This window comes from Gymnoscopelus braueri (assembly GCF_963280865.1).
Source record: "Gymnoscopelus braueri genome assembly, chromosome: 8".
In the NCBI taxonomy this organism is placed as follows: domain Eukaryota; kingdom Metazoa; phylum Chordata; class Actinopteri; order Myctophiformes; family Myctophidae; genus Gymnoscopelus; species Gymnoscopelus braueri.
In genome coordinates, this window is record NC_137609.1 from 42,848,940 (window position 1) to 42,916,744 (window position 67,805).

At 41.3% G+C, this 67,805-nt stretch overlaps 1 protein-coding gene across 3 annotated transcripts; it reads left to right on the top strand.

Annotated features, from left to right (window-relative positions):
* The first annotated feature begins 29,474 nt into the window (after positions 1-29,474).
* On the top strand, positions 29,475-43,215 carry LOC308089693 (beta-2 adrenergic receptor-like). 3 transcript variants are annotated; one of them, XR_013933536.1, is made up of 5 exons: positions 29,475-29,702; positions 37,708-37,831; positions 38,989-39,280; positions 39,994-41,654; positions 41,756-43,215. XR_013933536.1 is itself a non-coding variant. In XM_080434556.1 (4 exons), exons 2-4 carry the CDS (start codon positions 37,714-37,716, stop codon positions 40,907-40,909), a joined length of 1,326 nt encoding a protein of 441 aa, XP_080290682.1. In that variant the 5' UTR covers positions 29,475-29,711; the 3' UTR covers positions 40,910-43,215. The 3 variants fall into 3 exon arrangements, 2 of the variants coding, with proteins under 2 accessions (XP_080290682.1, XP_080290681.1); XM_080434556.1 differs by having other exon boundaries at positions 29,475-29,711; positions 37,714-37,831; positions 39,994-43,215; XM_080434555.1 differs by having other exon boundaries at positions 39,994-43,215.
* The last annotated feature ends 24,590 nt before the right edge of the window (positions 43,216-67,805 follow it).

The following is a 67,805-nucleotide window of genomic DNA, read 5'->3' on the forward strand; positions in this document are numbered from 1 at the left end:
GATTTTTATATTTTTATTGTCTATTCTATACTTGCACTATGCGCCCAGGTTTCTGTTTATGCTATGGTGTTTCACGTCTGTTGTTGTCCTGTACTGTCTGTATGTTTTAAACCACTACCTCTTTGCTGTAAACCTAATTGCCCTCTTGGGACATTAATAAAAGACCTTGACCTTGACCTTGATTCCTGTTTATCTTCTAATCTACGCCCAAAAGAAACCCAAATGTTTTAATTCAGATATATTGTAATTGTACACAGTACAATCCTCAGTATTAATTTATCCTTTTTTAACTCGTGTGTAACTCTGACAGTGTGCAAATGTTTGCTCACAACATTTGTACACTCTGAGTTAAGTTAACACTGAGGATTGTACTGTGTTGTAATTTACAGTAATACCCATTAAAATATGTCTCTTCTCATCCTCTCCAACTTTTTTTCTTTTCTCCTTCAAAACATGTTTTCAAAAGTGAAATTTCACACTGTAAACATGCCTTTCAACTTCTCTTCTCTTCTCTCTGTAGGTGTGTTATTCATAACAATGAGTTGGCTCCATGCTTCCTCCTCACGCACGGCCAAACCATTGACTACACACAGGGAAATCCTTGGTGTTCATTTAACTCCAAGGGTGTAACAAAAATTACCCTAAGGGTCAATTTGGGACAATTTGTGCACAGTTTGTACAATCTCAGAGTTAAATTAACACTGGATATTTTACTGTGTAATTACTGTGTAGTTGCCCTCTCTCACTACTCTACTTAATGTTGCTGCAAGGAAAAAAGGGGAAGATACAAACAATTGCAGAGTTTGGTTCCAAAATAGGATATCCTTCCTTTGAAAAGAAATCTGATACTTATTTGGTAACTTCAGACGCTTGCTCGTGGATATTTTTGACATTGTAATAATGTGTGTGTATTTTCTTTTTAAATACTGAGCATTGCCTAGAGAACACAACTATTCAATTGTTTACATTCTTTTGGTCTCCATATCACAAACCTTAGGTTTTGGAGGAATTGAGGATACATTGTAAAACTCTACAGGTCCATTTGGTTCCAGTTGTACACTTTGTGAGCGGTTGTGAGCTTGCAGATCTGTGATCTTTGCCCAATGTTCGCCGCAGAATAGGGGCGATAAGGTTCAAGTTGATAAACCGGAGGTCACAATCCAATTCATTAAATAACTGTATCAAATAACTGTATTAAATAACTGATCCAAAAGTACAGTAGGTCATGAGAGGCTCTAACACTGTTGTTAGAGCCTCTCATGACCTACTGTACTTTTGAATCCCCAAACAGGGAATGTTTGTCCATGTGTTTGCGCTTCTCATTATCTGCCTCTGACATCACCAGGTCAAGACCTCGCTCTGACTGTGAAGGAGGGAAGTCTCTCCTAAAGATCAATATGTGATGATGATCAACAACATTACTGGTTTGTGTTCGCACGCACGCACACACACACGCACACACGCATGCACGCACGCACGCACGCACGCACGCACGCACGCACGCACGCACGCACGCACGCACGCACGCACGCACGCACGCACGCACGCACGCACGCACGCACACACACACACACACACAGTGCACAGTGCACACAAACACACACATGCGCACACGCATCCACTCACGCAGCCTGTGATTGTTTAAAAACTCGGACCACTTAGCCTATCAGATGCTTCCTGAGGACAATGTCTGGCAGATTGACAGCACTTGACACTAAACAAATGTATCTGCGTGTGCGTGTATGTGTATGTGTATGTGCGTGCGTGCGTGCGTGTACACACACATGCATGCTTGTGTGCTTAAGTGTCTTGGTCATACTAGATTCTGAGAACATACTGCAATGTTTCTTATAATGTAATCATCAACTCAATATTATATACACCACTGAGTAGCCTGGACATGATCAGTTCTATGCAAAGAGCAGGTGGTGCGAGGACAGCCCAACTTATTCTTAATGTAAGCAAGACTAAGGAGCCCATTGCTGATTTTAGATCGTATAGAAAGGAACTCTGCAGAGCGCATATGTACACTGGGTTGCCAAGCCAGGGCTGTGTAAGTTGTGGGTTGCTGCCGTCAGGAACCAAGGATGCTGCGGGCGGAAACAGCGTTATTATGACACTGTGACATCCTGTTCGCATTTGTGGCTATGTGCTGAAGTGACTGTGCTTTTGAGATACACTCTGTAAAGGCCCCTCAACATGTGATAACAATGTGTTGTGTTAATTATATATGCCATTATTTGTTAAGAAATAGGTGCCTCCCACAAAATGTAGAAGCCAATTACAGGCATATGGAATCTCAAAACCTTGTTTTATTATCATTGTCTCCGCCAGGCCGAAAGGCCCCTGTCCGTCCGTCCGTCCGTCCGTCCGTCCGTGTGTGCGCACAGACACACACAGTGTGTGTGTGTGTGTGTGTGTGTGTGTGTGTGTGTGTGTGTGTGTGTGTGTGTGTGTGTGTGTGTGTGTGGTTCCGTCTGTGAACAGCTAATCTCCAGCACCGTTGGTTGGATAGCAGCCAAATTGTGCACGCACACTCCCTGGATGCCAGAGCAGAACCTCTGTCCCAAATTGTTCACATGGGCCTGTTATAGCGCCACTAGGAGGTGCTAAACAATTTCTTTGACAGTACTCCTTCAGATTTTGTCCAAACATCACGCAAATCGGTATAAAGTATATGTATATTCATTAAACGAAACAGGTCTTTCAGATTTTTCATATTCCATCCTGATTGGCTAAGATTGGCTTCCAAAGTTTTCAGGAGTGGCCCGTTTTGAACAAGATGCCGCAAGATGCCGCAAATCATGAAGGCAGTCCGATTGCGGTGAAACTTTGCACGCACATTCGCACTACGTTTAGGAACAAATGCCATCCTTTTAACATTGTCCTATTATAGCGCCACCAGGAGGCCGATTTTTGTCTTTATAGTCAAGTGACACTCCCATTAACATTAACATTGCTGGCCCACAATAACCTACCTGACCTGGCGGAGACCTGTGCTCCGAGGAGCACTTTTTCTTGTTGTTGTTCTTTTTGTTGTTGTTCTTTTTTTAAATTCAATTAACGTGAAACGTGACATTCTATGCAGTTGTGTGTTGATGTGGCAGCCTAACGGCTGACTAGGACAGTAACAGGATCAATAAATTGATCAAGGAAGCAAGAGGCCATTATAGAACAGAGAGCCAGTAGAGAGCTTAGGAGTGTTCTGTCACGTGTCGACCATCAGCACTTTTTGAAGAGTAACAAAACGCTCCACTGAATGTTTCAGGATTTCAGGATATTTCAGGATATTTTGGTCCTGCAGCAGTTAGGTTTTTTAATGAACGCTGATGATGCAATGTTTTTATTTTATAGTATTTTTTAGAACATACATAAGTATTTATTCAGTATTCACTGAATATAGGAAATTACTTATGCATAGTGATGAGTGTGGCATTGTTATTGACTGCATATTTTGTACATATTGGTTGCAGATTGCACATTTGCACTTAATTTTATTTTATACTTATTGATATAACTTATTGACTGCACACTTTGGCTTTCATTGACCCTTTTACAAAGTATTATTGCTGCTCTGTACTTACTGCTTGGTGTTAGGGGTATATTGTGTCTTTGTCTATGGCAGCAAACCAGTTTCTCCTTCAGAGTTCATCCTATCCTTTCATATCCTATCCTATCCTATCCTATCCTATCCTATCCTATCCTATCCTATCCTCTGAATTGAGAACGTTAACAGTAACTTGTTGTCTTAAGAAGTTTAGCAGAAGTATTAAACATGCTATCTTTTGTGACTGCTAACATGGGACGATACAGACAGAAGGTGTCTCATGCGGTTTGTGAAAACATCATGGTGTTCAGAGGAATATGTTAGGGAAGAAGTGGGGAAGAGTTTATTCATAGTAAACTGGATTAGGGTTTTGTGTTGGGGAGGGGGCGGTTGTGTATGCATTTCTGTGTGTGTGTGTGTGTGTGTGTGTGTGTGTGTGTGTGTGTGTGTGTGTGTGTGTGTGTGTGTGTGTGTGTGTGTGTGTGTGTGTGTGTGTGCGTGCGCGCGAGAGTGCGCTTGTGCATGTGTGTTCATATCCGTTAGTGAGCATGCCATAGAGCGAGAGAGGAAAAGGTGACGCATTCAACAATCCCTAATGAGACGATTTCATAGGAAGAATGTCAATCCCTAAACATTTCCACTAAATACTTTCCACAAAAATGACTACTGGCCTGAATGTAAAGACCAAGCCATATTCTCTTTCTTGAGCCCTTTATGTACAAATAGTATCATTTTAAGTTCAAGTGGAGCATATTTCCATTTATTTCATACACTCAGAGAACCATGACATTTAAACAATGTTTATAAATGTATGAGGACACTGTGCTGTGCTTTGGAACTCGGAGAGAAACCTTAGGACTCACTATGAAAGAAGCTGTAGAACTCACTCTGAGAGAAAGGACTGTCACTCTGAGGCCTCCCTCACACAGTTAAAACAATCGTTTTATGGCTGCCTTATGCCTTACGTAAGGCATAAGGCTGTTTGAATTCATTCCCTATATGGAAGTCACGTGGTTTGCTGTTTTATGCGTGCCTCAGGGCTCTCTGGCTTCACCCCCCTCCCCTAACGCAAGTCAGTCTTATCAAACCACGTGACTTCCATAAGAAATGAATTGAAACGGCCTTATGCCTCACGTAAGGCATAAGGCAGCGATAAAACCATTGTTTTAACTGTGTGAGTGAGGCCCAAGAGAAGCTGTAGAACTCACTGTGAGAGAAACCTTAGGACTCTGAGAGAAGCTGTAGATCTCACTATGAAAGAAGTCGCGGGACTCACTTTGAGAGAAGCTGTAGAACTCACTGTGAGAGAAACCTTAGGACTCACTCTGAAAAAGATCGTAGTACTTACTCTGTGAAAAGTCATAGGACTCATACGTATGTACTGTATACTATACAGTATCTGTATGTTTTGGCAGATCCACAGGCACAGGGATGACATTTCCTGCCAGGCTGCCCAGTCTTCCTGCTGCTGCAAAGCAGGAAGACCAGCACATATCCATGGATAAAACGCGTGGCCACCTACGTGTGAAATTCTTTCTAAAAAGCCTGTCACGTTTTTGTTATTTACACACAGAAATAATACACCAGTGTGGTTGAAACATAATCAAATAGAATTGAATGAGAAATCATGCACCGCCTTGCAGGGTCAATGTAATGGTCAATATGATACTACTGTACTTTGGGCCTATGTAAGAGTGCGTGCGTGTGTGTGTGTGTGTGTGTGTGTGTGTGTGTGTGTGTGTGTGTGTGTGTGTGTGTGTGTGTGTGTGTGTGTGTGTGTGTGTGTGTGTGTGTGTGTGTGTGTGCGTGCGTGCGTGCGCGCGCGCGTGCGTGCGTGCGTGCGTGTGCATTTGAGCGTGTGAGTGTCTGTTGTGATGCAGCGGATGTCTGGTCCATGGCCAATGTCAGCAAATGGGACCAGATGAAGGTGAGATCTCATGGTTGTGCTGTAAGTGTGCGTGCCTGCCCGCATGCATCCCTGCGTGTGTCCCTGCGTGTCAGTGTCAGTGTTGTCAGTCACCTGTCTCCACCTAGAGGTTTAGGGTGACAGACAGGCATTCTGACACGCAGCCATAAGATCTGTCTGAATCAACAGTTTCATTCTGGAATGCTTTCAGACTTACAGCGGATGCAAGCCTAATAGAGATGAATTATCTTATAAGCAGGTTATTGGCACACAGATTTATTAATGATGAATCAAAATCTTGACGATAGAGTGCTGTATGATTTATAGTTATCGAGGCGGTGATGATGAGGATGTCTGTCTGTCTGTCCATGTATGTGTCTGTGTATTGCTAATCTCGGACACACTGACACGTCAATATAACGTCACCACGAGGCCAATTAGAAAAATTGGGTGGAGTGTCTTCCTTCCTTGGCCTACTGGGAGTGTGCATCCGAATGCAGAGATGGCACATTCCCTTAAAGTTGTTTTTGTGAGACGTCCAATTCAAACAAGAATCTGTAGAGCAAATCTCTGCCAGGATGCGCAGCCTACATGTGATGACAATGTTTTGGGGTTGTGCACATCTATGAAAAGGCACAGTGTAATGGGGTGAAGGGATATGATAAACTAGAAAAAGTGCTCCTCGGAGCACAGGTCTCCGCCAGGTCAGGTAGGTTATTGTGGGGCAGCAATGTTCGGAATTAGCCAATCAGGATGGAATATGAAAAATTGGACGGAACCATCTTGATCACTTGACTATATGTGTACCGATTTGCATGATGTTTGAATTTGTAGGAGTAATATAAAAAAGAAAAGTGTTGCAAAATTGGCCTCCTGGTGGCGCTATAATAGGGCAATGTTAAAAGGGTGGCATTTGTTCTTCAATGTAGTGCGAATGTGCGTGCAAAGTGTCACCACAATCGGACGCTGCTTTCATGATTTGTGGCATTTTGTTCAAAACGGGCCACTCCTGCAAACTTTAGATGTCAATGTTAGCCAATCAGGATGGAATATGAAAATGTTAAAATATCCATCGTGATCACATGACTATAGAGATCAAGTGTACCGATGTGCGTGAAATTTGGATAAATTCTGAAGGCTTAATATCAAAAAATGTGTTTTACTTAAGTCGGCCTCCTGGTGGCGCTATGAAAGGCAAATGTGAAAAATGCAGGTCAGTTGTTTTTCCTTGGCCTCTAGAGAGTGTGCGTGCAAAGTTTCATGCAGATTGGTGCAGTTATAGTTAAAAACACAAATCGTCCATTTATAGCGCCACCATGAGGCTGATTTGAACATTTTCAAGTGGCATTTCTTCCTCGGCCTAGTGGGAATGTGCGTGTGAAATCTCACGGAAATCGCAAGCTGCGTTCATGATTTGAGGCATTTTGTTGAAAACGGAGCAATCCTGCAAACTTTGGAAGCCAACCTTAGCCAATCAGGATGAAATATGCAAAATTGGACAGATCTGTGTTGATCACATGACTATAGAGATACTGTGTACTGATTGGCGTGATGTTTGGATAAAATCTGTAGGAGTACTGTCAAGAAATGTGTTTTGCAAAAAGCGGCCTCCTGGTGGCGCTATAAAAGGCTAATTTGAAAAATTTGGGGCAGAGGTTCTGCTCTGGCATCCAGGGAGTGTGTGTGCACAGTTTCGCTGCGATCAAGCCAACGGTGCCGGAGATTAGCTGTACACAAAATGACAGAATGACGGACACACGGACACACGGACGGACGGACGGACACACGGACGGACGGACAGGGGGCAAAACATACTCTCTCGCCATGCCTTTCGGCCTGGCGGAGACAATGATGCATCCAATTCAAACAGGAATCAGAATCAAATTGACATAAAAATTATAAAGTAGTTAACCAGCACATCAACCAGCTATTCAGTCAGTGTAATGATTTTATTCTCTAGGTCACTCAAAGTCTGGTCAGATGATGTGGATGAGAGAAGTTCATAGGAAAACACAAGGTGATGTCTCAGTTATAGCAGCATAGAAGAGGAGCGATCGATCGGGAACACATTGAGTCTCAAACAAGCGTCCAAGTCAACATGTTCTCATTTATTGAAAGACAAGCAGTCACATATATACATTGACAGAATTAGTGTTGGACAGCCCACCGAGGCGGTCTCGTATGGGCGTAGCTATTACACAAATAAATGATGCCTACATGTGTAAGTGAGTGAAGTGAAAAAGTTCATCAAATGAGATAAGCGAAGACATTGGCAGAGCCCCTTTGCCACATCCTGGATTGTCAGACAGATGTGTTGATAGGAGGATGTGCTGTGGCTTTCCAGAGACCCAAATTGAGCAACGTCGTCAGGTTTTCACCACGGGTGCAAATGGCCTCCCGCACGGGGCGCTACAGCCTCCCCGATTTACAGGAAGTCTTGTAGATGTATTCTGTAGATAACTGTAATTTCTGCAAACATGTAAACAGTTCTAGGCTAGCGTTTTACGGTTAAGACGCACTGCACCTCAGCACTTCCATCCAGGACAGGTTGCACCCCTAGCATAAAGAAAGCCAATTACTTTTTCATTATGTCAGTGATGTGAAACTGCATACGAGGAGTTAGGTAAAGAAAAGTTAGGTAGAGGAAAGAGCATTGTATAATATTCACAACAGTCAGTCTATGAAAGAAATTCATACTAAAGGGACAAGCATGGTAAGACCAGACCTCTATATGAGCTTTTCCACTCCATACAGTAGTGTACTGCACAAGCTTATGAAATGACCTCATAGTGACATCACTTTTTTGCACTCTGTAGCAGGAAACCGAACAGAAAAAGATCACAATGCTTGACTTTTTATTAATACATTTTATGTTAAACTGTGTACAACTAGGGCAGAGGTGGGCAACTTTGATGATGTGAGGGACACTATATTTCCACATTCACTCCAGAGGAAGCAATTTTTTAATTGGAATCCTGATTTATTTTTTGGGCTATTTTTGGAATTGTAATCCTGAAAAGTAACATTTTTATTTAATTTCAAATGCATTTAGTTATAGTTATGTACATTTTATGAATACAGATTCATTGGACATAAAAAATGCAATAGAATTTTAATACTAGTCATGAAGCTACTAATATAGACTGAAGTAATTAAAGCGGTCATGTTTGCATGTTTGGAATTGTAACAGCTGAAATCAATAACAAAGTCAAAGTGTTTATAAAGGCTAATAAATCAATTAGCCCAAAGCATCTGAATATTTTTACTCCTTGGCCCTACATTTAGTGATGTGAGTGGTAGCAATCCCAGCATGTCATAGTTATCCAAGATGTGATTCTCATGCATTGATTTAGCGGTGCCTGGTATTGAAAACAGAAACTGGAGGAGATTCCAAGGCACACACACAATACCAACCGAGCTGACCATCCTCTGTTTGCTGAGCCCAACAACAACAAAAGTTTTGTTCCCTGAAAGTTGATTTTGTGAGACATCCAATCCAAACAAGAATCAGTAGAGCAAATCTCTGCCCGGATGCATGCCATGGTGCATGCCAGGAGGCGTACCAGGAGGCATGTGATGACAGTGTTTTGGGGTTGTGTGCGTCATGCTCACACATCATGCTCACTCACGCTCATGCCATTTCACTGGTATATAATCAGCCAGCTTCTAAGGAAAATGTCTTTAAGTTAAACAATATATATATATATATATATATATATATATATATATATATATATATATATATATATATATATATATATATATATATATATATATATATATATATATATATATATATATATATATATATATATATTAAAAAAATTAACTTGTTTGTTTGTTTATATATATATATAAATATTGATTGACTGTACTTATTTACCAGATTGTTCATGTGCACTTGGACTACATTTATATTTATACTTGTTGAAGGACGACTTCACCCATTTTCAACCTATGTTCATATATTTGGTCCTCACTAATGCTCATGAGTCATGATAAAACTGTAAAAAGACGTCACATCATCATTAGGCAGGGTTTTTTTTCCATTTCCGCGAGAACAATGGCTTCCATTATAACATGTTAACTAGCCAGTAATAGAATAGAACGCCTGCAGTTTCTATTAGCTTGGATTCCCCATCGATGATGTCACTGGTAGGCGGGTTTCTGAACTGTCCACAGCCCTCCTCTGAGACACAGACCGAGTAGACGAAAATGGTCCATATTATAATGTGCATTAGTGAGGACCAATGAAGATAGGTTGAAAATTGGTGAAGTTGTCCTTTAATAGCTCATACACCATTCAAATCCTGGGTGCGGAGACAGACGTGCTGTTGGAGATCCGCTCTGTGGTGGCCCCTCAACATGCCATTCCAATGTTGGGTTGATTGGATGTTGTGTCATGATACTGTACACTTACAGTATATTATTTGTTGTAAGAAATAGGCCCCTCCCACTATTTTTAAGCCAATGCTTGACAGTCATTGTCACACGACTCACAAGATAATTTGTACTTAATTTGGAATTAGTGTTGGACAGTGTCAAACAGTGACATTTGTAGCATTCGTGGCGGCGCTCCATATATTGGTGTGAGTGAAATCGCTTTTGGCTCTGTGTTGTTTCGAGGCCTCTCAGTGTGGGACCAAAATTTGGGGTAGATCTTATTTGAAAAACAAAAACAGAGGCATATGCTGAGTGACAGCGGTCTGGTACTTGGTCAGTCGTGTAGGCTTGCGTGCGTGTGTTTGTAGAGTGAGCGAGAGAGACCAAAAACTAAAACAATAGCATGAGCGAATGAGAGAAGCAGAGAGTGAAATTAGGTTCACAAGTTAGTAAGATCTGATATGGTTATGTGAGGGTTAACTTTTTTTACTTGAAACAGCCTTTATTCCACAGAGTAGTGCTTGAAGGTATACTCCACAGAGAAGAGCATTGATTGGCTATTTACTTGTCAGTGTCCACGTTTCAACCAATCCAATAAGGCTGCGGGCAGGATGAGTGAGAGAACAAAACTATAGGCCTACCTCTGTGTGCGTGTGTGTGTGTGCGTGTGTGTGTGTGTGTGTGTGTGTGTGTGTGTGTGTGTGTGTGTGTGTGTGTGTGTGTGTGTGTGTGTGTGTGTGTGTGTGTGTGTGTGTGTGTGTGTGTGTGTGTGTGTGTGTGTGTGTGTGTGTGTGTGTGTGTGTCTTTTCCTTAAAAACCTAAATGTTAAAATCACCTCAGGGCTCTTGTTGACACTGATATGTATGATGATTGATGACACTGTATCAGATGGCACTAATCACAGCCACACTGGTGTGCTTCTGTGACTCCACAGGCTCAACGGTGTCACATTTAATGGAGAATCCTGATACAATAACCTGAGCAAGAAATCCAGGCAATTGAATTGAAGTCTGTTTCTTATACTGCAAAGTGAGGTATTTTAGTACTCAACTTTTTTTTTTTTTTCAAAGGCAAAGAAAGAAAAAAAAGAAAAAGGTCCACATGTAATGCTTCATACAACACAACCCACCAGCCTAACTGGACTGTAGACTAGACATGCCTGTGAGTCTAAACAAGCCCTAACGTCACCATACGTCCCCCCCATATGGAAAGAACTTGGTTTACACAGACTTTGGACTGATGGTGTGTCTGGATCTGGTGCTGTTTGGACTGAGAAGAATGATCTGATGCAGTTAGGACATTCACACGCAGGAGAATATGTCTTCAATACAAACACTGGACCATGCAGCCTCCAACAGAAATGTTAGCGTGAGGGACGAGTTTAGCTCTTCATCGTACGATGCTTGTTGAGAGGGTCGTGAGACGAAGCAAGACATACATTAAACCTGATAATCTACTCTAGCTGAGGCAAGGGAAGACAGACTTGTCCCTAGTATTCAGCATGCTAGTAAGAATATTGAAAATGTTAACTGAATAACTAATCCAACACCAATCAGATTACAGTGGTCATGGAAGTGGAATTGTGCCGCAGGCAGCTTATGTCATGGGAAAGATAAATCTGAATTATGTGTAAATACAGTGGACTCGTGTTACTGCTGAGTGTGAATGTAATGCGGTGTAATGTTCTATCTGGACACAATGTGGACATGGGACACGTTGACAGTGGATCCACTGGCCAGTATTAAATAAAAACGAGTTTGTTATAAGTTGCTTGGCATACAAGCGGATGAGGCTTATAACATTTCCTTTAATAATTCAGGTCAGGTCAATTATCAAATCCCAGCGGTCAACTATTATGTGACTATCTAAAGTCTTTGGCACTCCTTATGTTGACCTGTGTTTTATACTTCATCTGGCATTTAAGTATAAGATAGTAAAGAAAATACCAAATAACCAAATATGGGGTCAACAACTTACTGAGGCTGTCTCTGCATAGTTCATATACATTCTTGTGAATCGCCAAGAAACTTTTAAAGTTAAAAAAGGAACATAAATTTGCCTGATTTACAAACAAACACACAAATTAAATAAACAAAGCACAGATTACAATACCCTGCCTCGCATACCACTTAACCCTATCAGGTTGACCGGAGCCGCTCAGGGCTCTATACCAGTGACTTTTTTGTTTTCGCTCTACATTAAATATCCTTGCTGAAAATAGGCGATCTACAAGCTCTACAAGCTCTACAAGCTCTACAAGCTCACAATGCGTTGCATTGTGAGCTTTTATAGCTGCTATTTTCTGTGAAAGTTTTCCCCACTATACGGATGATGGGGTTTAAGTGGTTAACAGGAACATGTATGCATGCTAACGATCATTTGCAAGCACTATAAGTCTAGTTTCTCTGATTACATATTTTCCTTCATCTTCATGAGGTTACTTCTATGGTCTATGGGAGGATTCAGTGACTGTAATGACTATAGGCTTCTGGCACTTACTTCTCTTGTTATGAGAACCTTGGAGGAGATTATAAAAGAGGATGATAGGTGTAACTGAGGTGATAGGAGGAGGGACATCTATAACACAGAAGGCTGGCAGAGTCGGAGAATGCCTCTAGGTGGCTCAGCTGACGTCATCGATGTATGTATTGTATACGTAAGTCCCCTAAAACCTTAACCCAATATGGAGTTCCACGCATCATTAAATATGTGCCCCAAATGTAGTTCCAAGAAGCTTGAGACTTCCCTCCAAGTACTGCCATCCATAGCAACAGATTGCATGGGAAGCCACAGAATTATTAGAACATTGTCTTGTGCTTTTCCAATCTGTCGTCAGTGAATACAGCACTGCTTGCCTTGTGATTCTCTCAATCACTCTCTTCTCTCTCTGCTGTCTCTCTTCTCCTGTGAGTTTGCCGAAAGGCAATAGGCTCTACGCACAGCAGCCATATTGTAAAGAAATTGGGCCTCTTCCTTACTTCCCTCATAGGTGTTACCAATGATACTAATGAAGGCTCTGTTCCATTCTGGTCAAACAGAGTCAGCATGTTGGCTCACTGGAAACACTCTGCTACACCAGTGGGTCTCAAAGTGTGGTCCAGGGACCCTCGTGGCTCCTTGAGGGGGTTCCAAATGGCCCCTTACGTGTGTGTAACTCTGAGAGTGTACAAACGGAACCAAATGGACCCGTAAGACAGAGACAGAGATTCTGGGCTTCCTGAAGGCCTAACTGACCTCATCTTGACTGATCGGCAGGGCTTCCTGACAAGCCAAACAGACCCTCAGCTTGGCTTATAGTGGGGGCTTCGCAGGGCTTTGCATGACATTTGTGCCGGGCTTCGCATAATGTTTATGCCGGGTTTCGTCTGACGTTTGTGAGACGTCTATGCCAAGTGCCGAGTTTGAAGTTGTCGTTGTATGAATGTGTGAATGTAAATGCTGAGTGCCAAGCAGGGAGGCATTGGGTTAAAATGTTATATTCTTTGCTATGAACCGGCCGGGGAATCGAACCCCCAACCTCCCAGTCTCAGGGAGGATACTCCGACCACAAGGTCACTGAGCTGGTAGATAAGTAACAATACCATAAGTAACGATACTCAGATTTGATCTCAAATCAGAATATGGCATTGGATTCCCCATATATGGAAACTTTAAGAATCAAGATTTTTCGTACAGCAAAGTATATAAGCTAGGTTAAAGTGATTAACTGTATCCAACATCACATTTTAGCGGATGGACATACCAGCATCCATAACATGGCTGACCTTTTAACTGACAGGTCTGAAACGGTGACAATCAGGGGTGTTTTATTTGATCTATTTTCAAAAGATTTTTATACATTTTGAAAACTTTAAATGGGGCAGTCTGCATAATGAGTACTTTTACTTTTGGTTCTTTAAGTACATTTTGATACCAATACTTTTGTACTTTTACTCAAGTAAATTTTCATTTAAATTCCAGACATTTACCTGTAACAGAGTACTTCTACATTGCAGTATTGATACTTTTACTTAAGTAAAAAAATGTAGTACTTTTTCCACCACTGCTAATGAAGTTTGTGGATGATTCCGTCATTACCCTGCTCAGTGACCAAACGGATGAATTTAGTCACTGGTGCAAATGCTCGTAAAACAAAGGAAATGATTATTGACTTTAGGAAGATGCCTCCCTCTAATTCACACAAAGGCCCAGTACATGTACTGTTTTTCTATTGGAAGCTCAAAAGTCTTAACCACTAGCCCTATATATTTTGGTGTACGACAAATAACAAGCAGCAGATCTACAAGCTCACCACGTGCCACATTGCGACTTTCTCTTTTATTTGCTAGTGTAGTCAATTTGCAGGCATGAATCTTAATTACCTCTCACAAATGTACACACCCAATCCTTGTTGACACTAGTCACTCCTCGTTCAGTAAGCTGTCAAGATGAAGAAACAATATATTTGATAACTAATTTGTCCCTGCTGCTGCCGTTTGAATACTATTAATCCTATATTTCTTGTATGTATTGTTTGCGTGTTGATTGCTGCTGATGATTGTATTTACTGTTGGCTGTGCAATAAATTGCCCCTAAGCGATCATAAATATGACTTTGAAATTGTATTCAGAAATATTTTGACCTTTTAGACCCAAATGATAATCATCTCTTCAGGGCACTCTACTGATCATTCAGAGTATTGTGAAAAATCTGCCTGTCAGTTCTCAAGTTACCTTAATTGCTAACAAACAACAACACAAACAAACAAAGCACATATTACAATACCCTGCCTCGCACTGCTGCCTGCAGGCAGGGCAATAAAGATCACTTGACTTAACCCATTCAATCCAGGGACGCATCTCATCGTCATTTTAGATTTCTTTGGCTATTAAAAAAATAGGCCTACAAGCTCTTTTTTTAAATTTTTTTATTTTAATCCTACGATTTTGTAACCCCATTTTTTACACCCAGTGCCAATTGTCTATGTAATCCTGGGCACTACCTTCCCTCTGCCAACCTAGGGAGGCCAGGACCGAGCTCATGCCTCCTTCAATGCATGAGAGCCAACTGACCTTCTTATCACCTGACAGGGGAGAGTTTCCCTGGTTGGACGTAGCGCGTGGAAGGAACACGTTATTCCAACCAGTTCCTTTCCCCTCCATCAGGCGCCCCGGCTGACCAGGGGGAGGCAGTATAGTGACCAGGATTACTGCATGTTTTTGTGAGGGTACCTACCCTAGGGGACACAGGGAGAACATGCAAACTCCACACGAGGTGCCGCGCTATGAGCTTGTAAATATATATTTTTGAATATATATATTTTTAAAGCGAACATTTGTAGCTCACATCTTTGCTTCTGGGGGTCCCTGGAACAAAATATAAAAAAAATGTTTAAATATATTGCACACATTTTCACGATTTCTTTTTTTTTTTGCAGATCTCTTGTATATCTGCTATTTTTTAATTAATAGCCAGAGAAATCTAAAATGACAGAGATGTGTTTCCGGATTGAAACGGGAACATTAACAGGAACATGTATGCTAAGGATCATTTGCAGGCACTAGGTAAGTCTAGCTGCTGTGATGAAGTGAAGAGAAAGGGCACATGGAGGAGAGGAAGGGAAATGGCGATGAAAGATAGACAGAGTGATGAGGGAGAGGAGAGAGAGTGACAAGCAGGATCAAAAACAAGGAAAAGGTGGGGAGAGATAGAGAGAATGAGAGCAGACAGACAGGGAGAGAGACAGAGAGAAGGTGAATGATGAAGTGAGACTAGAGAAGAGACAGCGGGATAGAGTGTGATAAAAGGGAGCTTTGAGAACAAGAGCGATAAAGAGAAAGGTGCTGCTGACTAAATCCATAGTAGGATCTAGGTCAATCTGTAGACACTTCATATGTCTGTATAGTACGTACACACAGACACAGACACACACACACACACACACACACACACACACACACACACACACACACACAGACAGACACACACACACACACACACACACACACACACACACACACACACACACACACACACACACACACACACACACACACACACACACACACACACACACACACACACACAGACAGACAGACAGACAGACAGACAGACAGACAGACAGACTCACACACAGAAGGATGCACACAGATGCATGCGTCAAACATTACAAAATAGTAAACATTTTGAACAATTTTGAAATATTCAATATAATTTTGAACATTTTCAATGTTTCACCTGTAATGACATGCCCAAAATAGGAACGGCAGCTTGAAAGTGCAGTCTACTTTGTCCACAGACAGGAATCTTTCATTCACCTTGTTTGACTATTTCAGTCTTCAATCCTGCTAAACTAGACTCAACTCAAATATTTTGAGCTGTGGAGGACAAATGATATAGTATGGGGCTGGGTGGGGGGGCATGCATTGACACAGAGTAGGCTGTATGAGAAATAGAGCCAAGAAAGGGGAAGATGTGGGCCAGGAGATAACGAGACAGAGAGAGAGAACTTTTTTTTAAAGAGGCTATTTCAGGTGAAGAGATTTGGTGTAGAAGGAAACCAGTGGTGGAAAAAGGACTCAAATGTTTTACTCAAGTAAAATTATCAATACTGCAATGTAGAAATACTCTGTTACAAGTAAAAAGTCTGGCATTCAAAATTTACTTGAGTAAAAGTACAGAAGTATTGGCATCATAATGTTCTTAAAGTACCAAAAGTGAAAGTACTCCTTATGCAGAATGTCCCATTTCAAGTTTTCAAATGTATTAAAATCTTTAGAAAATAGCAGATCTACAAGCTCACAATGTGTCGCATCGCGACGCATTGTGAGCTTGTAGATCGGCTATTTTCAAATAGCCAAAGTCCTATATATAGGGCAGAAGTGGTTAATGTATGTTTTGTAATAATGATAAAAATCTACAAAGTAACCATAAGTAAAGTTACAAATAATTGTAGTGGAGTAAAAGTACAACATTTGCCTCTGAGATGTAATGGAGTAGAAGTACTGGAAATGGTAAAGTGAAAATACGTACAGTAAGTACAGTACTTGAGTAAATGTACTTGGTTACTTTACACCACTGAAGGAAACAAGAGAAGACCAGGTAACGAGCCAACTCAGGTCCATTTAAGTAAGTATAAAGGGTTTCACCAACCCTTCTTCAGGTGTCATGTAAAGCCTAGCCTATAGTGCTTGCTAGAAATACCCGATCGACTTGAATTACCCCTAAATGGTTGTGTTTTGGCATTACATTACAGATGGCAAAAAGTTTACTTTTGTGGTTTAACGAAAGGGGGGGGTAGGTTATCTAGGGAGGGCGATCAGCGTTTTGTCAATTGCATGACCTTCACTCCCAGATTCTAAGCATGATGAGTTACCGGTTCATAGAGTCATGCCCTTATTACACACATTTTGATACTTTGACCTGCTTTGCAGTGTTTTTTCAGCTTCCGTGAAGCTTAAAGTGAACAGGGTAAAGCTGTTTTGACAGCTGAGCAGAGATAGTGGTAAAAAATGCCTAAAGATTACTGGATCAAATTCATTCGTAATTTATTTTACATTTGTATAGCTTTCATATTGTATATAAACCTTCTTAGAGTAAATATCGTTGCTGTCAGGCCGAAACCTTGTATCTCCACATTCTTTCCCCGTAAATGAATGTCCTGAATCGTCATACTACAGTGTAACACAAAAGAAGAAAAATAGCCCATCTACAAGCTCACAATGTATTCGACTCGTTGTGAGCTTGTAGATTGGTTATTTTTGCTACTGTATTTCTTTTTTTTATTTAAAATGTTTAAATGTTATTTTGTAACCCATATTTTTTCACCCAGTACCAATTGCCTATATGTAATCCTGGGTGCTACTCTCCCTCTGCCAGTCTAGGGAGAGCCCATAACTGAGCTCATGCCTCCTTCAATGCATGAGGAATGAGCAGGCCGCTTCTTATCAGGGGGGAGTTTCCCCCGGTAGGACGTAGGGCGTGGAAGGAACACGTTATTCCAAACAGTTCCTTTCCCCTCCATCAGGCGCCCCGGCTGACCAGGGGGAGGCAGTATAGAGACCAGGATTACTGCATGTTTTTTGTGAGGGTACCTACCCTAGGAGACACAGGGAGAACAGTTACTGTATTTCTGAATTTGTTGAAAGTGAAAATGGTTCTGTCTGTATTTTATAAACATTGAACCAAAATATAAATAATAACTAAATCGGATCCATTGGAACACAGGTTCGTTTTTCCTTTTCTTGAAAAGTCACAGTTTTGGACATACAAGGTTTCCACCCAACAGCGACGATATTGTACATATCTGTTGAGCAGCAGAGCCATGTAATGTTGGAATGTTTAGAGAAATAGAGACAGGATAGCTGCTATAAGCTGCTTGAGCAGAACATAATACTGCATGGCCCCCAGCCCAGAGGGCACCATGCATGGTATAGACATTATATACACACAGTGGTGTAAAGTAACTAAGTACATGTACTCAAGTACTGTACTTTTTACTTCACTGGAGTATTTCCAATTTTCAATACTTTTACTTCAATACTGTTACTTTGCAGATGTAAATCATTATATTATAAAACATACATTAACCACTTTAGCCCTATTTTATACCTAGGCTATTTGAAAATAGCCGATCTACAAGCTCACAACGCGTCGTTTCGCGACGCGTTGTGAGCTTGTAGATCGGCTATTTTGAAACATTTTAGTACTTTCACTTTTGGTACTTTAAGTCTATTTTGATGCCAATACTTTTGTACTTTTACTCAAGTAACATTTTGAACACAAGCCTTTTAGTTAACAATTTATTTTTATGCTGTGGTATTGCTACTTTTACTTACAGTAAGCAGAATATCTGAGTACTTCTTCCACCACTGTATACACAGGATAAACCACACACAAACACTTCCACCCACATGTGAAAGCTACCACCCTTGGGGACTCAAACCACAAAAACACAGTGCCAAGAAATCTCTTTAATATCAAAAACAAACTTGCACAAGTCTTGCTTTAGTTGCCAAAGATGAAAGGAGATCTGTGACAATGTTTGTGAGTCAGATGGCTGATCCACCAGCCCACTGATCCGTGTGAGCGTGACACATCGAAACCTCTCTGTTTCCTTTCTCGTTTGAAAGACTTTACTTTGTGATACATCTGAAACATTAGTGGGGAAATAAAACCTTGATGTGTGTTTACAGTTTACAGTTTACAGTCTAGGCATTTAGTAGACGCTCTTAATCCAGAGGGATTTACAGTAAGCAATGACACAACATAATGCATCACATCAATAACGCATCAAATGCATATAATTTGTATTCTAATAATAAAGTAATACATAAGTAAACCAATAGTCTAATAATAATTAATACATACGTAAACCAAGAACCTATCAGCAGCCTGTACATTGAAACTATACACATTATAGGATGCCTGGCATCTAACTACATAACATGCTAACTAAGTTACATTTCAGCCTTTGCATAATCCTGCAAGGTCGTCAGGGCTAGGGCAAGTGCTACGGGCTGAGGTGGAGTCTGAAGAGGTGAGTCTTCAGATTACGGCAGAAGATTGGGAGTGAGTCTGCAGTTCTAATTGCAATGGGGAGTTCATTCCATAGTTTGGGAGCCAGAAGGGAGAAGAGTGTGGGACGTGTGGAGCGTTGTCCCGGATGTTTTAGCGAAGGTTCTGACAGCTTCCCTGTGTTAACTGATCTGAGAGAGCGGGAGGGGCTGTAGGGTTGGATCAGGCTTTGAAGATAAGGGGGTGCCATATCTTTGGTTGCTTTGTAGGCCAACGTCAGTGTTTTGCACTCTGTGCGGGCAGTAACTGGAAGCCAATGGAGGGAGCGGAGAAGGGGGGAGACATGTGAGGGAAAAAAAAATTGGCTGATTGAAGACCAAGCGTGCTGCGGCATTCTGGATCATGTTTATCGAAGACATCGGCACGGCCCCTTTGCCACATCCTGGATTGTCAGACAGATGTGCTGATAGGAGGAAGTGCTGTGGCTTTCCAGAGACCAGAATTGAGCAACGTCGTCAGGTTTTCACCACGGGTGCAAATGGCCTCCCACACGGGGCGCTATAGCCTCCACGATTTACAGGAAGGCTGGTAGATGTATTCTGTAGATACCTGTCATTTCTGCAAACATGTAAACAGTTCTAGGCTAGCGTTTTACCAAGAAACGTTAGGGTGACAAGGGGACAGGAAATAAGGTTAAGAGGCACTGCACCTCAGCACTTCCATCCAGGACAGGTTGCACCCCTAACATATAGAAAGTGAATTAGTTTTTCATTATGTCAGTGATGTGAAACTGCATACGAGGAGTTAGGTAAAGAAAAGTTAGGTAGAGGAAAGAGCATTGTATAATATTCACAACATAGGTACAGCAGTAGATCTCTCCAACCACAATCAGATTACTTAGTTTGCATTGGCAGTGATTTATGGTGTGGTGTCTGATGTGAGGTGTGCGAATTGTCATGGATGTTTATGCCAATTTTAACATTTTCAAAGATTGCGATCCAATAAAGGCCCAAAACTACTAGAAAGTTGTATTTTTCTCCTAATGAGTTTCAGCATCATCCAATTAATTCTGATGGAACAGGACACGATTCACAAATCAACTTCATTTTGGTGCAAGGAAAACATTACACTTCAAAAGGTTGAATGATACATGATTGTGAATGATACCATGAAACATGACAGACTCACTCGCCATTAATCCATGGTTTCTGGTTAGGGTTCATCCGAACAGTCTTTTTTGTAAGTGCATCATCAATGCACTTACTGATGAAACCAGTAATTGTGTCCGAGAGCTCATTGACATAACATTTTTCCTATAGGCGTGCTCAAACATCTCCCAGCTGGCTTGTTCAAAGCAGGATTGTAAGCTGCAGTTTTTTGGATCTGCTTTATAGGCAGGCAGCAGCTGTATGGAGCAGGGGTCTGAGTTTCCGAAAGGTGGCCGGGGGAGTAATAAAAGCTCCCCTTTTATTAAATAAATAAAATGGTAAATGGTGCATTTATAGAGCGCCTTTATCCAAGGCGCTTTACATAGATTGTGCATTACATTCACCCATTCACACACACATTCACACACCGATGGCGGAGGAAACCATGCAAGGCATCAACCTGCTCATCGGGAGCAATTAGGGGTTCAGCGTCTTGCTCAAGGACACTTCGACACTAACTCAGGGGGAGACCGGTTCCCAACCGGCCACTCTACTTCCTGAGCCACTGCAGTAATAGCTTATTACTAAGCTATTATTGTATTACTAAGCTAAGAAAATAACCAGAAAAAGTGCTACTCTGAGCACAGGTCTCCGCCAGGTCAGGTAGGTTATTATGGCCTCCTGGTGGAACTATAATAGGCCAGTGTGAAAAGGGCGCCATTTCTTCCTATAGGCCTTTCATTGAGGCATTTTGTTCCAAAAAAATGTTTTGCAAAAATTGACCTGCTAGTGGCGCTATAACAGGCCAATGTGAAAAGGGTCTTCTTCTTCTTCTTCTTCTTCTTCTTCTTCTTCTTCTTCTTCTTCTTCTTCTTCTTCTTCTTCTTCTTCTTCTTCTTCTTCTTCTTGGCTATCCTGTTTGCAGGGGTGACCTCCTGGATTCCCAGGATCAGGGCCTGTGAGGAGCCTAGTTCTAATTCTAATCTTAGATATTCCTATTGACTTTAGTACCACTCACAAAGGAGCTGACTGGCTCAGTTGTTTCTCCAGCCTGGAACAAGCCGATGATGAGGGCAACGCCGGACCACTGAATCCAACAACAACAAAAGTGGGGTTGGATGAGTAAGTAGGGAATGGCGATTCAGGTGTCTGGAGTTCAGGGGTCATGTAAGCTCAGTACGGCCCACTTTTATTAGAGCAGGTGATTTCGGAGGAAACGTGCTGCATGTAGGTTGAGGCTTTGTGATAAATACAGCTGTCATCTCTGTAGCCCTCAGGCAGTTCATACAGTACTTCACTGTCTGACCGACCGGAGAAAACAGCTTTTGCACCAGTTGGTCCAGAGGAGCCATGCAGCGCAGTGCCGCTGCTTTGACTGATTGCCAATTAATTGATCCTTTTGAGAATTTATCCTGGACATGATCAAGCACACTGCAGTAGATAACACACAGGAGTGTTACAATGAGAACAAAGACTTTAAAGACTCAGCGACAGCAGACCTGTCAACCTATTAAGCAGCTCAATGGGTGCGGTGGTAAGTCATTTCCTTTGTCACTCTGTTAGGTGGCTGAGAGCTAGCCTGGTGTGTGTCATCAAGATGGGTTTTAACACTAGGACTGGAATGGAAAATGGAGATTCAAGATCCAAAAATGATTTTTTTCTCACACAGTGAAATATTGGTGTGACGTGACCAACAGTATTAAAACAAAACAAGATAATAAATAATCTTGATAATAATACAAGGTATAATACAAGTAAAACAAATTTGCAGTACCGTGGGGCGGCCATAGCTGAGTGATTAGTGAGCCCGCCTAGGGAGCCAGAGGCCCTGGTTGCCCCAGGTACGATTCCAGGCCACGCCAGCATATGTGTCGATGAAATGAAATTTGTCCCTGAGCAAGATTCTTAACCCCTAATTGCTCACAGGCCTCAAGCCCGCAAGGACTTTCATGAACGTCCTGTTAAAAGGAATTATCCTTAACCGTAATAGTAATAATGTGAACATTATATCAGGCATGTAAAGTGTGTATACAGTACATAACCTCAATATGGGCAAAAACACTGACCAAAAAAGAATACAGTGGGAGGGAGAATAAATATCGTTTCGGAGTCTGATAGCCTGAGCGGTGTGTCCCATAGTGACTTTGTGTGACTCAAAAGTGCATAGAGATGTCAGGATGAATAGATGTGTGGATGATGAGCATTGTAAAGAAGCTTTATAAGGAGATACTGTAGAGAAGGAAGGAAGGTGTGTAGGTTAGGGCAAGGTCAGAGGATGTAGACACAGTGTACCATGTAGGACACTGGTTCCCAACGTGGGGTCCGGGAACCACCAGGGGTCCTTGTGGGGGTTCCAGTGGATCCCCAGCTGAATGATTGATCCAAATGGACCCTCACAGGTTTGTAACTCTGTGAGTGTACAAATTGATGACTCATTTGGTAAAGCAGGTCAGCTTTATCACGTAATCATGGGGTGGTAAAGAGGAAACACGAGGAGAGAAGTAGAGAAGGGGAAGTTTCAAACAGCCAGGTACATTTGCACATAATTTGCACAGAATGTCCTCTGCTCTAAACCCATCCTAAATAATGCAGCTGTTGAACACTGCCCAGGGAGCAGGTTCAGTGTCTTGCTCAAAGACACTTTGGTGCCTTATTGTTGCCAGATTTTGCGAGAGAAATAAGCAACCAGGTCTATGAAGTCGATTGATTGAATATTTCATTAGACAGAAATGTAAAACAGCACGAGTACAGTCAAACACTTTGTCTAAAAGGATAACACCAAAAAAAGTCCTTGCGGTCTTGTTTCCATTGGGGTCCTATAGGTATTCAATTCATCAACATATAAGAAATAGCACCAAACATTCAATATCATCACAAATATAAAACACCATATGTACGCAGTAGGGAAAAAAGGGGGGGGGAGAAAAGGGGGGGGGGGTCGCCTGTCTAAGGGAGAACCTTTGGCCTCCTGAAAGGTGAATTTTTAGGGCTGTTTTAAAGGAAGCCAGCGATGACAAAGGATGAGGCCGCACAGCTCTTAGCCACGATGAAAAAGGTTTATTTAAAAGGAAACCAACGTTTCGACAGTGAAGTCTTCCTCAGGGTTTCCTCAGGGCTTCTCACATTTTTTAAGGGATGGGGTCTCAGGGCATTCCACACTTGGGTGGAAGAGCTGTAGAAGGAGAATTTACCCATGTTTGTTCTAAAGGTGGGTGTTACCAGATCAGAGTTTACGCTACCTCTAGTATTGTGGCTGTGGGTGTCGCCAATTTGAAATTGAATTTTAAATTGAGTCCAAGAAGCGACTAGGCCAATTGAGCACTATTGGCACTATTCCCCCCCCCCCCCCCCCACACACACATTTCTTTATGAAAACTTTTAACAACACAAATCTTGTATGGGGGACGTCCTTGGCACCAAATACATATTAATTTGGGGGTCCTTGACATGAAAATGTTTGAGAACCACTGGTTTAAACAACATTAGGAAGGAAACCCAAATAAGGAAATACACTTAAGAAACAAGCCCAAAAAAACACATCCAGCAACCACCAAAATGTATAATCAACCTTACAGAAAAACAAGCCCAAAGTCGCTTATAATAAGCAGACATGGCAACACTGTTTGGTGCCACTTTTGTGCAACACTTTGGTCCTTTATTATTTTTCACTCATCCCGCTTCCAATGATCCATAATAGAGCGGTGGATCAGACAGAGAGAGGTGGATGTACTGAGTGGAGGGAGGAAGGAGAGCAGAAACACTGTGGGCAAAGCAGAGAAATACAGTAGAGTGACAGAAAGAGATAAAGAGAAGGGAAATACAAAGTGGGGCGAGTATTTATCTTGGCGAGTCAACTCTATTGTCTTGCAAGGATAACTGTGATTGTTATTATAAGGTACTGTAAGATGTTCTCACAGTGTTGTCAATTTATTTTGACAGCTCTGTGGATGGAATGTAGGATTAGGGGTGCATGAGAGGACAAAATGAGAGAGAGAGAGAGAGAGAGAGAGAGAGAGAGAGAGAGAGAGAGAGAGAGAGAGAGAGAGAGAGAGAGAGAGAGAGAGAGAGAGAGAGAGAGAGAGAGAGAGAGATAGCTCTCATTTTGTCCGGAGAGACGGAGAGATGAGAAACAGATGGAGAGTAGAGATAGAGAGGTGAGTAAGAAAGGGAGTGGAGGTGGGAAACAAGGGCAACAAGAGTCCTTGGACTCAAGGACAGAACGAAATGGAAGAGATACAGGGAGACTTATGCTGGCAGCATACTTTAAAGAAGTCACATTTCTTTGCTTGCCGAAACCGAACAAGTTATCCGAAGACAAAATTATTCTATATTTGACAATGCCGGTCACATGCTCTGTGAGGAATGGACCATAATAAGGACAAGGCCTGATTGGACACTAAACAACTTATTGTAATTGAGTGCACTTTTTGTGTTGAATGAATCAAGAATCACAAGGATGCTGTATGCATTGTTTTTTATTGTTATATTACCTCTCTATCTATCTCTCTCTCCCTCTTTCTATAGATTTTTTTTCTTTCTTTATATTTGTGTAAGCTGGACCGTATCATGATGTTTACAAAGGTATTTGTAATCAAAGACGGGAACTGTCATCATTTATGACCTTTATCTGCTTGACGCAGTACAAACGTGATGAATCACGTAAGCATAGTTGATACCCGTGATACGATGACCATCAACTACTTGATCAGACTGACGTCTGTGCTCAATGATACGAGATGCATGTTCTATTCTGTTCTTGTCCTTGTTCCATATCTTCTGGTCACGTCATCTGTCCACTGTCCAATACTGTATATATTCTCTATGTGTGTATTAAACTTCAGAGCTTGTCGTGTGATACTGCCTGGTGTCATCTTGTTCTCCGCGCACGCGACTCAACAGAAACATCACTCACCACCCTTAGTTAGAGGGGGACCATATGGTTGGTCAACCGAAATCACAACAATTAAGTACTTGATCACATTGGCCAACGCTGAATTTTCTTTATGATGTTTGGGGGACATTTAGAAAATGTTGGAGGTGCAAGAAGTGCCTAAAAGAACTTTGGCAAGGTAATGCCCTCATTATCGTTTTATCCGCAATTACATCATTGTTCTTATACAACCTTGCCAAATTTTGTTTCCGCAAGAAGTATGCTGCAGCCTTCCACATAAATACTTTTTTTCTTTGGATATCATGTGTCCATAGAAGTGTCTTTTGAGTTGCCAGTACCTTTCTGCCATGCATTTCTAAATGGTAAAGACATGCTGAAGTGCAGTTCAGTGCTCTGTCTCAGCGCCCAGCAGGAGCTCTCCTTGCATGTCCTTACTGTCTTTACTCTTGATTGGTGGTGTAAAGTAACTAAGTACATGTACTCAAGTTCTGTACTTAAGTACAGTCACGATGCGACGCATTGTGAGCTTGTAGATCGGCTATTTTCTAAAGATTTTTGTATACATTTTGAACAAGTGAAATGGGACATTCTGCACAATGACTACTTTTACTTTTGGTACTTTAAGTATATTGTGATACGATACTTTTGTACTTTTACTCAAGTACATTTTGAATACGGGACTTCTACTTGTAACAGAGTATATCTACATTGCAGTATTGATACTTTTATTTAAGTAAAACATGTGAGTACTTCTTCCATCACTGGCAGAAAGGCACTGTAAGCTCAAAACATGCTTTCTGTGGCCACATTCACTTCCTGTCATCTGCAATGTTTCCTGTTGCTTCCCTTGACACCTCCCTCTCTCTCATTAGCTCATATGAACGTACAACTAGGAGCATTTCTCAACTAAGTGAACCGAATGTCACTAAAATAAATGACATGTGTGCCGCCAAGCTGTATCCTGTGGAAATCCTGTACAGCCCTCCTGAGGTTTCTTCTCCTCTCTGTGTACACACAGTAACATGAAGACGTTTGTGAGTGCGTGTAGCATGTGTGTGCATGCGTCATGCGTGTGCATGAGTGAAATGTGCTTACACGTGGTGATTTTGCAACACAGTGAGCATGTAGAGCAGCAAATACATTTTAGGAATATAAATGAATAAATTATGGGGCTTGTGAATCACCACAACTAAAACTTTTGGCATTGTGCGTGCGAGTTGTGTTTAATGTGTTGAATGCGTTGGGTGCAGTATTCTTTCAAACTGTCACACAAATACACCCATAAACAATAATATTATGTCAGCAATGTACAAAGCAATATTAAAATGGGTAGATTTCAAAATTTTGTTTAGGAATTTCGTTTTTTGTATCACTTCTTACAAACATGTTCTGTCAATAATAACCTGCTAACACGAGATAACTAGTTTCCTTTTGTCGCGATGAAGATAAATAACTTATCACAAGATCGAAAACTACTGTTGTTTTGCTTTGGTGTTAAAGTGGTTTGTTGGCCAATAGAATTCCAGAACACTCTTGCTGAGTGTTTGGTAGTTTAAGTGTTTAGTGTAAGTTAAGTGTCGTTGGTAATTCATTGAGATTATGCAAAACTATTGTAATGAAGCTTGTCTGTGTGTAGATGTACAGTATACATGTAGTAGCATGTATGTATATGTATGTATGTACCGTACGTCCTTGTTATCGCACAATGCATGTACATGTAGTTTGGCTCGACAGTACAACCAGTGTATTCACAATCATTATCTAAAAAACTAACACTTTCTGAAACACTAGATGCAAACAATTAAGATTGATATTTGCGTGTTCTCCGTAATGCACACAGCACTACATTACTTTTTCCAAGATGGAAGCAGAACAAATAGGTGTAGACGTACTGAACCAACCTGTTTCTGGCTGATGATTCTGACTGACTTTGGCTGAACAAGAAGCTAATGAGAAAAGGTCATTCATCCCAGACGAGAAATGGTTTGTTAGAGCAGCAAGTAACAGGATAGAAATATAGATAGCGCTCTTATCTAAAAGAGTAAATATGTATGTGAGTAAGTATGATGTAATGTTAGCCAGCCTGTAGCCAGCTGTAAGCGTTTTATCAGGCTGTTACAGTTAATATTATGTTTCACTTGTAATGTTGTCAAATGTATAAACAAAGACTGCACCTGAATCAACTTCCTGTAATACTGTATTTCCACATTAAAAAGGGAAGCAATCACACTAGGCTACATCGTTGGTTCTCAATTTGTACAATTTGTACAATTTGTACTCATTTGGTTCCATTTGTACACTCTCAGAGTTAAATTAACATTGATTATACAATATAAATTGGGGTCCCAGAGATAGAAATGCCATTAAATGGGGGTCCGGCTACGGACCCCTCAACGAGAGTTAACCAATGTATTATGAACTTACTCTGATTAAAGCAATTGATGTGATGATTACCCTAAACACCATTACAATTCATAGTTCTAAATGTAAGTCTGCTCTGCTCACCATACTCTTGTGTTAATTTAACTTATGAAAATGGAAACCATATGGGATCCATAAAGGTCCATGTGGTTCCATTTGCACGCTCTTGGAGTTATTTTATCACTATAGGGTTCATATTAGTTTAACTTTTCTTTGCCCAATGTATTTTTATTGAGTTTTAAAAATACACAACTTAGACATACATAACTACATAACACAGACTAAGACACAACAGATCAAAAGGGGGGGGGGTAAAATAACAATATAGGATTTTTTTAAGTGTGACTTTGTAAATAAAATGCAGGCAGGGGGTAACTCACCCTGCACCCCCATCCTCCCCACACACACACACACACACACACACACACCCACCCACCCTCCGCGCACACACGCGCGCGCGCACCCCCCTCCACAGCCGCTGCAGACAAGCAGTGATGGAAGAAGTACTCACATGTTTTACTTAAAAGTATCAATACTGCAATAGATATACTCCGTTACAAGTAGAAGGCCCGTACTGAAAATGTACTTGAGTAATAGTACAAAAGTATCAGCATCAAAATATACTTAAAGCACCAAAAGTAAAAGTACTCATTGTGCAGAATGTCCCAGTTCAAAATGTACAAAAAAACTTTTGAAAATAGCCGATCTACAAGCTCATAATGTGTTGCATCGCAACGCATTGTGGGCTTGTAGATCTGCTATTTTCAAATGGCCGAAATACATGTGTATGGCTGAAGTGGTTAGTGTGGTTTGTAATAATAATCAAAATCTACAAAGTAACTAGTAACTAAAGTTTTCATATAATTGTAGTGGAGTAAAAGTACAATATTTTCTTCTGAGATGTAGTGGGGTAGAAGTAAAAGTATAGAAAATTGTAAATACTGAAGGAAGTAAAAAATACCTCAAAACTGTACTTAAGTACAGTACTTGAGTACATGTACTTAGTTACTTTACACCACTGCAGACAAGGCAGCTGTTCCAGCCAAGCCAAGATTGTACAGTGGAGCTGCTCACTCCCATGGGCGAGTGAGCACTGAATGAGTGTTCATTAAAGCTATGCTGAGACAGAGCTTTCAGGATCAGAAAATTCTCTGAAGAGTTTTCAGTGTTTTCTTTAATAAAAATAAATAAATACATTTAAAAATAAGTCAGAAGTTGTAAACCTTCTCTGAATGGCAAATGGTTTACAAAAGTGTGGCTGAGAGTTGTAGGCTATGGTGGCATGCTGACAAGCTACCCCCCCCCCCCCAAGTTTGTGTGTGTGTGTGTGTGTGTGTGTGTGTGTGTGTGTGTGTGTGTGTGTGTGTGTGTGTGTGTGTGTGTGTGTGTGTGTGTGTGTGTGTGTGTGTGTGTGCGCGTGCGTGCGTGCGTGCGTGCGTGCATGTGTGTGGCAGGGTGTTGCTCAGAAGGGAGCTTAGCAAACCTTTCCCATGGTAAATAGGTTTAAAAAGCAATGTAGTCGATATCCTCCCTTCAGGGCACAGAGAGTTTTGCTCACTTTTCAGACACACTGCCTTGTCCCCTGCCGATTGGCTATAATGTCTGTGATGTCACCAGAGCATGCCTATAAGAAGGGAGTCAGTCTGCTGCTCCCACAGAGCAGCCAATGTGGCAGACTGAAAGACTGCATTCATGTGTGTGTGTGTGTGTGCGTGCATGCATGCGCGTGCATGTGTGACACACGAAACCAGGGGCTCCAACTGAGCTAAAGAGGAAGAGAGACTTTAAGCCGAAACAATAGCACCATAATACCACTTTGTGTTGTGGATTGGAAGGCACTTTGTGGATTATCAAGTTATTGGACTGCAATGCACACAGACCTTTAAGATTGTATGGACGAGACAGGAACAGGTGAGAGATGTCTAAGATTAGATTGTTACGGAGACAGCACATGCTTTGCCCATGCACTGTGTTCTGTTTTTTTTATATGAGGTACTGTATATGCAAATTGAAAAAGATGGATCCAGTAATTGTGCATTGATACTGTAGTTGCTGCAGCCACACGTGACCTGTTTAATTACTTCAAATAACCTGAGTGCACAGTTCATGTATTTACAAAGGTCACTCATCCTCATGTTTGTTTGTTAGGTTTGTTTATTTGTTTTAGAATAGTCTGACTGAGTTTTAAACCTTGGAATTCAACCTTTGCTTCTAGATCTCTAGCCACAAGTACCACATATCAGTGTAACCCGAACAGACAACACATAAAATAAAGCACAGAGGCCCCCAAAATAGCAGAAGTGAAAATACAAAAATAAAGAAATACATGACTACATGTTTGACTTATTGCGACAGTTACAGGTCGCTGACCTAAGTTAACACAGGTTGCTGACCTAAGATAATTTAGAAAGTAATAACTGCACGCACATATACTGTACATGACAATATTTTATGACAAAGCTCCTGATACGTTTGAGTCTAACTTGTCCTACGCATATTACAGAGTGACAATCCTTTGTCCTGCTTGACAACTTCTATATACGCTTACTGTGGTCAGAAAGTATTATTTTTTCAACAGAACAATGTGCCAGTTGTTGTGAAATACTCTGCATGTTGTGTTATTCTACAATGCAAAGGAACTTAAACTTTATTGCTTTTCATCCAACCCACTCCAAAGTGCACCTGATTCTTGGTTAGCATGTGTGCCATACATGTACCTTTGTCCTTGTTTGCTTTGTCTGTTTAGTTCACTAAGTGCTAATAAACATGTGTGCGTGTGAGTGCGTGCGCACATGCGTGTGCGTGTGCATGCGTGTGTGTGCGCACGCTCGTGTGCATCTGTCTGTCTGTCTGAGTCTGCATTCTTGTGTCTCTGTGTGCATGTGCATGTGAGTTTGTTTTAGTTGTCATGCACCACTACATAGCAACCTCTCCATTGTCATTGTGATATCGGTATATGTACGTAAGTAAATCAGTTGTGTTTTATCGTCTGAGTATGTGTTTATTGTGTGAGTGTGAGTGTGTGTGTGTGTGTGTGTGTGTGTGTGTGTGTGTGTGTGTGTGTCTGTGCATGCGTGCGTGCGTGCGTGTGCGTGTTTGTGTGTGACTGATTAAATAGGCCATCAAAAGAACCAACAGACCCTTCCTCGCAGATTGAACTAACATTGTGATAGACAGACAGTACATCACATCATTTAGCACTTATAGATAATTATCTCCAAACTGTTCTGTCGGATCTTTCATATTCAATCTTGATTGGCTAAGATTGGCTTCCAAAGTTTGCAGGAGTGGTTTGTTTTGAACAAAATGCCTCAAATCCTGAAAACAGTGTGCGATTTCTGTGATTTTCTTTTCAAATCAGCCTCATGGTGGCGCTATAACATACCGATTCGCGTTTTTACCTGTAACTGCACCGAGCTGCGTAAGATTTTGTATGCACACTCAGGCCAAGGAAAAACGTCTGCTCTGCATTATTCATATCTGCCTTTTATAGCGCCACCAGGAGGCCGACTTATGTGGAACATTTGTTTATATTATATTACTCCTTCAGATTTTATCCAAATATCACGCAAATCGGTACACATGGGCCCTCATTTATCAATGGAACGTTCAACGTACAAACCAGCTTATATTTGAGCCCAGGAGTTAGCTTACACCCACGTCCAAGTGAGATTTACCAAGCAGGTGTACCCTGTCAATTCTAGCGTGATATTTGTCTGCTGTTGATAAATGTGGCGTCGACTCGCCCCACCTGTTTTTCGACATGAAGAAACGGAATACGGAGGAACTTCTCCATCATGTGAAGTTACCTCACCAATCATCTCCGTGGATTCACACACAGCTACACAGCACACATGCCTATCATATGCGCGTGGGAATGGCACATGAGAGATAGATAGCCTGGGGCTGTCATCATAATTTGAATGTTTATGGAGTGATTGAGGAATGCGTGAACAGTAATGGATGAAGGCTGGTGTGTGGTGGGCTGATTACCTCCGATCTCCCGCTGCGGTCCCGTGGCCAAAAGCCGCGAAGAAGATCACTTGTGCTGGGCAGTGGCAGACTTCTCCATGAAAATATTCCAGCGCAGCTGTCCCCAAAATCCTCTCACATGTATGCGCTCATATGTCTCAACAGAGCCAGTAAAGCACTGTTAAATGGCTGATGATTAAGAATCTAACTTTTAACATTGTAAATATGTTATATTGTTTTTAATGGCGTGATTTCAGATGGTCGGACAATGCTGCTCCACATGTCTACGATGGAACAAACGGGTGTAGACAAATCCTACACGCCGTCAGACCAGATGTGAGATTTGAGCGGGCTGTACGTCAAAGTCAAAGTCACGATGGAATGATAAATGCCAACAATTGCGGTGATTTCGCCGTTCGCCCATTGGTCTACACCACTTTGATAAATGAGGGCCATGATCTTTATAGTCATGTGCTCAAGACGGATCTGTCCAATTTTTCATATTCCATCCTGATTGGCTAAGATTGGCATTAAAAAATGTTTTTATTGCTCCTACAGATTTTGTCCAAACATCACGCAAATCAGTACACATTATCTCTATGGTCATGTGATCAAGATGGATCTGTCCGATTTTTTCTATTCCATCCTGATTGCCGAATTCCGAACATTGCTGGCCCACAATAACCTACCTGACCTGGCGGAGACCTGTGCTCCGAGGAGCACTTTTTCTAGTTAAATGTTGTGTTATCCAGTAGGCTGAGCAGTGACTGATCAGAAACATGAAACCCTCGGCGGCTCTACATTATTTATGTATTGGATATCAGTGGAAAGACAGCTAGAGAATCTTAAAAAATAAAAACAACATCCTTGAGTAAGGGTTTCCAATGTAACACTTACAGTATTACATAATAGGCTATAAATTAACAGTTCAACTGAATGAAACTCAAAATCAGTCGCATACATATAGTACAAAAGTAATCTAGTGTTACATAGAGTACACTGGCTGAAAGCTTTTATGGACTGAAAGCACAAGAGATGCTGTGATAATCCTTTTTTACATTAGTGTCTTGTGCTGAGTCACATTACGAAATATATGGAATTTTTGCTTTTCAATTTAGTTCCTGAGATTATGAAACAGCGTCTTACTTTCTACAATGTTAAAAAAAATAAGACGTGGTTAGATCTCTTGGTAAGACCAGACTAAATTAAACATAGCCAAGGCTGATGTGTCATCGAAATCACTAACCACCCTAACTGCTACCTTGAGGCAGGTGATACTGCAGTATCACATGTATCAAATGGCGAACGGCCAGGCTAAGGCACAGTTTCCATAACCAGGAGGTCATCAGGCTGCTTAAACAGGCCTGAACCCTGTCGTCATTCCAATCTTAAATGCTCCCATTACACTGGCACTAGCACTTTTATCACATAATACAGTAAGTATGTCTGTGAACATACTCCCATTCCCACACACTTCAGCCATATTTACTCTGCACCTTAATCTTCATGTACATGCACTGATACTCTTCTTGCACTAATGTCTAGCAACAGATACCAGCTGCTACGCTCATGCACCTTATTTCGAAATCTCATCCCACGTTGTCTCTTTTGTTTTATTGTCTCGGCCAGGCCGAAAGGCATGGCGAGAGAGTATGTTTTCGCCCCTGTCCGTCCGTCCGTCCGTGTGTCCGTGTGTCCGTGTGTCCGTCCGTCCGTCCTGTCTGTGTGTTACCACCAAATCTCCGGCACCGTAGGCCCGGTCGCTGCGAAACTGTGCACACACACTCCCTGGATGCCAATTCAGAACCTCTGCCTCAAATTTTTCACATGGGCCTGTTATAGCGCCACCAGGAGGCCGATTTGTGCAAAACCCATTTTTTCCCATTACTCCTACAGTTTTTAACCAAACCTCATGCAAATCGGTACACAGTATCTCTATAGTCATGTGATCAACCCTGATCTGTCCGATTTCCCATATTCCATCCTCATTGGCTAAGGTTACCATCCAAAGTTTGCAGGATTGGTCCGTTTTGAACAAACTGCCTCAAATCATGAACGCAGCTTGCCATTTGCATAAAATTGCACACGCACATTCCCACTAGGCCGAGGAAGAAATGGCACTTAAAACTTTTCAGCCTCATGGTGGCGCTATAACAGGCCGATTTGCATTTTTAACTATAACTGCACCGATCTGCGTGAAACTTTGCACGCCTACTCCCTAGAGGCCAAGGAAAAACATCTGCACTGCATTTTTCACATCTGCTTTTTACAGCGCCACCAGGAGGCCGACTTATGTCAAATACATTTTTGGATATTAATCCTTCAGACTTTATCCAAACATCACACAAATCGGTACACAGTATCTCTATAGTCATGTGATCAAGACGCATCTGTCCGATATTTCATATTCCATCCTGATTGACTAAGGTTGACTTCCAAAGTTTGCAGGATTGGTCCGTTTTGAACAAAATGTATGAAATCATGAACGCGGCGTGCGATTTCCGTGAAAATTTGCACGCACATTCCCACTAGGCCGAGGAAGAAATGCCACCCTTTTCACATTGGCCTATTATAGCGCCACCAGGAGGCCACAATAACTTACCTGACCTGGCGGAGACCTGTGCTCCGAGGAGCACTTTTTCTAGTTCCTTCTTGTTTTCCTTCCCTTGCCCTCCCCCCTTCTGTCTCTTCTTTCTCTTTTCTGGAAACAATCAAAACGATGGAGCTTGCACAAAAACAAATTTCACACACTGTTACCTGTAAACTTGTGATGCGACAACTGACAATAGAGATGATTCTGATATTTGATATCAGCTGCTACATGATACACTGTATGTGTACAAGAGGCATCGGTTGAGTAGGCTAAACTATGTATATTTGATACGGCTTTGTTCTGATATGTTCTCATTTGTCATTTAAATGTAACCGCAATTTGTGAGTTCCTTGGCCAACAGGCGAAACAAACACTGGTACCTGTTTATTTTTAAGGCAATTGATGGGACTTTAATTACCATTGCATATTAAATCTCTGCTGGATTGGAAACCTGTAACACATAGGACACGCTCCAGTGACTGGCTCACGCTAAAGGTCCCCAAAGTAAAGACTGAACTGGGGACAGCCTTTTGTTTTAGTGACCCAACCACTTGGAATGACCTACACAGCTTAGATCTAAGATCTGTTCTCCCATAACATACGGTCAATTTCAATCCTTGATTGCAGACCTACCCACAAGTGTCTGCAACTGCATTTATATTTGTGTTGTATCACACGCTAGGGGAAAGGTTGTTTTATTTTGCTTCTGTTTTGTCATGTTTTATCATTGATATGAATATTGATGTGAAAATGAAATTGTGCTGTGATGTATCTCGACGACACTGCAAATGAGGGCAACCTCAATGTCCTTCGAGAATAAATAAAGGTTTGAAATGAAATGAAATGAGTAGCTTGTGCAAAAAAAAGAAACACCCTGTCACTCACACCCCTGCCTCGGGTGAGGGTAATAGGCAACCTCTTAGCACGACTGTGCATAACCAAAGGACGGCAAGACACACAGCTTTAAGGCAAGATAAAAAAAAATAGAGGTCCACAGCACACACTGTGACTTTGCAAAAACTCCCAGTCAAGGCTTTATTAGTGTGGTTGCCCGAATGGGCAACAAGGCAACCAGACTATTGTTTTACAGAAACTTTCTCTCTAGATAAACTTTTTTTCTATTCGCTACTCCTCCCACAGTTTATTTTTCCCAATTTAGTGCCATATGTCAAAATGACCGGCCTCACCGGGAATCGTGTGCTTGTATCTTGTTAAGAGATTGGTTGGATAGTTTTATTGATATTGATTTATTAGTGCATTAAATGTCCCCATCCACTTTAATGGAAAAGTGAAAAAACTCAAATTCAAGTATTTTTTTCTCAGAAACCGTAAGAGCTAGAGTTACCAGATTTGGAGGGGAGGTTTATAATTTAGTCCGAAATTATTTAAATAAATAATCACACCATTCGGCCTCATGGTGGCGCTATAACAGCCCACTTTACGTTTTTGGCCTATAACTTTTGAACCGTAGGTCCTAGAATAAAAATTTTTTATCTAGGGGAAAAAATTTTTCCCCCTAGATTCCTTGGGTCATGACGCAACTCCCCATATAGGCCACGCCCATTTGCGTCAGGATAGATTTTCCGCCATTTTGAATTTTCTTCAAAACACACTTTTAGCTCCTCCTCCCACATATTTTCTCCAAATTTCACAAAAATCAGTACACATTATCTTTGGACCCATGCGATAATCTGGAGTGAAACAGAATTTTGATAGTCCGTACCGTTCGTCCGTAAATGGCTTCCGAAGTTAGTAGGAGGGGCCCGTTTTACCAAAAAGGCCAAAAATCACGAACGAAACGTCCGGTCAATCCCAAATTGTTATCAAATGTCAAGGGTGGTTTACTCAACGAATCTCCAAAAGCATTTCCACTTTGATCCACAGGGGGCGCCACAAATGTACAAAACGTAACCGTTTGATGCAAAAACATGATTTTTGGGGGGATCACTCCTCTCAAAATGAAAAGCAGGTGATCTCAGGAGTTACAAGACGATGTCATTGGCCCGCTACATTTGTGGGAGGGGCCTATTTATTTAGTGGGAGGGGCCTATTTCTTAAAATCAAAACGCCATGTATCATGAACGCAGGATCCAATCATCACCAAATTCGAATGGCACGTCGCGCGGCCTCCGACGGTATTCCTCCAAGCGTATTCCTCAAGTCCCGGCGGCCGCGACCGGCGTCGGCGCAACCACACTTTGCAATTTCCCAGAATTGCGACGCGTCTAGTTGTAGATTGATCTACAGTCTACAACAACGCCTTGACTGTGAGCTTTTGCAAAGTCACAGTGTGCAGACTTTTATTTTTTAATCTTGCCTTAATCCACCGTTGGTCCTGCACCTGCCGTCCAGCGGATGTGCCAGTTTTAATTATTCTTTAAGACACACAGCTTAACAGAGTTTAACATATTTATTCTCCCAGTGACATATTTATTCTCCCAGTAAAAATAAAGGAGACCATCATACTTCTGTAAACAATATTTTCAAATACAAAACCTCAATTCACTCCCTCCGTGACAGTGTGGGGTCACACGGTCACACACCCACTGTCTCACACCTAAAATGTGAACTTGTGAAGTGACAAATAAAGTGAAATTAAGGTTGAAATGACACCTATGTATATGATATATTACCAGCCTAGTATCAAAAGAGAAAGGCCTCTCTTTCAAACCTAAGCATGTTTTTTCAGACCAACATTTTCCTATAGCCAGTTAATTGGCTTTGTGGACTCACCACTTTGGTCATTTTTAAATATCATGTACAGTAGTGTGATAGAAATGGCAATACTAGGCCCAGACCGCTGGCGTAGCGGTCCGGGCACCTAAGCGCTAAAGTAGCCTGACAGTGTGTCGCGGGTTGGAGTCCCGTTCCCGACTACCTTTGGACCTCTGTAGAAGTTAAAAGTAATGCGGTAATCCGGAACAGACAGACGAGCACACCTTAAAATAAAATCAGAGATGTAATTCTCTTTACTGTATTTGAAGCCAAAGATACAGTACATGGGCAAATTGTATTTGAAATGAAAAAAATAACCTAGAATGAACTAGCAAAATGCTATTTTAATGTTCTTTATTAAATGGAGAAAACCCCAGGCACAAAGACTGATTTAGATGTTAGTTTAACACTGAGGATTTTACGGTGCAGCTGGAATTTAATAACTGTAAGGCATCAGAAGGTTTTACGGTGTGTTTAGAAAACATTCACAACGGTGCAATGGCACAGCTCCATCAGTAATGAAATTGGAAACATTGTAATGAAGTTCAGCTAAACAAAGTGTTATTTCAAGCCTTTTAAACATCCACTATATCTGACCTGATCTGACCTGAGCAAAAATGATGTCATGTTTTGCAGCTACAGATGGAGAGCGTGAATAACTCCTCTGTGCCGTCTCCTGATGGGTCGTCGGAGAACAGCGATGCACAGCTCGTGTTGCTAGGTGCTCTAATGGCCGTTCTGGTGATGGCCATAGTCTTTGGTAAATGTTCCTCTACTTCATCATTCATTTAGGAAAAAAATATGTTTCAACAGCTTTGTTATATTCTACCCAGGGGAGAGGGGGGGGGGGTTACCCAAGCTCAATATAGATAATTATGCTAGAATTGGTCCTCGAAAGCAGGGGCATCTTTTTTTCTTTTGAATTAATAATGTTGTTTTTGTGGCACCTTTTCTAGGAAAAAAGTGGGAAGGGGCTTTTAGTTTTAGTTCTGTTAGAAAGTTGGAGCATTAAAGATATTACAAGTTTGAAAAAGTAATGTGTTTTACACCAGAAGGCACTGGCGAACCATAGTGATTGACTAATGACAAATGAATGGTTAGACACATTTGGGCTCAGAAACTCTCAGACTGGAATCGAATTTTGTCAAAAGAGCATTCACATTCTGGGCATTAAAGGGGTATGTAAAGAATCTGTACAATGGGGACACTTGACCTTGTATCCCAGTATGCCTACCTTCTATGAATATGGCCATTTTTCCACTTAAAGGTACAGTAGGGTAAGTGATTTTCTTTGGCTAAAATAAGTGTTAAATAGCTCTATATTCTTTTAGTACTCATTGCTATAGAGTGTTTGTTCAGTGACAGGAGTCTCCATGTCTCTCCAGCACTTTATTAAACAGAAAATGCATTTTCTGGTCAGGATACCAATTTTATCCAATCAGGATAGAGAACTCAGTCAGGATACAGATTAAACAAGTGAAATTGGAAGTGATGACACAAATAAATGAGCAGACAAAATTGGAACTGGAACACTATAAAAATGAAGCTGATAAATGGGTACTCTCTCCTGATTGGCTGACATTTTGTCACCTACCTGAAAATTTATTTTCTGTTTATTAAAGAGACAGGGAGACTCCTACTATCAGAATATAGTGCTTTAACCTTTTAACATAAAGCTTTTTGTTTAAAAAAAATATCACTTACCCTACCTTTAAACTATATACTCAAACTCAATTGACAGGGTCCCCCGGGGCTCTATCCTAGGGCCGCTCCTTTTTTTACGATTACGCATCGTGACACTACACTTGTAGATCAGCTATTTCTGACGAATGCTTGCCACAGAATAGGGATGTTAGGGTGCATGCGGTTAACACGGCAATAGCTGGTCTAACGGAGCTTTACTTTGACACTGTCTAGGTAATGTCCTGGTGATCACGGCCATCTTGCGCTTCCAGCGTCTCCAGACCGTCACCAACATCTTCATAACGTCGCTGGCTGCCGCTGACCTCATCATGGGCGTGGTCGTGGTCCCCTTCGGGGCCTCCTACATCCTGCTACGCACCTGGCAGTTCGGCAACTTGCTGTGCGAGATGTGGACGGCGACCGACGTGCTGTGCGTCACGGCCAGCATCGAGACGCTGTGTATGATCGCTCTGGACCGATACGTGGCCATCACCTCGCCGCTGCGCTACCAGACGCTGCTCACCAAGTAGGCCTGTCGCAATTATTACATAATCGCCTAATCGCAATTATTTTAGATAATCACAATAATGTTTGCATAATCGTCATAATCGTTTCCGTGTATAGAAAAATAGCAGAAATAGCAGATCTACAAGCTTACAACACGTCACGAAGCTTGTAGATCAGCTATGTCTGCTATTTTTCTTTTTTTGGAAAGTATAAAATTATATATAAATATATCAGTAATTTCTTTGTATATTTAAGTTATTTGTCATATCTGTCCTGTGCAATTTGTGATTATGAAGCCTAAAAAAGGCCAAACAGAAATAAAATTTGTATTCATATGTTCCAATGCTCAATGCCAAAAACGCAATTAAATCGTTAATCACAATTATTTGTGTGACAATTAATCATCATCTTAAATGTGTAATGGTGACAGCTGACAGCCCTATCACCAAGTAGGAGAGACTTGGCTTTGAAAGAGTTTAACACTTTGCTGCACTCATGGCATCCGGTTCACAATCAAAAAGATGACATAGAAAGCCAAAAGATTTATGACGGGTTTGACGAGAGTACAGCCATTTTAGCCTGTGGTTATCAGATGTTCTTGATACATTACTCTACAGATATTTGACTTTGTATTTTGAACGTAGGTCAATCATTTCAAACATTCCTGTAAAGAAAATGCTGCCCAATTTCTCTCTTTCATTTCCTCCTTTTTTTCTCCATTTCTCCGACCAGGCGTCGGGCCTTTGGCGTGGTGCTGGGCGTCTGGGTGGTGGCCGCCCTCATCTCCTTCCTGCCCATCCACATGAAGTGGTGGGTGTCCGACGACGAGGCGGCCCAGCAGTGCCTGGAGGACGTGCACTGCTGCGACTTCAACACCAACGTGGCCTACGCCGTGTCCTCGTCCATCATCTCTTTCTACCTGCCGCTGGCGGTGATGATCTTCATGTACGCCCGCGTGTTCCAGGAGGCCCAGAAGCAGCTGGAGAAAATCCGCGGGCGAGAGGGACTCTTCAGTCACTTGCGCCCGGCTCCCGCGGCCGACGGAGCGGAGGAGCCGCCGAAAGGGTCGAACAAACGGAACAGAGCGAAAGGGGAGGGCAAGCCGGCGATCAGCAAACGGCAGAAGTTCTGCCTGAAGGAGCACAAGGCTCTGAAAACTCTGGGCATCATCATGGGCACCTTCACCCTGTGCTGGCTCCCCTTCTTCATCCTCAACATCCTGACGAGCTTTGTGGAGCTGGAGAACGACCTGCCGTTCAGGTTGCTCAACTGGCTGGGCTACTCCAACTCGGCCTTGAACCCGCTGATCTACTGCCGCAGCGCCGACTTCAGGCACGCCTTTCAGGAGGTGCTGTGTCTGAGGGGCAAGCGGGGGAGGGACCCTTACTCCAAGCCCGCGTGTAGGACAAACGGGATCGCGGAGGCTAGTGATCTAAAGGGACCTCATCATCGGTCGGACCTTGCCCAGGGGTCTAGGTGGGAGGACAACTTGGGAAGACGTACCACAGACAGCTCGCTGTCTCTGGGTGCTTCCACCCCTCTCACTGGGGACAAAACTCTGGATTTAACCCCTGGTTCTCTGGCCCACCAGCGGACCAACAGCACCACCAGTGGGAGCTGTGAGGAAAACCTGGCCTCTGTCGTTTGACCAGAGAGAACGTTGGGATTATGTGAAGCACTGGATAACAAGACTGGGAGGTGCGCTAATGGACCGCTTATCATTCAGCGCTGTTACTGAAATACCTAGGGAGTATCACAACTGGAGAGTGTAATGGTGTGTGATGCTGTTATGGAATACATCTGGTCTGATGCAGTGTAGCACAGCAACATCATGACAGACAATGCTACAATACACACCCACAACCCCTGGAAGGGGTTGTTCTAACAAGAGAAACGTTTAAGAAGAATCTCACGATGTAACTATAATGTATGATGTAGCAGGCTACCGCTGAAGAAGAGGTCAACAAACCTTCCCTGGTCAATAAAGGATACAAAACGTATATTCTGAATCTGAACGCATCCATTGCAGAATATTTGATGTTTTGCTTGCTACATGGGCAGAGAGAGAGAGATTTTATTTGGCAATACTAAAACTAACATTTAAAATGTTTGAGGATGTAATACCCAATAAAGCCCATATATATCCATTGTGGCAGGCCACAATGGATATATATTGGCTGTTGTTACCCCACCCCCTTTGACCAAGGTGTACAATGTACATATTCTGGTCAAGTAACAACCATACAAATAACTCCTATTTGGTGGTTTTAGATAAACCATAATGCCTAGCAACAATAGTCTTCGTTGGCTGAATCTCCAAAAGGCTATCACCTAAACACAAGTCAATTTTATTCTTTAGTATCTTGTGAACATGTACAGTACATGTATCGTGTGTAGGAAAATATTATGTTTTAGTTAAGTAATTAAAGGATTTTCTGAGCTAAAAGGTATTCACACAGTATTTCCCGCAAGCATTACAATGGAACGCCACAAGGCATTATGATCAATGTAAAAACACCAATGTGTCAGCCGTATCTCGCCACAACCTTTTGCAATGCTTGCACATGCTGTAGCAGTTTTGCTAAGACAAGACGTGCATGAAAAAGGGAGTAGCTACAGTTTACAACTCTGAATATCTTCTATCTAAGTGTTTCATTTGAGACTCCCTCATAATAACCCTCCTAGAAAAAACAACAGTCTTCCCCCTGTGTCTCTCTGTCGTATTTAAGTATGTGTGTCTTCAGATGTTGCTTAAACATGGTAGGCGTACTTTCACACTTTATTTTCTTCTTCCTGTTTTCGCTCACCACCACCACCACCACAAACACTATTTATTGCTCATCTACTTAAGCCCTGCTGTTGTCAGTGTTTATTGAACAGTGTTTGCAATTTTGTCCACAATAAGTTACAATGATGTTGATCACAAATGTTTCAAAGTAATGCGTTATTACATTACTTGTCACTTAAAGGGATATTTCCCTTTCAAACATGTTTGGGGTCATTTTAACGTCTACTCAGGCTTTTGTGAGCACCCCGGACAGTTTTTAAATTGCTTGATTCAGTATTTACTTTTATATATTTCATATTCATTTTATCAGACACGCCCTCTTCCTATGGGGTACTCACAAGAGCCTGAGTAGACGTTAAAATGACCCCAAACATGTTTGAAAGTGAAATATGATATCCCTTTAAGCACATTAACCCCAATGTCGCTATTTTGGGCAAATTTGAAGAAAATAAAATCCCACTATTTTCACTATCTGTCTGACGACAAAGTACAGTATGGGGCGGGGCTTAAGTAGTTAACCACTTAAGTCCTACTGTGGGTTTAAGTGGCTAACGACTTAAATCCATAGCTGATTAGACAGCCCCCAAGGACAGGTAGAGTAGGGTTAGGGTTAGGGTTACAGTCTATGACTTTGTACATGTGTGTGGTGTGGGCTACATGAATGTGATAGCCTTGTGTTAAATATGTCATGTCATTGCCGTCGGGGGGAAACCTCATATCTATGTATGTCTGTCTTTGGGTTTTACCAATATTTTACCAATCAAAAAATTGTAATAATAATCTCATAACTCCATTGGAACGTAGGCTTTCAAATTGTCTGAAAAGTAATGGTTTTGGACGCACAGTATAGGTTTCCACCCGACAGCCAGGGTATGTTAAAAAATGAGGTCAAGCGGTATTTGCAAATAATGCTTAGCATCTGTTTATGCATTCCATTTTAACGTACCCTACCAGAGGTGTGAGGTTCACCGCCCCATGGTTGATGCAGTAGACCCCAATCCGTCTGGCATATCAAGCATATTTAAAACAAATGCCAAGTCTAATTTGCAAATACTCTCATTCTCTGAAAGTGGCCAGAAGGACACAATGAGATGTGCGGGCAGCACGCCATTCTTCGTCTACCTCTACTTGCAGTAATAGAAATGTCGCCTAATTTGTTGTGAAGATATGATGTGATGTGAATAAATGTTTTCTCAAGGACAAAGGCTCTGCATTGGTTTTGAGTCAGTTGCAGGCAGTCAGAAATAGACACGGTGAAAGACTTAATGTACCGAGAAAGAATGCTTGTACATTATCACCGTGTGTCTGGTGTCCCATTCCATCCTCTCCATGACGCAATGGTGGCTTTTGAAACGTGCTAAGATATAAATTCATGCATGAAGTGTGCCGCTGTGCCTCGTGTAGGCTAAGCTTTGGCTCAAGTTGAAGTGTACTCTAATCTAATGTGTTGTATACTCTATGAATGTTTGTGCATGATAGATGTGTGTGTGTGTGTGTGTGTGTGTGTGTGTGTGTGTGTGTGTGTGTGTGTGTGTGTGTGTGTGTGTGTGTGTGTGTGTGTGTGTGTGTGTGTGTGTGTGTGTGTGTGCATGCGTTCGTTCCTGTGTGTGTGTCATAGTGTGTGTGTGTGTGTGTGTGTGTGTGTGTGTGTGTGTGTGTGTGTGTGTGTGTGTGTGTGTGTGTGGGTGGGTGTGCGTGTGGGGTCTTTGTACAAGTCAAGGCCTTGACAAGCAGTGACAGGTGCTATAGTCACAGCAGACTAGAATCATCTGCTGAGGAAATACAAAGATATACAACCTCAACACGCACACACACACACACACACACACACACACACACACACACACACACACACACACACACACACACACACACACAAAGAGCCCTGCCATGCACCTCCCTGTTTTTCTTTGTGTTGTAGCAGGTGTGTGTGTGTGTGTGTGTGTGTGTGTGTGTGTGTGTGTGTGTGTGTGTGTGTGTGTGTGTGTGTGTGTGTGGGTGTGGGTGTGGGTGTGGGTGTGGGTGTGGGTTGTGTGTGTGTGTGTGTGTGTGTGTGTGTGTGTGTGTGTGTGTGTGTTGTCTATGTGTGTGATTGTTTCACAGCTGATACAGTGATACAGAGCCACAGTGTAATGTTGGCTTTGTGGTATACAAGGGTGTAAATCCTCCACCATTGACACATATTTACATATCAAATATTATTCCAGACAAAATGAGTGGTCCTATTTGCCAAATGAAGAACACTTCTCTTCCACTGAGAGCCAACCGTGTCAAAATAGATGACAGTGTTTGTGCGTGGAGCGAATGATGCCAGCACTCGCGTTCTGTCCTACTAGTACTTCCTTAATTAAAAGTCAGACGGGCAACATGACAAATCGATCGATTTGTCATGTTGCCCGTCTGACTTTAAAATAGCCTGAAGGACAGAATGTGAGTGCTGGCGTCATTCTCTTTTTATGTTGAACGTTTTGGAGCCGGTGCACCTGGCAAGTCTGGTGTTATATTGTTCTTTCTTGACTGTCGTTGTGCTCGCCAGTGGTGGGAAAAGTACTCAAATTATTTACTTAAGTAAAAGTATCAATACTGCAATGTAGAAATACTCTGTTACAAGTAAACGTTCAAAAAGTATTGAAAAGTACAAAAGTATTGAAATCAAAATGTACTTAAAGTACCAAAAGTAAAAGTACTCATTATGCAGAATGTCCCAGATCGGCTATTTTCAAATGGCCAAAATGTATATAGCCAAAATGAAGTGGTTAATGTATGTTTTGTAATAATAATCAAAATCTACAAAGTAACTAGTAACTCAAGTTTTCAAATAATTGTAGTGGAGTAAAAGTACAATATTTGCCTCAGAGATGTAGTTGAGTAGAAGTAAAAGTACAGAAAATTGGAAATACTCAAGTAAAGTAAAAGAAATACCTCAAAATTGTACAAAAAGTACAGTACTTGAGTAAATGTACTTAGTTACTTTCCACCACTGGTTATTATATTGTTCTTTCTTTACTGTAGTTGTGCTCGCATACCTCCTAGACCTAGTTTGAGTGTTTGTTGCGCATGGACCTCGGAAATATATGACCGTTTTAAAGGCTTTTGTATAAAATCAATCATGATTTGAAAGCTGGAGGCATTTTCTGCTGGTCCTAAGTTAGGCTACTATCCAATTCTTCCCCAAAAGAATTGGGGGAAGAATTGTCTACTCATACTGTAGCGACGCTTACAAACTTGAATGTCAGAACTAATAAAAGAAACAGACCACAGTCCATAAAAGAGGTGTCACAGTGTCCCAGGACTCATTTATAGCGTGCCAGTATAGGAATTCTAATGAAGCTGATAGGCTCAGTACTTCACAATATGGTGAAAGATAAGACAGCAGACAGCACATTGTCAAAGTGCTGAGCAAAGTATTAACTATTTAAACCCTATACTTATTTGACCGGAGACCCCTCCTGGTTCGCTCTACAATACATATCTTCAGCGAAAATAGCTGATCTACAAGCTCATAACACCTCACGTTTTGTGAGCTTGTAGAACGTCAATTTTCACTGACTGTTTGCCCCAGAATTGGGACGTTATAGGGTTCATGTGGTTAAGGTCTATGATTATGAGATGCATTCTTTTTGTCATCATTGGAACCCACCGTAGACCTACTTGGGTTCCAATCATGAGAAAGTAAAATTCAGCATCATTAATTCACCAGTGTTGACAAGCAAACACTGAATGTCAACGAAACTTCATTATCGTTAGTCTGGCTAATGTATACTTTGTCTCATGACCCTTTCAACAACTGTCAATCAACTAAAATTACAGTATGAATTCATCTATTTTCAACAAAAAAAGGGACCTGCAACAGCGCTTGTATGGAATGTCTTCAGGTTGTATTCAGCTAGAATAGCTCCCTATCCAGAACAAATACAACTAACAATGTAAACAGTATGCAACTAACAATATTATGCCTCTCAGAGAGAATTTCTTTTTGCATGAACTAATGCCTGCTTGCAACTTTTAATGAAAAGAATGTGTAAGGCGAAACACAGCTGAATTTACAATTTATGGCATCTAATAAAGGAAGGACATTAAACATTTTTTTTAATGTAATACTGTATTATACTTACAACTGCAAGTCCCTTATGAGAACAATTTAGCCAAAGCATCCAGATAAAAGCTAAATGTTTTGTGTGCGTGGGAACTCGTTTTAAACAAGCTTAGTGCTTTACGAGTTATCCAGTTTAGTAGACCTTGTATTGTGAATTGTACTTCCATGTACTGTTTATCATGTCTTACTAAATAAAGTACATCAATCAATCAATCAAGCCCCGTTAACAGCAGGGCTTTATGGATGGCGATGCCAGTCAGTCCGTCAGTCCGTCAGTCCGTCCGTCCGTCCGTCCGTCCGTCCGTCCGTCCGTCCGTCCGTCCGTCCGTCCGTCCGTCCGTCCGCCACTTTGGTTCCAAACAATGCATCTCAAAAGCCAGCGACTGGATTGCCACAGAATTAGCTGTGCACCTCATGCTCACATTTATATTTGCACACAATACACATGTACAATCTCATAAGCTAACAGGCAGATTGCTGGAAAAACTAATTTGTATTATTCCATGGTCTTAGTCCTAAGACCACCTAGTGACACCCTTGTGTCAAAATGTCCAATTGTTTTATGTTTTAAAGGCACTTTCCAGCTATTTAATTGTGGCACTTTATTTCACTTTAAAGGTTTGGGGACTCTAAGATTGAATGGCACTGTCAGTCAGTTCAAACCACTTTGGTTTTGTCTGTGTGTGTCTGTGTGTATTATGGGCTGTTTTGGACAGGTCATACAACACTCTACCACAGGCAGTGACATTACATATACATCTTATATTCACACACAAACACACTTGTTCAAGGACACGCTCAGACACACTGCATGGTCATAAACAAATAGAATCATTTCCACATACTTGTGTGTGCACACGTTACACACTGATATAAACATACAGACTCTGCGTCCAAACATAAACACAGACCCAATACACTCACAGGCAAAGACACACATCGTATATAAACACACACACACACGCACGCACGCACGCACGCACGAGCACACGCACACACAGTATACACAGCTTGCATAGTGCATGGGCAAACGCTCAAAGGAAAATGTACATGGTTAACGTCAGGTCTCGGGTGAACTTTGTCAAATTATATTTGACAAAGATGGCTAACTATTTCAGCGGAACATTTGATGTAGCTAATTGTATATATCTGTGTGCACTGTGCAGAAGGGTTCAATATCCTGGCTAACTTCAAAGTCAGTTAAACACATGATGCATATGCATTATCTCACTATATCACCCATGGAAACAATTACAAATGCACAAAGACTCACAAACTGACATGCACTGTAGAAACCCCAGATGACTGATGACTCTGTGTGTGTGCACATCATAAACACATTTTGCTGAAAATGAGCAGCCACTGCCCTGGGTAAATAAAGAACAAACAAAAAAAAACACATTGCAACTGTGCATGCCGCACTTTCAAGTCTTACTTTTCTAAACATAAACACTGATACACTGGCTGATATAAACATTTCTGTAGCAATACATAAAACATTGCATGAATGTATGCCTAGAATATAGTGTGTGTGTGTGCGTGCGTGAGTGTGTGTGAGACAGCGAGGGCGAATGGTACCTAGCATATCGCAGATGATGGTTCATAGCAGTTCTGAGGGTTCTGTTTGGCCTTAAGCTGAACCTTCTTCTCTTGCCAAATGTCTGGGTGAGACAGATAATATGCACACGCATCGACACGCACGCGCACATTCTCCGTCTGTTTCTCGGCCTACTTTATGTGATTATCTCTAGGGACTGTGTCACACAGAGAGACGACAGCCAGAGGAATTAAAGACATACTCTTTCAAGAGAAATATGGTCTGAGCCCTCCAGCGGCATTTCCAGTCATCTCGATCTTCCATGCTAGCTTGCCAGTACTTTCCTCCCCTGCACCATGTTGAAACAAAAAATCGACTCATGTGGATCACCGGGTGCTTTTTAATCCACTGAGCAACGAGCACATTATGAGCATCTCAAAATAAAGAAAAAAATATTTTCTTTAAGTCTTGTCTAAGGAGTTTTCCTTAACCTCCATGCAGTGAGCGAGTCTCCTTCTGTCAGTTTACCCTTATGTTTTTCGAGATCACCGCACCTGCAGTTAATCTTCACCAAAAGGACAAAGAAAGGCGCAACATTCTCCTGTTCTTCACCAGGTCCACAACATGGGAATGGCATGGCTGCTAGACTCCTTCTTGTCACCATAAAAATTACTTATTAAACATTCCACAAAAAAAGCCTATTAAACAGTCAACAAAAAAAGCCTGTAAAACGGAACACCATAAGACAGTGGAGTGTGAGTGTCCATCCACACCCTGCATTTACCTTTGAAGAGGAACACTTTGGAGCCTGGCAAGCTACACACATGCACTAAACACGTACTTGCTGATGCAGAGTGTTCCAAATTTCAGTACATCTATATTTAAACGCTGAACGATGTCCAAAACATTATCCTGGAGATCTGATCAAATCTGTTCTTTTTTGGCTGAAATTCATTTAAACTTCACTAATGATGAAACCAATCTCCTTTTTAGGTGTGTTGCATCCAGTTGGGCTGAAGTGAATAAACAGGCGGCTTCCTGCGCTCAGAATATATACAATAAAGAACACACACATCCACAAGGAAAGTTACTACATCAATACTTTTTCAACATGTGTTTAAGCTTCCCTAATTTAAAACACTGATATTTGTAATACTTGGCAAGACAGCTAATCGCAAGACAAAGTCACAAAACACACCTGACTTTATACAGTGCAGTGTCCCATTAGACCTAAGTCATCATCCCTGTAAACATTCATTCATTGTGTTTGACAGTGTTTGACAGACACAGTACACATAGTTTTCGCTCTGGTGTAAATCCAACCAAGAACAGAGAACATGCTTTTTCTCTGTCACTCTTTCTATCTATTTATCGTTCAGTCTCTCTCTCTCTCTCACGTCTTCTTGGTCTATGTCTCTCTCTCTCTCCTTCTCAGCCGGTTACCATCTCCTTCACTTCACTTCAATCTGTCTCTCTCCTATATTGGTCTGTCCTATACATTAAACAAATGTTGGGTCACAGCAACGATACATTAAGGCAGTAAAGGAAAGATAAAATCAAATAAGATACAAAAAAACATTAGTAAAACTTTGATGATAAATTAAATTACATAAATTGTCATAAAAGAACAAAGTTATAAAGGTAGGTTTTGAACCTGCATTTAAAAACATTGACCCTGTGAGCTATAAATCGAAGATGAAGTACAAATTAGGCGTCAGAATTTAGAGGGCTGTCCCAGAGTCTGGGCCGATCGGAGCTGAAAGCAGCCATCTTCTGGGGGAACTTATTTTAGGTTCTTTGAGGACCTCAAATGCATTGGTAGCACGATGATGATTTTCTTTGGGGTAAATCCATGGAGCTTTAAAGCCGTAATGTACCGTAATGTAAGAAAAGGACATCTGACTCCCCTCTTCATTTTTAACAAGTAAGAAAGCTGAGGGAGACATTGGACAGGACGTGCTTGCCTCCACTCAACCATCAACAGTTAAGCCTCTAATTAAGGCAAATACTCACACTTAGTCATATTAGGTATTTTAAGTACAGCACTAAGGTTTCACTGCTGCTAAATATAGAGAGGTGTGGCATTTCTGGTACAATTCAACTGTGTCATCAACATGAGTCTGACGTCTGTGGGCAGGGAGGTGTGTGTGCGTGTTGGGAGGGTACGTGTCAAAGAGGGCCTCTGTGTGCTGTCATAATGTGTGTGTGTGTGTGTGTGTGTGTGTGTGTGTGTGTGTGTGTGTGTGTGTGTGTGTGTGTGTGTGTGTGTGTGTGTGTGTGTGTGTGTGTGTGTGTGTGTGTGTGTGTGTGTGTGTGTGTGTTTGAGAGAGAGAGAGACTGTGAATGCGCATGAGCGTGTGCATGTTTACCATGTTTTATTACCGTAACTTTGTGAGGACAAAAACAATTTGATTGGGCCCCGTGAGTGTGCTATTTTTATTTAAAATTACCTAGAGGGTGGGTCAACCTAGGAGGCTAGAACTGTGGACGTCACAAATGTGACATGTGGACCTGCGTGTCTCAAAGAGAGACATGAAAATGACGTCTCCATTCCGTCTCCGTAGCTCAATTCACAGAACGACGTGGAATAGTGTCACTACATTTCTGCCTTGAACAGGCCGTGTAAAAGGTGCTAGAAAGAGAGAGAGAGAGAGAGAGAGGCAGTAAAAGCACAGTAAACACAAAGAAAATAGACAGACACAGAGATATCCAATGTAGTTCAAAAGTACTGTTTACTTCTTTTTGTACTAAGTACAAAGCAAAAAAATAAAGAAAAGATAAGATCTGAGTCTGACAGTGCTAATGCTTACAATACTACATACAGTGAAATGAACACTCACAGTTTACTGTGTAGATGATATGTGCTGCTGAGTGCAATTGTGTTGCATGCCAGGTTTGTTGGCTCCCACAGACGAGGGAGTGTCTGTCTGCTGTGAACGTCTGCAGCTGTCACAGAGAATACGCACTTCCTGACACATTTTCAGAGGTGGGGATTGACCTCCATGCGAGTCTTCCACACTAAGAGGAAAACCCTCTTATCCTGTGGATGAATTCCAACTGTGCACAATAAAACCCTCAGTGTTCATTTAACTCTGACTGAGAGTGTGAAAATGAACCACATTTGCAGTGGTGGAAAAAGTACTCCGATATTGTACTTAAGTAAAAGTATCAATACTGCAATATAGAAATACCTTGTTAAATAGTGAAAGTCCGGAATTCAAAATTTACTTGAGTAAAAGTACAAAAGTATTGGTATCAAAATGTACTTGAAGTACCAAAAGTAAAAGTACTAAAATGTTTGAGCTTGTAGATCGGCTATTTTCAAATAGCCTGGGTAAGTACAACATTTGCCTCTGAGATGTAGTGGAGTAGAAGTAAAAGTACTGCAAATTGGAAATACTCCAGTAAAGTAAAAATACCTCAAAATTGTACTTAAGTACAGTACTTGAGTACATATACTTAGTTACTTTACACCACTGCACATTTGCGTGACTTTTCAAGTCAATTGTTAAATTAACACTAATCCCAGTCATGCTAAAACAGCTAAACTTTTGGCTTTCCAGGATTTGTGGTAAAACTGACATAACAGGAAGGTCTACCCTCCTTCAACAATTCCTGCTGGGAATGTCCATTCATGAGCAATTAAGCTTCCCAATCTACAACAACCATTGTAGGAGGCTAAGGTTGTACCTCCTCAAAGAGAACTACTGTACATAAGGACAATGAATGACCGGAAGACATTCATTTTCTATGGGTGGGTGGTTTCCATTACATGTCGGCTGCGAGGGGCTCAGGTGTGACATTTTCTTGTCCGACTGTGGCTGGAGATGCAATTATTCACTGATATAGTAGATGGCTAGATGTCAAGGGAGAATATATTGGTACTATATCATAGATATAAAGGAACAGAACAGCCCTGCTGCCATGTTTACCGAGGAGCTGATGGCGCTTAGGCTTAGTGCTATGGATACCATAACCAACACCTCTTCATACAGAACCAAAGCATCACAGAGGCCCCTCTGATTGAACACTTGTTTGACACAGAAGCACAGCATTGCAATGAATGGAATGTCCATTCTACCGTGTACATTTTTCAAATTTTGTCCAACAAAAAAAAAAGTGAGCAAAATATATGATAATGCATTTATGCAGTTAAGTATTCTCGGCATATGCTGTCCTGTATTAGCATACATTCAGTACTACTTAAGTGAAATAAGTAGTACATGCTTAGTTCATTTGCCTAACATAAACCCCGGGCCGGTGGCCTGTCATTCATTAATTGGTGCACCATGATCACCCTACGGTTTGGCAAAAGTTTTGGTCTATTGTACTCCTCTATTGGAGGAAGCAATTCTTGCTGAATTACTGGCAAGCCAACAGTTTTACTGAACTTCCTCAGTGCATTGTCCTTTTTCCTCAGTGGATCCACTGCATTGTCCTTTTCATGTCCCTACAGCCTTCCAGGGCAACATCATAGCACTTACTGGAAGTACTCAAAACAGCTACCCAACAATCACTCTCTCTTCCATTGTGTCGCTCTCTCTTCCACAGTATGACAGACTGACTGACAGAGCACTGTTAGGCCTGTCACATAATCGTCTAATCGAGATAATTGCAAATATTTGAGATAATCGCAATTATTTTTGCATAATCTTCATAATCGCTTCCATGTTGAAAAATGTTCTACAATATCTAATATAGATCTAAAATATCAGATCTACAAGCTTACAATGCATCACTTTGTGATGCGTTGTACATTTGTAGATCAGCTACAGTATTTCTGCTATTTTTTACAAGTATAACATTTTAATGTCAATATTTTTTTTGTATATTTCAGTTATTCTATATTGCAGTATTGGTACTTTTACTTAAGTAATGAATTTGAGTACTTTTCATGATTATACAACAGGTATTGAACAACAGGTAGTTGTAACCAAGCAAGCTGATATTGGTTGAAATAGGCTCTCTCCTCCAGCCATGCTCAAATGAGCATGGCAGCACAGCTAGCTGTTCTCAAGTGCAAGATTTGAAAATAAACCGTCTAATCACAATATAAATATTACTCTGCCACTGCTCAGCCTTAATGTTAAACAGTGAACTCATCAGTGGATTTGACTGCGTACTAGAAGCTCGTCCGACTCTGACATCAAAAGGACTGTATTTCCTAGGCTTTTGGTTCAGATTATTCCATTATACATACCAAAGAAAATATTCAACAAACTAAACATTTTGCTCATTTCTTTTGGCATCAGAAAAGGCTCAGAGTGGAAATAAATATATAAACTCCCAAATAGGCCTATTGCTGCATAATTGGGCCTGTCATGCTCATGTGATGATTGGAACCATTCTGAAATGGAAACAGAGTGGGTGAATATTAATCAATGCGTTATCTCTCCATGTTTGTGTCATGTAGGAGATTTTTAAATACGCATATGCCTCCAGAAATAAAACACAACCCACTTCTAAAGAAGCCTTTGCATGTTTGGAGAGATATCTGCCTGGTAGTGCATGGGAAGAAATAATTATTCAACTGTTAACTCCCATTAATAGATAATAATGACTTCCCTCCAAGAATGCAGGAGGATTTTTCATACCTGGTACAATCAAGGTATAAGATCAGTAGCTGACCTATTTGGAAATGATGTACTGTGTTGACCTTTCAACAAGTGCAGGGAGGATTTGGAGATCCCCATTTTATGTCGAAATTGTATAATTTATTGCACATAGCGGTTGACCACAAATCAAAGGCTACAATTCAAGCATTGGATAAAAACGACATAATAATGCTCAGGAAGTGCAATATAAAATCATCAAGTGAGCCCTGAGTAGTAATCAGTAAATGTAACAACAATGCATGTATTGTTACGTGTGTTACATGTACATAAGGTCAAATGAACACCTACAGTATTAGGAGCTGCTGAAAAATCATTCTGTATTTTGGGAAAAAGTCCAGATAGAGCTGGAATGTATCTGACAGTTGTTCAGTTCTCAACCACCAACCTGTAAAGGCTGGTCTCTACATGATTGTATACAGCAAACACCATTTTACAAAATGTGACTATATCAACTAACAACTAATTTCTCTAGTCGAGGACTGTATCCTGATTTAGTTTTCGTCCAAAAACTGTTCTTTTAAGTATTAAACATCTGTATTTCTGTGGACTTTTTCACCACCTACTTCTTCTCACCAGAGCACTTGTGTCCCTAGACCCTAGTCCCAAAAACCAGCTACTTTATTTCGGTTTTAGGGTTAGGGTTAGGTTAGGGTTATGTTATTTAAAACGTATTTTTGCCTGATTTTACCGATTTATTATCAAAACATTTAAAATGAATTAAAAAATATATATATATATATATATATTTTTGCTAAATCAATTGGGTGGGCCAGCTTTCTATGTAGGTGGTCCACGGCCCACCCAGGCCCACTCATGGCTGCACCCCTGATACACATGATGAAAACAGAGCTATATTGTCCAATTTGACCATACTGTACAATACAAAATACTCTAAAACCAGTTCACCCGTGATGCAAGCTTGTACATCTGCTATTTTTGTGCAGTATTTGTTTTTATACTTTTGAATTTTTAAGACAAATGTTCTCTTCTGGGGGTCCCTGGCACAAAACATTTTCAGATGGGGGTCCATGGCTAGAATCAAATGTATTAAAATATTTTGTAAATAGCAGATGTACATGAGTACAATAGGAAGATGTGAGCTTGTAGATCGGCTATATTTTCAAATAGCCAAAATTTAAATAGGGCTGAAGTGGTTTATGTATTTTTTGTCATAATAATTACAATCTACAAAGCAACTAGTAGAGACTAAAGTTTTCAAATAATTGTAGTGGAGTAAAAGTATAATATTTGCCTCTGAGATGTATTGGAATAGAAGTAAAAGTATTGCAAATTGGAATACTCCAGTCAAGTAAAAAATACAATTATACTCAAGTACAGTACTTGAGTACATGTACTTAGTTACTTTCCACCACCGTCAGCATTAGATTAATTACGTACTCACCTTCTACAAAGATAACGAAAGAGAACACACTTTTGTTCCATAGGCCCACATTGTCTTGGTTTCAGAGAGCATGGTGGTAAATATGAACTTTTGCCCCAAAGTCTTTATATTCCATAATGTCCCACATCCGTGTGTTGTTTACTTTTTACTCAAGCTAAACATGGAGTTTGACTGTTTGAGTACGTAGGCTTGACGTTAGTCAAGCGAGCTAGTCAAGCGGCCCCCAGAAATCTGTTTCCTTTCAAAACGATGTGCATTTCAAAATAAGAGTTTTTTTTAATCTATACTTGGAATGTTATAATTCAACACACGTTTTATTTTGAAATACTACTGGAAATAGAAGTAGCCAGGTAGCCTAGTTGAAACTACTTCACGCTATTGGGATGAAATCAGCAGCTTTATGTTATGGAACGGGAAAAAAATTCAAACAGCCAGACAAAAAGTGGGGGACCATATGAAATCACGGATCTGTGAGAGTGAGGGTGTCGCGTTATGGTATATTGCCCTTATGGCTTATAGTTATTGAACAGTATGCAAGCCAAAACATATAGAAATAGTACTACAGGATACTACAGTTAAAGAAGAAATAGTGTTTGCATAGCTAATCAGGGACTCTGCCGCCCTGGTGTGGAATGCAACGTTGACCTGGAGACATCAGGTCTGGACATTGTCTCCACTCCCTTCCTTCGGGCACTTGCAGATCAAATCAGCAGCTGTTCCTTGATCTTCAGCTGGTGGGGGGATTCTCTGCCACCCACCCACCTGTTATTCTAATGTGAGCTACAGTGTTTAAAAAGGGGAATGAAATCTAACTGAGAATGGTCACACTCCACAAGCCGTGAGGCTGCTGGTGGGCTCCTGCCCCTGGTTCTTATGCTGTTGTTATGATGCTGTTGAATGCTGAATAAATGAACATGGAACTTGGAAACCTTGACGTCTCTCTTCTTCTCCTCCATTTTATTACAAACTACAAGCCTGCTAAACGCAGTTTATGCCTCATCATATACGACATATTTGGCGAGCCAGCTAGGAGGTTTGGATCCATGGGAGTCTTCCTACAACGAGGGGGCAGTTTAATGCCTCATCATATACGACAGCGTCATACGCACAGTGAATGGGCGTGACGCCCCTGGAGTCAGAGGACATGATATTAAGGGGATCAGTGCGAAGGCAGTTTGATCAGTTGTGTTGTTATTATTATTATTATGTACCAGAAGAGACCAAACTGAGGACACAGCAGAGTACCAGGTGGACCGGGGAACCATCTGATTCCCAGACAACCTCTCTACCTATTCAGCTATGGCCGTTTACAATGTCGAGGCAGGTGTGTGCTGTATGTGTTTTCTTGTTGCCTGAATTCTCTCCTGTCTCTCTCCAGGTACTGCCCTTCCCCCCGTCATCCTTACAGCTGCAGAGAGTGACTGATTTAAGTGTTCACTCCCCTCCTGAGTGCAGAGTCTGCAGACGGGGCCAGTGGGCCATTCGTGGAGGCTGCATCTTGATTACGCAACTGAGCTACTGGAGTGTGCTCCATTTGTGGGTGCACATCAGTGTTTGTGGCTGCTCCCCTAGCCCATTAAGACCTGAGGCTGATTCTACAAATGCCTTCTAAATTAGTAATTCTCATTTTGTTCGTGCCAAGGACACCCAAAATGATATGGATTTGGCCGCAGACCCTCCATCTGAAAATTCATTGTGCTAGAGAAAATTCGTGTCAGAAAAAAAAATGTTTTTTTTTTTAAATGCAGATGTACAAGCTCGCAGCGCGTCACAAAGTGATGCGCTGTGAGCTTGTATATCTGCTATTTTTGAGAACCACTGTTCTAAATCCTAAGCGTTTTCTGAAAAACGTATGTTGCTATGTATTTACAGTAGCTCAAATCTGGTTAGGAAGGGGTGCACTATGTGTTTTATGTTTGTCTTTTGCACAACTGAGCTAACGCTTAACTGCTCAGTGAGAGGCCGATTTGAATAAATGAATGAAAGACATTATGTTGAACATATAACAAAAAAGTATAAACAATGAGAACTTAATAAGAAAATATAGCTGCAAGCAGCGATAATACGGGGCCAGTAAATGGAGAGAGAGAGAGAGAGAGAGAGGATAATTCCTTTAACAGGTCAGTTCATGAAAGTCCTTGCGGTCTTGTTTCCAATGAGAGCCTGTGAGCAATTAGGGGTTAAGAGTCTTGCTCAGGGACAAATTTCATTTCATCGAGACTTTTGCTGACCTGGCCTGGAATCGTACCTGGGGCAACCAGAGCCTATGAGAGAGAGAGAGAGAGAGAGACTTGGAAACGGAATAGATTGAAGAGAGAGAGAGACGGAAGCAGAATGGATTGATTGGACATCTCAACCTATTGCCATTAACAGGAATCAAACTATCAACCTTCGGATTGACAGGCTGCAACACTACCTATAGTGCTATAGCTTTGTCCAGGCTGAGGTTGTCTGTTGAAGATAAAAGTGAACCAGTGAAAGCAGCCGATCTACAAGCTCAGACAGAACGTTGCTATCTGAAAGGTTTTGAGATTGTAGATCGGCTATTTTCAGAATGAAGTATGTCATACATTGAAAAAACATACTCTCTCAAATAAGCATTTCAGGTTATCTTTAACAATTGCATGTGTATTAATTGACACAATCATGTTGTACGCAATGCAACTTAAACAAAGTCTACATCAAGTGAGGCTTGAACCGGCAACCTTGCAGTCATGAGGCACTCACTTAAGGGAAAAGCCATTGGACCAACAGACAAGACCTGTGAAAAAATAGATAACACAGCAGCCGATCTACAAGCTCAGAAACACGTTGCTATCTGAAAAGTTGTGAGATTGTAGATCGGCTATTTTCACAATTTTGTCATATATTGCAAAAAATACTCTCTCCAAGAAGCATTTCATGTTACCTTTAACAGTTGCGCATGCATTAATTGATACAGTCATGTTTTGTGCGATACAATTGAAAAGTAGCCAGCAAGAGTTGAGGCTTGAACTGGCGACCTTGGATCCAGATGCTGAAGCGAGACGCCATTGGACCAACAGACCAGAACCAGTGAAAAAATAATTCACACTAACACTAAGATCACTCGTTCACAAACCATTTACCAATAGAGAAATTGTATGTCTCCTCGAAACCGAAACCAGTGAAAGCAGCCGATCTACAAGCTCACAAAACGTTGCTATCTGAAAAGTTGTGAGATTGTAGATCAGCTATTTTCACAATGAAGTACGTCATACATTGAAAAAACATACTCTCAAATAAGCAATTCATGTTATCTTTACCGTTTGCACATGTATTCATTGATACAGTCATGTTTTTTGCAATTCAACTTAAATGAGTCTGCACCAAGTGAGGCTTGAACTGGCAACCTTCAGGTTGTGAGGCACACTTTTAAGGGAGAAGCCATTGGACCAACAGACCACTCTGTTGTTATCACTCAGATGATACATTTTCACGCAAATAGCTGAAAAATCCTGGGTTTAAGTGTTTTTCAAACTGCTCAAAATTGCGGACAATCTAAGGGCGGAGCTTACTGGTCAACGTGATACATGTGTTCCTCATGAGTCAAGGCACATGTGTAAGCAGGTTTAATGGCTGTCGGCCAAACGAGGCATGACTTTTGCCTGTTTAAAGTTTGCATTTTCAAAAAATCGCTATAGCGCCCCCCTTTGACCAATTGGAGTAAGATTGGTTTCAGTGATATTTGGAATGACCCTCAACATTACCGCAAAGTTTCAAAGAAATGTGAGTCTGCATGTATGTGTTAGGGGCAGATGAATAATTGTCATAAAACTGCAATATTCATTGGCTCATTAAAGCTTCATTTTTTCACTTATGGAAAATCTTTTGCACATGTTTGTCGGCATAGGTCCAAAGTTCATGTGTAAAACGTTTCGTGCAGATTACTCAAAAATCCCAGGAGGAGATAGGTTTTAACTGTTTTTCATATCATTCAAAATGGTGGGAGATCTAAAGGTCAGAGGTCAAAAGTCAGTGTGTGAAAGTTGTTGATCATGAGTAGACGCATATGTATATTGAAGTTTCATGGCTGTAGGTCAAACAGGGCATGAGTTGTACCTGTTCAAAGTTGGCATTTTGCTATAGCGCCACCTTTTGACAAAAGATTGTGAGAATTATTTCTTGATAGTTTTTCATGACCATCTACCATATGGCCAAGTTTCGTAAAAAGCGTATGCACGGTTCAGCCAGAACTGCCAAAAGTGGCAGAAGAAAAAAGAGGGGAACATTAAGACAGGTCCAGAGCTGAGCTCTGGCCCCGTAATAAAATACATAGACAGTTCTTAGACACACATGCATGATCATGTGCCACGCATAATACCTACATACTTTACATGTACACAACCTCAAACCGCGTACAAACAATCAACAATTTAGCACAATATTCGACAGAAGAGGATTCTGAGACAGGAACTATTGTAAACAAGAGTTCATTTATTTTGGAAATAAATGCAAAGCGGTCCGGACCGCTGGCGTAGTGGTCTGGGCACCCAGGCTACAATGTAGCCTGACGGCATGTCGAGGGTTGGAGTCCCGATCCCGACAGCCTTTGCTGCATGTCACTCCCCATCTCTCTCTCTCCCCATTTCCTGTCAGCTTACTGTCCAATCAATAAGAAAGGCATAAAAAGCCCCCCCCCCCCCCCCCCCCAAAAGGAAAAAAGAAAGAAAGACACGCAAGGAAGAAGGATAATGGGAGATGTGGAAAAAGAACATCCTTCCTAGTCGGGGTGACGTCTGGTTGTAGACAGTATTATTCTATCTGGACACAGGAACAGAGGAGAGGGAGTGAGACGCAGTGTGGGGATTTAGGCTCCAGTTCACGGATGCTCAGGTTTCGTGGGTTGCATGAGTCTGGTTGAGGCAGTTTAAACACAGTCTACACAGCCTTCTGATTAAGATCCAAACCCCACTTAATCCAGGTCATGCCTCTAAGTATCCACTATCAAGTAGTGAGTGGCCTTTGGAACCAATGGTTCCAGAGCCATGTGCCCCATAGGTCAGGAGCCTATCTCCTGTTTCCATAGCTTGAGGCAGCTTGGTGTACAATACACGGACGGGGCCGGGATATTGAATCCCCGGACGGACGGACACTCTAACCCTAACGCCACTGAGCTGGTCTGATCCAATAGCAAAAGGTGGATCAGACCAGCAAAAGGTTTCACTAGCAAGATCCACAATCAAAGGTTTACTTAAATTCCAGCATTTGGCTTCCTATTGTTGCGGTCTCTACTGCTCATTCAAATGTGTTCACTGCAGGTTAACCCTCTTTGAGTCTTTAGAGCGATGCGGCTCATCTGTGTTTGCTAGCCCAGGTCTAAAGTATCCTATGTAATGTATGTAAGAACCTCATTGCCCCATGCAAGGGGTTGCTTCTCGTGGTGCTCCAAGCCCTCTAGTGGCAAACATGTAGCCTACCATAGTTTGTGTGTATGCATGTCCAGGCCAGGTTAAAATCATACAGGGAGCTATTTTAATTTCCCCACTATATGATAAGCACAGTGCCATGATACAGGGTTGAAAGTTATGGTAAGAATGACCCAGTGGGCCCCACAGGAATTAAAGTCCAGCTGTGTTCATGTTTTGACATCCTATGTTGAACTTTATGTTCACATTATTTGTTATAATCTTTTATTTCAATGTATCACTCGTGGCCTTTCTATACAGGTTGTGTAGCAGTCTTGGGTTGCTACCCTATTTTAATCGTCAAAGGTGCATACTTTCTCTTGTGTTGTCAGCAGTTTAACTTTTAGGACCTCTTTAAAAATAGGTGCGGCAAGATTTTCCAGCAATAATCCTTCAAACAAGGCACATATTCAATCACATTGGAGCAGTGAACACCACTTACAGTAACACAGGGCTTTAGTATGCGACTAAGAAACACGCCAAAACTGTAATAAGACCTACTTCATCAAACACCAACCCAGGCATTCTTGCCGGGAAGGCTCAAGTATCTTAAAACAGACCATCTCATGTTAGACATAATGAGAAACAATACACGCCTATGTGACTCAACCATATTATGCCTAATTCTTTTGCACAACAGTATCACTTGCCGACAATAAATTATCTTGAAGAACTGTTCTTTTGGAACGGAATGTAAATTGAGCTTTAGAAGCCAGCTGTGGAGGCATTGACAAACATACAGTAGCCTACCATGGACAACAACTCGATCAATCCAAATATATGACCGATTAGATCATTGGTTCGTTTCACACCATTCAACGTAATAGGGCGACTGAATAGAACAGGGCAGCTCAATGGAGAAGTGGTACCCTGTTCTATTTGGTTCCTCAAGCTATATATAGTGCAACATCCCCCCCAAAATCTCTGCACATGCATGGACACACACGCACGCACACACACACACGCACGCACGCGCGCGCGCACACACACACACACACACAGTTGTGCCATGATAAACCATCTCTCCCCTCTTTAGCCACAAGCAGGCTTGCACTGCTGTTTTCTATGCAATGCAATCTGGTATGAAATGTACACACCCAACCATGTGGAATTGGGAGATTTACAAAATAAATGCCATCATGGCCTTCTCGTTTTGAGTCTGCAGAGAATGGTTGATAGCCAGGAACAATCCAATCCAATCCAATCCACTTTATTTATAGAGCACATTTAAAACAACAGTGTTGAACCAAAGTGCTGTACACTCAGTAACAAAATAAATACTAAAATATACAAGAGCAAAACGATACACAATAAACAGGACAACATACTGTATAGACACAATACCTAGTGGAAACAACAACTCTCGAACGCCAAGGAGTACAAGTGAGTTGCTACGGCGGAAAATGATCTATCTCCCCGGGTCTTCAGTTTTGTTGGTGGGACCTTAAGTAGTGACTAGTCAGTACACCTCAAGACCCTTAGTAGAAGCTCCGATATGTACAATGGTGCCAACCCATTTAAAGACTTAAAAACAAACATTAAAGTCTTAAACTGAATCCTGTAACGAACAGGGAGCCACTGTATGGAGGCAAGAATCGGGGAGATGTTATCATACTTCCGTGCCCCTGTTAAGAGGCGAGCCAGGAACATACCATAGGCGTAGGCTATATCCCAGGCTACAATGGGCTATAATGGGCTATAAAGATTAATCGTTAAAACGTTAAGTTGTATTTTTTCTGCTTATTTTGTTAGTTGTATTGGGAAAGTGTTATGGGGATTAATGTGCCATCTTGTTTTGTGTCATTTATGTTGTAGTTTAGGTGTTTTGGTATGACACCATGATGGACATAGGTTGGTTGCTGCAAAATGTGGTTAAAAACCATTGACATTCTCGTCCACCAGTCATTAAAATATATTTCCCATATGGAATTTATGCTAACTCAAGCTCAAGTTGTTTATCCTGGACACACAACACATATAGCTGTATGGTAACAACTTTTGACTGTCAAATTCTTGTACTCCATGCTTTCCTCAATAGTGTGAACTCACTAGATGGCTCTAATTCTACCTACAATTCAGTTAGAGTTATAACTTGTACTGCTATGATCCTCATTAAAAAATTATGGGGTGAAATTCTGAATGGCTTGTAGCAGTTAGCAACTAAAACAATGGCACAAGCAGCCTAAGTGGTATCACATTCTCATAGTCTATGAATTGAATACCAAGGCCCTCATTGGAAACAAGACCGCAAGGTCTTTCATGAACGGACCTGTTAGACAAACTATTATAAATTTAACTGTGCTGTTTTAATTTTTTTTTGCCTAATAAAATATTCAATCAATCATTGTTTTTAGTCCCTGAGTGAAAAACAAAAGAAAATCCTTTAACCCTGGATTTAAAAAATATGAACTGAAACTGCTCCCTTACGGTTATGAAAAAATAATTCCAAAGGTAGGGAGTACAGTGATGGGCAAATGCTTTGCTCCCAATTATAGCTTTTTTGTTACTTTGATTTGTTAGTTTTGTTAGTAGAAATTGTCAGATAGCTTGCACCTTAAGGGATATATACTGTTAAATGCCTACTGTATAGACCACCGAAGTCCTGACGTCACTCGTTCATCCCCAGGTTCGTAAAGTAATTTCGCTATGGAGAATAACATTGGGTCATCATAGAATCGTCTCATATAAGATATAAAAAACTGTGTCGGCGATATTGTCAGGGAGGAGGTTCTGTATCGTTTATGATAGTTAGTCACTTATATTTGACACAGTCTGTTTCTGGCAAAAATTTAACTAATTCGGCGGTAAGTAACATTAGCGTTTTCTCACCGTCAGTTGATGCTTCATGTCCATAAGAGTCAAACCGCCGGGGTCATTTGTTTATTTTTGGAACACAGTTCTTATTTGATGCGATATTAAATACGTCTATGGGATTCAGAATGGGGGTGGAAAACCGCGAACCAACAAACAAAGGATGTGTACATTACGTCAGACTTCGGTGCTCTATTTGGTTTAATAACTTGAATAGGCTAAGATTATACAAATCCTTTTACTGCTTTTATGAGTCAGCAGGAGATTTATAAAATCACCCTTGGCGTGTATTGAAAACCAGTGCAAAGAGTGCAAGTGATATATGATAAAATTATTCCTTATCTTTTAACAGTCTGACTTTGTGGGATTGTGAAGACATTCAGGTTCATAGTAATCGAGACCAACAAACAATGTGTTCTCGGCTTTCAAAAGCAAGAAGTTATCACGCATGCAACTTTTGATTCATATCAAACTAGAAAAAGTGCTCCTCGGAGCACAGATTTCCACCAAGTCAGGTAGGTTATTGTGGCCTCCTGGTGGCGCTATAATTGGCCAATTTGAAAAGGGTGCCATTTCTTCACAGGCCTTTCACGGCAATCGGACGCTGCGTTCATGATTTGAGGCATTTTGTTCCAAAAATGTGCTTAGCAAAAGTTTACCTGCTGGTGGCGCTAAAACAGGCCAATGTGAAAAGGGTGGCATTTCTTTCTAGGCCTAGTGGGAATGTGTGTGCCAAATTTCACGGAAATCGCACGCTGAGTTCATGATTTGAGGCATTTTGTTCAAAGCGGACCAATCCTAAAAACTTTGGAGGCCAATCTTCGCCAATCAGCATGGAATATGAAAAGTCGGACAGTTCCATCACATGACTATAGAGATACTGTGTACAGATTTGCGTGATGTTTGGACAAAATCTGTAGGAGTAATATAAAAAATTTGCTTTGAAAAATCTGCCTCTCCATGGTGGCCATCAGGGAGTGTGTGTGCTGCGATCGGGCCAACAGTGCCGGAGACTATCTGCTCGCAGACAGAAGGACGGGCGGACGGATGGACAGGGTGCAAAACATAGTCTCGGGCCATGCCTTCGGCCTGGCGGAGACAACAATTCTCACATTTCAGAAGCTGCTGTTACAGGGAGATACGGTCAAGTGTATTGAATGCCATATGTTCTGAAGATTTTACCTCTTCTAGTCTTCCATGTACAGAAAAGAGTACTGGAACCAAGAACTGACCCTTGCCGAAAACCACAATTTACACTGCAATAATTTGACTTAGAGTTGTTCTAAACCACACAGCTGTGTTCTGTGTCAGATATTGATATGGGCTTACAGTTGCAGAGAATGTGGGATTAATTTTTTGTTGTTTTGAAGGCTATGGGAACGATATACCAGTATCAAGTCATTGATAATATTGAGGAGCAGCAGACCTCCTAATAGTTCTGTGATGACGTTGGCAGGGATGGGACATAATATACAGGTAGTATATTTGGAGCCAGTAACTATTCTAGCAAAGATATCCCAGGAAACTGTATCAAACTGTTCAAGTGTGCTTTTAGTTTGATAGGTACTGTTGTTATTCATTTTATAAGCTGATAAACTGCAAAATATGAATCATATGAGACACGGTAGGTATTTATTACCATCCCTGATCATACAATGTCCATCTCATGAACTGGACAGAGAATGAGTACTGGAGATAGGACCTCTGCATATAGAGAGGAGTCTGCTTTCCCTTAGACAAAGACATTCCTTAATGACTACATGTGCTGACTATATCTGGTACTGATTAAGTGTGAAAGAGGTTGAGAAACACCCTGGGGGACGGATGAAGTCATGGAAGTAATCTCCTTTGTAATCAATTCAATCTTTTAATTACAAACATTCATGAAGTCGTGGTCACCAAAAGACGAGCAGTGGGCAGTGAGAGCATGATTTCTATTGCTATATCTATCGATTTAGTGTATTATGCAGTTCTTTGATTCTTTCTTTCTTTCTTTCTTTCTTTCTTTCTTACTTTCTTTCTTTCTTTCTTTCTTTCTTTCTTCCTTTCTTCCTTTCTATCTTATTAACCACATCCACCCTCTCCTCCAGATGCCTTTCTTTTCATGTGTCTCCATCACACGATGTTTTATTATGTTCATATTCATGTATTAAAAACAGGCTCCACCAAAGTGCCTGTGGTTGCCTGCTGAGTAGTGTGTGTGTGTGTGTGTGTGTGTGTGTGTGTGTGTGTGTGTGTGTGTGTGTGTGTGTGTGTGTGTGTGTGTGTGTGTGTGTGTGTGTGTGTGTGTGTGTGTGTGTGTGTGTGTGTGTGTGTGTGTGTGTGTGTGTGTGTGTGTGTGTGTGTGTGTGTGTGTGTGTTTGTTTTGACTACTCATTGTCTGCCGAGCTTTTTGTTACCGTGCTGATTGGGGTGATAGGCCCACAACAGAGATGAGCTAGTGACACACATACGCACAGACGTTCTACAAGCTCACGACGCGTTAATCCCTGCTCGCGGACGTTGTTACCCATTCATGAATTGACTGTGTGGCACAAACAATTGACTGTGTATCAAATCTTTTTTATTTTATTTAAAACTTATTGTGCGACAGTGTGTTGAGATGTTACAGACCAAAAAAAGCTGGAAGAAAAAAAGGCTAAAAAGTAAGGAAGAGGACTCATTCACAATTCAACACGCTACACAGGCTTTGATGAATGAAAGAAGAACATTTAAATATAAGAAAAGAGATTCCATTCGTTGCAAAATAAATCAGGCTCTCCTAAATATTGCAAATGACTCTTGTGAGGAGAGAACTCCTCTACCATGATGCCTTGCTTGCTGAAGTAACAGCAAAATCACAGAAACAAGAAAGGAAAGTGTTAGCCATGGGTGCACAGTGCACACACACTTTTTTTGACTTGAGAACTACTTTTAACATCAATCAGTTCAACAAGATCTACCAACCAAAAAATAAGTATACCATTGCTGAAAAGACTTTTCAGCAATGGTACCTGGAGGGTAAAAATGTCTCTCCATTTTACTTTCTTTGGAATAGTGACACTGGCGTTACTTATAAGGCAAACACACTTGGAATGGGATATAGTGAAAAATAAGTCTTCCTCCCATTCTGTATGCGTGGTAGGCTTTCGGTTACTTTGTCAGGCACATATTTTGTCTATTATGCCTTTGGGGACATTTTTAGGAGCAGTGAGCAGCCACAGTGCAGCTTGTAATGTCCAGTTCTGTCAGATAACTCACGAATAGATTGAACCAATATTATAGACCGAATATATTTAAGCAATATAATAGAATGAGAATACAAGTGTGGAAGTAATATTTTATCTTGGCGTTCAGGCTCTGCTATATTTGTTCTCCCTGCTCAGCACAATCATACGGCCATCATTAACCATTAAGAGCAGGGAGATAGATATACCATAACATAACAACCCCCCATGGGGAACAGACCAATAGCAGAGCCCACTGGTGGTGCTGGGGTGGTGGTGGGAGAAAACGCTGCATGACAACAAGCTAGAAGACACAACCGGATGGAATGCCCGATTCAAGAGAACTTAAATACCCGCCCAATTGGACAGCTGATTGCCACGTCTGTGTATGACGTAAGGATCTTGCATGACGCTGTAAACAGCCATATAGAATGAGCAATGCATGTAACCTCTCGAGTGTATGCTGCCAGAACTAACTCGCAGGCTACGTATAATTTGTAATGTGAGTACGATCTCTGAGAAAGACACATATGTGTAAACAGCATGAAAAGAAAATGTAAGCTATGTAGCTGAGAGGATCAACCAGATGCAGCTTATCAGCAGCAATAACCCAGAAAGACTGACAGAAGAGATATCATGTTGTGACACATCCCAAAAAAAGTTAGGCCTATGTACAGTAGAAGGTAGTGTGAGTGCAAATTGAAAACGGTTCCATTATGCACTGAAAGTGTGGGGTGCACCAGAGATTCTGTGACCCAGGATCACAGAGTCGATGGCAGAAAATGAAATGTCATTCAAAAGGACTGTGAAGAAGGTGGAAAATACATTGGATGATGTCATCAAGCTGTTAAAAAGCACACCAAGCAGCAGTTATCTCTATGCAATTCCAGCATGGACGTGTCATCAACACGTCACTTTTTTTGGTGACAGCCAAGACAGAAAGGACATATCTTTCTGTTTAGTACTGCACTAGAAAGAAGGGCTTAAAGAAGGAGCGTGGAATGTTTTTGAAGCCAGCCATGGCAAAGGGTGTCAAATGAGTGACGAGTTGGGACAGGATCTGACCAAATGTAATTTTCATTTTTGTAAGTGCTTAGATAGCCCTACTTCAGTGCTATTGTTTTAGCACCAAGGAGTTCAGCTTCAAGATGCCTGCGAGCTGCGACACCCATCTTCTCTGTCAGAAGAGCCTGCGACACCCACTTCTCTGACAGAAGAAATTCAATGGGAAAGCACAGAGGTTGCAGGAAAATAATGTAATGTATGATGATGACTTTGACCCAGACATAATCTTTGCTGCTGTAGAAGGTCACACACAGGTGAAATGTATGCACTATGCAGTGTACGGGAAAACGGTTCTTCTGGCCTGCAAGAGATCATCTGGTACATGTTCAACAACATCATTCACTGCATCCACCACCTGCATGTGTTACAAGTCATGTTCTCACATTTAAGGTGCCCAAGGTCAACTCTGAATTTGGTAGATCTGCTTTTAGCTTCTGTGGTCCTACCACATGGAATGACCTGTAGACTACATTGAAATTAACCACTCTAGTACCCTTGAGTCGTTTTAGAACTCTGGTGACCAAACAGGTCACCACAATGTGTAATTGTTTTTAGAATTTTGAAAAATGCTGTCTTTGATTTCTATTTTCGAACTTTT

What these genes read in the sequence shown, in the direction of transcription:
- LOC308089693 (XM_080434556.1), top strand. Translation starts at nt 37,714, where the DNA reads ATGGAGAGCGTGAATAACTCCTCTGTGCCGTCTCCTGATGGGTCGTCG. An exon ending in GGTGATGGCCATAGTCTTTG is followed by an intron (nt 37,832 to 38,988) that starts GTAAATGTTCCT and finishes GACACTGTCTAG; the next exon opens with GTAATGTCCTGGTGATCACG. An exon ending in TACCAGACGCTGCTCACCAA is followed by an intron (nt 39,281 to 39,993) that starts GTAGGCCTGTCG and finishes TTCTCCGACCAG; the next exon opens with GCGTCGGGCCTTTGGCGTGG.